This window comes from Hippocampus guttulatus, chromosome 22, assembly GCF_054856545.1.
Source record: "Hippocampus guttulatus isolate MCC_2025c chromosome 22, RoL_Hgut_1.0, whole genome shotgun sequence".
In the NCBI taxonomy this organism is placed as follows: domain Eukaryota; kingdom Metazoa; phylum Chordata; class Actinopteri; order Syngnathiformes; family Syngnathidae; genus Hippocampus; species Hippocampus guttulatus.
The window spans coordinates 950,125-1,022,213 of record NC_141282.1 but is presented as its reverse complement, the minus strand read 5'-3'; positions in this window follow the sequence as shown (position 1 = coordinate 1,022,213).

Below are 72,089 nucleotides of genomic sequence, written 5' to 3'. Positions count from 1 at the left end.
TACGCTTCACATTCCCATAGGGGGTTACATCTGCAAGAAACTTCTCCGTCGCTTGTACCGTGTCACTTTTCTTCTTTAGAAAATAAACAGACATTGCACCCGAGTAATCATCGGTGAATGATAATGCATATTTGTGACCATCAATAGATTCAGTGTTCATAGGACCCGCAAGGTCGGTGTGCACCAGCTCTAGGGGAGCCTTAGCTCTGGTATCGGGGTTCCTGTTCCTACTTTGAGTGAACTTTCCCTGAATACAGATCTCACACTCTTGTTCAGGTTTACATGCTTTACCCTTAATCTGCATGCCATCAACCACACCCTGCAATTTAAGGATATCATCATAATTGCAGTGGCCTAATATCTCGTGCCATTTCTGAATGTCGTGAAATGTATTACATTTGTCATTAGGCTCACTCTCAGTATGCAAATAATACAACTTGCCATACACATGAATATCATATTTTGTACCTCCTTTAGTAATCAGTTCGTCTTTGCCTTCTTTGAATACAACTATAGCTCCGCTGGTGGTCGCCTTCTTCACGGAGTTAATATCTTGGGGATATGAAGGAATGTATAGAGCATTCCTCAGCGTCGTTTTGTGTCTCAGTCCTTTGCTGTCTATCAGAGAAACCTCAGCATTCCCCCTCCTCTGTGCGACCCCGCTGCATCGCGTGCCGTCCGCCAGCTCCACACTGTGTTTTTCCGGCCTGAACGTGCTGTCGAAATCCTTAAACATGGTCACGTCTGTGATGATCTGAGAAGTGGCCCCTGTGTCCACCATCAGCCCTCTCTCCCGGATGCTGGCATCCAACCGCTCTCTGCACCCGGTGTCGCTGTTTCTCATCTTGAACACGTTGTCGGTGTCACCATCTTCTGAAACTTTATTGGCGTCATCTCGTCTGTTCTTATTATCCTTGTCCCTGCGCCTACATGTGTCGTCCTTGTGTGTGTCGCTTTTACAACGACTGCACCAAGTTTTCTGTCGACATTCTTTTGCTCTGTGGCCTTTGATTCCACACTTGAAACAAATCATATCGGTGTCATCCTTGATCCGTTCTCGGGTGTTGGTCTTTGTGGGTCGCCGCCCATTTCGACCCTGGGCCTGTGTCTTCATCACACCGTCACCTGACTCTGTGTTTAATTTCTCAGTTGCTTCATAACTTCGTAGTTTAGTCTTGAAATCTGCAAACTTGATTTGGTCATCTGAATGTGCCACATGTATTGCGAATGGTTTAAAACTCTCTGGTAGTCCTTTTAAAACCATGGCAACAAGTAGTCCATCGCCCATAGTCTCGCCTGCATTCCGCAGTGCTGTGATGGCGGTCTCAGCTCTGATAATGTAATCCGTAACGCTTTCATCGTTCCCCTTTTGAAGCGATGTGAGTGTGGTGTACAGATTTATTATCCGTGGTGTTCCTTTCCCGGCATAATACTCTCTTAATATCTTCAGAGACTTTCTTCCATCATCAGGCGCATCTCTCATAATTAGTGAGAGGCTTTTATCATCTAACATTTGTATTAATTCAGCATAAGCATCGGTATTTTTCTGTGCGTCAGTCACTCTTTCGGGGCTTGTCACCGGCTCTCTTAGCACAGTCTTCTTCAGTCCCAATAAATGAAAATGTCCAAGCATTTTTGTTTCCCATATTTCGTACTTAGCTTCATCTCCGTCGAATGCCAGTCGGAGTGGCCTGCTTGCTGCTCCTCGTTCTCGATCCATTTTGCTGTAGCGTTACTCCGCTCTTTTAGCCGGTTAGCGATAGCCACGTTAGCTCACCGCTCCTCTACAGTTGGACCCACTGGCTTCTCTTTTATCTCCCAAACATCAGCTGCGTCTCCTGGGCCCATAACCTGTTGAGGTGTGCGCTTCGTCGGATGTATTTGGGAGAATAACGACGAGAGATGAATTTACTTGTTAGACTCACACACGTGCCATGTTTTATTTGCCGTCTACACAGAGAGCAACCGCTTCTCATCTCCACCGAACAGGAAGAAGAAAAAATATATTTCGCGCCGAGTACAGACCGGATATGGCGTAGTTTCTTGGGTTGCCAGATCCGTTCAAAATAAAGAACACATCATTACAGGAATGAGGATACATGTTATTGTTTCTTAACATTACCAAATAATAAACAGATCTACACACGGGGAGAACATGCACACAGTAGGGCAGGAGCTGGAATCGAACCCTGCACCTCTGCACTGTGAGACCAACATGCTAACCACTTGGACACCGGGCTGCCACAAGAATAGCATTCAGGAGAATTATGGACACAAGTCAGGACACTTTGCATAATGGAAGAGGAACTAAGTAGACCAGAAGTGCATGAAACATTGAATATTTTCATGAATGTGGGATCATTTGAGATTGCTGGTAAAGAAATCTTAAAATTTGCTTTATGAAGTTGTATTGTGGCAGTAAAAAGGAGCACACACACGATTGACTGTAAACACGTCGTTGTTCCACTACTGCCAACAAGTGGATCTAAACAATTCCAAATTTGCGCCAAAGACATTCACATAAACAACGCCCCTATTATATGCCTGCTGGCTGAGAAGCATGCTCCTAGTATCCGCCCCCCCCCCCAAACACCCAGAAGGACAATCAAAATGACAACTTCACAGGGGGGTTTATTAGCCTGCCACAACGACTATGCAGTCCGTTCTCTTGGTGGCGCAGGCGAAACTCGGGCAGGAGGCATAGGTGAGACACGAGTGGGAGAACGACACTCAACACCGACACGCCGAAGTGAGGCTGGGGGCGACGGAGGACGACCACGGCGAGGGACCTGGGCCGGCAACAGCACATCGCCCGCAACCAAATGAGCTGGTTTGAGCCGATCTAACGACACACACTCCCTTCGCCCACCCATATCAATCACAAAACTCTTATCACCGTACTCGAGCACCCTAAATGGCCACGGTGACCACGGTGGCTGGGGGGGCGAGCGGTGGGCATCAGTGCGCACAAAGACAAAACGGGCCGACAGAAGCGCAGACGGTACGAACACTTTGGGAACAAAATGGTGAACCGTGTCGGAGTTAGGGGTCCCTCCAACAAAAAGGGGAAGGAAGGCGCGCCGGAACCTTCTGGCAGAAATTCACCGGGAACACGAAGTGGCTAACCGAGCACCAACTCAGCAGGGGCGGCATTAAGATCTTCTTTCGGAGCCGAACGTGACCCGAGCAAAACCCACGGAAGGTTATCGACCCAGTTACCGTCCGAAAGCGCAGCCCGCAGCGCAGCTTCTAGCGACCGGTGAAAACTTTTCGCGCCGCTTCCGTGTAACCACTCGGCCACCACTGTTGGGTCAACGCCTGGTGTCGCCAGGAGGAGGGGATCGGCCGTCGCACTTTGCACGGCGAACTGTCGTGTAGCCAGCAGAACTCGATCCGCTTCTTCAGCCAAACACCGATAATTGCCGGTCGTCAGACATACCGAGTTAGCCAACACCGCGCGCACCAGCCTGGTCGCTGGCGTAGGAAAACGCGCGGGAAAAGAAATCCGCCTTATCCGAGACAAACAGCGACAGCATCTTGTCCATCAGATCCACTGCCGTGCTCATCGCCCAGGCCGGAAGGGAAAGGAGTCTGTCTGCTCTCTCCGAGTCCGACAAACGGAACCTCCTGAGCAGTAGCTGTTTGAGCGCGTCGTATTTCCCGCCTTGTGGAGGCCCCAGCAAGAGCTGCATCGCACGACGCGTAGTCTGCTGGTAGAGGGACGCCACGACCATGTAATGTTTCGGCTCATCGGGAGGATTCCCCGTCGGTGGAAACGCACTTCCACATGCTGAAACCACGAAGCCGCGTCGCACTGCCAGAACTCCGGTTGCCTCGCGGCAGAGGCGGTGGCTGCAAGTTGCGGGAGTCGGCGCGACGTGGCCGAGGAAGACACCTCTTCATCTGTTATCCGAAACTTCTTAACGTCATGGTCACCAATATGGCAGTCAAAAGGAGCAATGACAAATTTGCGCCAAAGACGTTCACATAAACACGCCCCCAACTGTATGCCTGCTTAGTGACAAGCATGGTCCTATAGTGTCCAATTTTGATTACTACTGTATTATATCCTCCTGACGACCAATAGTTCAAATTTGTCCTCTGTAGAGGACATTTGTGAACCTAAATATTGTGTGGTCAATTAATGCTCATTTAGGCTTCCGGAGGACATCCTGAACTAAACATGTTGAAGTGTGTGCATAAGTCCTTTGGTTTGGGCGTGACACTCAATTTGAGTTTTTATTGCTTTAAATGCATTTTCAGGCCGAGCTGAAAACGTTTTCCGAGTTTGAATATATCTTCATAGGAATGAGTTGTGTGATCAAAATAATACTCATTTAGGCTTCAAGAGGTCATTCTGAATAAAACACGTTGAATTTTTTGCACAAGTCCTTTGGTTTAGGCGTGACCCTCAAAGCTGAGCACGTTTTCTGAGATTGAATATATCTTATTAGGAATGAGTTGTTTGATCAAAATAGTGGTGATTTAGGCTTCAGGAGGACATCCTGAACTAAATACATGAAGTTTGTGCATAAATCCTTAGGTTTAGGTGTGACACTCAATTTGAGTTTTTATTTCTTTAAATGCATTTTCAGCCCGAGCTGAGTGCGCTTTCTGTCTTTGAATGTATCTTAGTTGGAATGAGTTGTGTAGTCAAATTACTGCTCATTTAGGCATCCGGAGGACATCCTGAACACAATACATGTTGAAGTGTGTGCTTAAGCCCTTTGGTTTAGGCTTGACACTCAATTTGAATTTTTATTGCTTTAAATGCATTTTCAGGCCGAGCTGAGCACGTTTTGTGAGTTTGAATGTATCTTCATAGGAATGAGTTGTGTAGTCAAATTAATGCTCTTTTAGGCTTCAGGAGGCCATCTTGAATAAAATACATGTTTTAAGTGTGTGCATAAATCCTTTGGTTTACACTCAATTTGAGTTTTTATTGCTTTAAATGAATTTTCAGCCCGAGCTGAGCGCGCTTTCTATCTTTGAATGTATCTTCATAGGAATGAGTTGTGTGGTCAAAATAATGCTCATTTAGGCTTCAGGTGGTCATCCTGAACAAAATACATGTTGAAGTGTGTCATAAGTTTTTTGGTTTAGGCGTGACACTCAATTTGAGTTTTTATTGCTTTAAATGCATTTTCAGCCCCAGCTGAGCACGTTTTGTGAGTTTGTATGTATCTTCATAGGAATGAGTTGTGTGGTCAAATTAATGCTCATATAGGCTTCAAGGAGGTCATCCTGAACAAAATACATGTTGAAGTGTGTCATAAGTTTTTTGGTTTAGACGTGACACTCAATTTGAGTTTTTATTGCTTTAAATGCATTTTCAGCCCCAGCTGAGCACGTTTTGTGAGTTTGAATGTATCTTCATAGGAATGTGGTCAAATTAATGCTCATATAGACTTCAGGAGGCCATCTTGAATAAAATACATGTTGAAGTGAGTGCATAAGTCCTTTGGTTAGGCGTGACACTCAATTTGAGTTTTCATTGCTTTACATGCATTTTCAGCCTGAGCTGAACACGTTTAGTGTGTTTGAATGTATCTTCATAGGATTGAGTTGTGTGGTCAATTTAGTGCTCATATAGGCTTCAGGAGGTCATCCTGAACTAAATACATGTTGAAGTGTGTGCATAAGTCCTTTGGTTTAGGTGTGACACTCAATTTGAGTTTTTATTGCTTTTAATGCATTTTCAGCCCGAGCTGAGCGCGCTTTCTAACTTTGAATGTATCTTCATAGGAATGAGTTGTGTGGTCAAATTAATGCTCATATAGGCTTCAGGAGGTCATCCTGAACAAAATACATGTTGAAGTGTGTCATAAGTTTTTTGGTTTAGGCGTGACACTCAATTTGAGTTTTTATTGCTTTAAATGCATTTTCAGCCCGAGCTGAGCACGTTTTGTGAGTTTGAATGTATCTTCATAGGAATGAGTTGTGTGATCGAATTATTGCTTATTTAGGCTTCAGGAGGACATCCTGAACTAAATGTTGAAGTGTGTGCATAATTCCCTTGGTTTGGGCAATTGGTGACACTCAATTTGAGTTTTTATTACTTTAAATGCATTTTCAGGCCGAGCTGAGCACGTTTTGTGACTTTGAATGTATCTTCATAGGAATGAGTTGTGTGATCGAATTATTGCTTATTTAGGCTTCAGGATGTCATCCTGAACACAATACATGTTGAAGTGTGTGCTTAAGCCCTTTGGTTTAGGCTTGACACTCAATTTGAATTTTTATTGCTTTAAATGCATTTTCAGGCCGAGCTGAGCACGTTTTGTGAGTTTGAATGTATCTTCATAGGAATGAGTTGTGTAGTCAAATTAATGCTCTTTTAGGCTTCAGGAGGCCATCTTGAATAAAATACATGTTTTAAGTGTGTGCATAAGTCCTTTGGTTTACACTCAATTTGAGTTTTTATTGCTTTAAATGCATTTTCAGCCCGAGCTGAGCGCGCTTTCTAACTTTGAATGTATCTTCATAGGAATGAGTTGTGTGGTCAAATTAATGCTCATATAGGCTTCAAGGAGGTCATCCTGAACAAAATACATGTTGAAGTGTGTCATAAGTTTTTTGGTTTAGACGTGACACTCAATTTGAGTTTTTATTGCTTTAAATGCATTTTCAGCCCCAGCTGAGCACGTTTTGTGAGTTTGAATGTATCTTCATAGGAATGAGTTGTGTGGTCAAATTAATGCTCATATAGACTTCAGGAGGCCATCTTGAATAAAATACATGTTGAAGTGTGTGCATAAGTTTTTTGGTTAGGCGTGACACTCAATTTGAGTTTTCATTGCTTTTAATGCATTTTCAGCCCGAGCTGAGCGCACTTTCTGACTTTGAATGTATCTTCATTGGAATGAGTTGTGTGGTCAAATTACTGCTCATTTAGGATTCAGGAGGACATCCTGAACTAAATACATGTTGAAGTGTGTGCATAAGTCCTTTGGTTTAGGTGTGACATTCAATTTGAGTTTTTATTGCTTTAAATGCATTTTCAGCCCCAGCTGAGCACGTTTTGTGAGTTTGAATGTATCTTCATAGGAATGAGTTGTGTGGTCAAATTAATGCTCATATAGACTTCAGGAGGCCATCTTGAATAAAATACATGTTGAAGTGTGTGCATAAGTTTTTTGGTTAGGCGTGACACTCAATTTGAGTTTTCATTGCTTTTAATGCATTTTCAGCCCGAGCTGAGCGCACTTTCTGACTTTGAATGTATCTTCATTGGAATGAGTTGTGTGGTCAAATTACTGCTCATTTAGGATTCAGGAGGACATCCTGAACTAAATACATGTTGAAGTGTGTGCATAAGTCCTTTGGTTTAGGTGTGACATTCAATTTGAGTTTTTATTGCTTTAAATGCATTTTCAGCCCCAGCTGAGCACGTTTTGTGAGTTTGAATGTATCTTCATAGGAATGAGTTGTGTGGTCAAATTAATGCTCATAGAGGCTTCAGGAGGTCATCCTGAACAAAATGCATGAAGTGTGTCATAAGTTTTTTGGTTTAGGCGTGACACTCAATTTGAGTTTTTATTGCTTTAAATGCATTTTCAGCCCCAGCTGAGCACGTTTTGTGAGTTTGAATGTATCTTCATAGGAATGAGTTGTGTGATCAAATTAGGCTTTCAGGAGGACATCCTGAACTAAATACATGAAGTTTGTGCATAAATCCTTAGGTTTAGGTGTGACACTCAATTTGAGTGTTTATTTCTTTAAATGCATTTTCAGCCCGAGCTGAGTGCGCTTTCTGTCTTTGAATGTATCTTAATAGGAATGAGTTGTGTAGTCAAATTACTGCTCATTTAGACTTCAGGATGTCATCCTGAACACAATACATGTGAAGTGTGTGCTTAAGTCCTTTGGTTTAGGTGTGACATTCAATTTGAGTTTTTATTGCTTTAAATGCATTTTCAGGCCGAGCTGAGCACGTTTTGTGAGTTTGAATGTATCTTCATAGGAATGAGTTGTGTAGTCAAATTAATGCTCTTTTAGGCTTCAGGAGGCCATCTTGAATAAAATACATGTTTTAAGTGTGTGCATAAGTCCTTTGGTTTACACTCAATTTGAGTTTTTATTGCTTTAAATGCATTTTCAGCCCGAGCTGAGCGCGCTTTCTAACTTTGAATGTATCTTCATAGGAATGAGTTGTGTGGTCAAAATAATGCTCATTTAGGCTTCAGGTGGTCATCCTGAACAAAATACATGTTGAAGTGTGTCATAAGTTTTTTGGTTTAGGCGTGACCCTCAATTTGAGTTTTTATTGCTTTAAATGAATTTTCAGCCCCAGCTGAGCACGTTTTGTGAGTTTGTATGTATCTTCATAGGAATGAGTTGTGTGGTCAAATTAATGCTCATATAGGCTTCAAGGAGGTCATCCTGAACAAAATACATGTTGTGTGTCATAAGTTTTTTGGTTTAGACGTGACACTCAATTTGAGTTTTTATTGCTTTACATGCATTTTCAGCCTGAGCTGAACACGTTTAGTGTGTTTGAATGTATCTTCATAGGAATGAGTTGTGTGGTCAATTTAGTGCTCATATAGGCTTCAGGAGGTCATCCTGAACTAAATATGTTGAAGTGTGTGCATAAATCCTTTGGTTTAGGTGTGACACTCAATTTGAGTTTTTATTGCTTTTAATGCATTTTCAGCCCGAGCTGAGCGCACTTTCTGACTTTGAATGTATCTTCATTGGAATGAGTTGTGTGGTCAAATTACTGCTCATTTAGGATTCAGGAGGACATCCTGAACTAAATACATGTTGAAGTGTGTGCATAAGTCTTCTGGTTTAGGTGTGACACTAAATTTGAGTTTTTATTGCTTTTAATGCATTTTCAGCCCGAGCTGACCGCGCTTTCTAACTTTGAATGTATCTTCATAGGAATGAGTTGTGTGGTCAAATTAATGCTCATAGAGGCTTCAGGAGGTCATCCTGAACAAAATACATTGAAGTGTGTCATAAGTTTTTTGGTTTAGGCGTGACACTCAATTTGAGTTTTTATTGCTTTAAATGCATTTTCAGCCCGAGCTGAGCACGTTTTGTGAGTTTGAATGTATCTTCATAGGAATGAGTTGTGTAGTCAAATTAATGCTCTTTTAGGCTTCAGGAGGCCATCTTGAATAAAATACATGTTTTAAGTGTGTGCATAAGTCCTTTGGTTTAGGCGTGACACTCAATTTGAGTTTTTATTGCTTTATAAATGCATTTTCAGCCCGAGCTGAGCGCGTTTTCTGACTTTGAATGTATCTTCTTAGGAATGAGTTGTGTGGTCAAATTAATGCTCATATAGGCTTCAGGAGGACATCTTGAATAAAATACATGTTGAAGTGTGTGCATAAGTCCTTTGGTTTAGGCGAGACACTCAATTTGAGTTTTTATTGCTTTACATGCATTTTTAGCCCGAGCTGAGCACGTTTTGTGAGTTTGAATGTATCTTCATAGGAATGAGTTGTGTAGGCAAATAATGCTCATTTAGGCTTCAGGAGGCAATCCTGAACTAAATACATGAAGTTTGTGCATAAATTCTTAGAGTTGGGGGGGACACTCAATTTGAGTTTTTATTTCTTTAAATACATTTTCAGCCCGAGCTGAGTGCGCTTTCTGTCTTTGAATGTATCTTCATAGGAATGAGTTGTGTAGTCAAATTACTGCTCATTTAGGCTTCCGGAGGACATCCTGAACACAATACATGTTGAAGTGTGTGCTTAAGCCCTTTGGTTTAGGCTTGACACTCAATTTGAATTTTTATTGCTTTAAATGCATTTTCAGGCCGAGCTGAGCACGCTTTGTGAGTTTGAATGTATCTTCATAGGAATGAGTTGTGTAGTCAAATTAATGCTCTTTTAGGCTTCAGGAGGCCATCTTGAATAAAATACATGTTTTAAGTGTGTGCATAAGTCCTTAGGTTTAGGCGTGACACTCAATTTGAGTTTTTATTGCTTTATAAATGCATTTTCAGCCCGAGCTGAGCGCGTTTTCTGACTTTGAATGTATCTTCTTAGGAATGAGTTGTGTGGTCAAATTAATGCTCATATAGGCTTCAGGAGGACATCTTGAATAAAATACATGTTGAAGTGTGTGCTTAAGTCCTTTGGTTTAGGCGAGACACTCAATTTGAGTTTTTATTTCTTTAAATGCATTTTCAGCCCGAGCTGAGTGCGCTTTCTGTCTTTGAATGTATCTTAATAGGAATGAGTTGTGTAGTCAAATTACTGCTCATTTAGACTTCAGGATGTCATCCTGAACACAATACATGTGAAGTGTGTGCTTAAGTCCTTTGGTTTAGGTGTGACATTCAATTTGAGTTTTTATTGCTTTAAATGCATTTTCAGGCCGAGCTGAGCACGTTTTGTGAGTTTGAATGTATCTTCATAGGAATGAGTTGTGTAGTCAAATTAATGCTCTTTTAGGCTTTAGGAGGCCATCTTGAATAAAATACATGTTTTAAGTGTGTGCATAAGTCCTTTGGTTTACACTCAATTTGAGTTTTTATTGCTTTAAATGCATTTTCAGCCCGAGCTGAGCGCGCTTTCTAACTTTGAATGTATCTTCATAGGAATGAGTTGTGTGGTCAAAATAATGCTCATTTAGGCTTCAGGTGGTCATCCTGAACAAAATACATGTTGAAGTGTGTCATAAGTTTTTTGGTTTAGGCGTGACCCTCAATTTGAGTTTTTATTGCTTTAAATGAATTTTCAGCCCCAGCTGAGCACGTTTTGTGAGTTTGTATGTATCTTCATAGGAATGAGTTGTGTGGTCAAATTAATGCTCATATAGGCTTCAAGGAGGTCATCCTGAACAAAATACATGTTGTGTGTCATAAGTTTTTTGGTTTAGACGTGACACTCAATTTGAGTTTTTATTGCTTTAAATGCATTTTCAGCCCCAGCTGAGCACGTTTTGTGAGTTTGAATGTATCTTCATAGGAATGAGTTGTGTGGTCAAATTAATACTCATATAGACTTCAGGAGGCCATCTTGAATAAAATACATGTTGAAGTGTGTGCATAAGTCCTTTGGTTAGGCGTGACACTCAATTTGAGTTTTCATTGCTTTACATGCATTTTCAGCCTGAGCTGAACACGTTTAGTGTGTTTGAATGTATCTTCATAGGAATGAGTTGTGTGGTCAATTTAGTGCTCATATAGGCTTCAGGAGGTCATCCTGAACTAAATATGTTGAAGTGTGTGCATAAATCCTTTGGTTTAGGTGTGACACTCAATTTGAGTTTTTATTGCTTTTAATGCATTTTCAGCCCGAGCTGAGCGCACTTTCTGACTTTGAATGTATCTTCATTGGAATGAGTTGTGTGGTCAAATTACTGCTCATTTAGGATTCAGGAGGACATCCTGAACTAAATACATGTTGAAGTGTGTGCATAAGTCTTCTGGTTTAGGTGTGACACTAAATTTGAGTTTTTATTGCTTTTAATGCATTTTCAGCCCGAGCTGACCGCGCTTTCTAACTTTGAATGTATCTTCATAGGAATAAGTTGTGTGGTCAAATTAATGCTCATAGAGGCTTCAGGAGGTCATCCTGAACAAAATACATTGAAGTGTGTCATAAGTTTTTTGGTTTAGGCGTGACACTCAATTTGAGTTTTTATTGCTTTAAATGCATTTTCAGCCCGAGCTGAGCACGTTTTGTGAGTTTGAATGTATCTTCATAGGAATGAGTTGTGTAGTCAAATTAATGCTCTTTTAGGCTTCAGGAGGCCATCTTGAATAAAATACATGTTTTAAGTGTGTGCATAAGTCCTTTGGTTTAGGCGTGACACTCAATTTGAGTTTTTATTGCTTTATAAATGCATTTTCAGCCCGAGCTGAGCGCGTTTTCTGACTTTGAATGTATCTTCTTAGGAATGAGTTGTGTGGTCAAATTAATGCTCATATAGGCTTCAGGAGGACATCTTGAATAAAATACATGTTGAAGTGTGTGCATAAGTCCTTTGGTTTAGGCGAGACACTCAATTTGAGTTTTTATTGCTTTACATGCATTTTTAGCCCGAGCTGAGCACGTTTTGTGAGTTTGAATGTATCTTCATAGGAATGAGTTGTGTAGGCAAATAATGCTCATTTAGGCTTCAGGAGGCAATCCTGAACTAAATACATGAAGTTTGTGCATAAATTCTTAGAGTTGAGGGGGACACTCAATTTGAGTTTTTATTTCTTTAAATACATTTTCAGCCCGAGCTGAGTGCGCTTTCTGTCTTTGAATGTATCTTCATAGGAATGAGTTGTGTAGTCAAATTACTGCTCATTTAGGCTTCCGGAGGACATCCTGAACACAATACATGTTGAAGTGTGTGCTTAAGCCCTTTGGTTTAGGCTTGACACTCAATTTGAATTTTTATTGCTTTAAATGCATTTTCAGGCCGAGCTGAGCACGCTTTGTGAGTTTGAATGTATCTTCATAGGAATGAGTTGTGTAGTCAAATTAATGCTCTTTTAGGCTTCAGGAGGCCATCTTGAATAAAATACATGTTTTGTGTGCATAAGTCCTTTAGTTTACACTCAATTTGAGTTTTTATTGCTTTAAATGCATTTTCAGCCCGAGCTGAGCGCGCTTTCTAACTTTGAATGTATCTTCATAGGAATGAGTTGTGTGGTCAAAATAATGTTCATTTGGGCTTCAGGTGGTCATCCTGAACAAAATACATGTTGAAGTGTGTCATAAGTTTTTTGGTTTAGGCGTGACCCTCAATTTGAGTTTTTATTGCTTTAAATGAATTTTCAGCCCCAGCTGAGCACGATTTGTGAGTTTGAATGCATCTTCATTGGAATGAGTTGTGTGGTCAAATTAATGCTCATATAGGCTTCAAGGAGGACATCTTGAATAAAATACATGTTGAAGTGTGTGCATAAGGTTTAGGCGAGACACTCAATTTGAGTTTTTATTGCTTTACATGCATTTTCAGCCCGAGCTGAGCACGTTTTGTGAGTTTGAATGTATCTTCATAGGAATGATTTGTCTAGGCAAATTAATGCTCATTTAGGCTTCAGGAGGCAATCCTGAACTAAATACATGAAGTTTGTGCATAAATCCTTAGGTTTAGGTGTGACACTCAATTTGAGTTTTTATTTCTTTAAATGCATTTTCAGCCCGAGCTGAGTGCGCTTTCTGACTTTGAATGTATCTTCATAGGAATGAGTTGTGTAGTCAAATTACTGCTAATTTAGGCTTCCGGAGGACATCCTGAACTAAATACATGTTGAAGTGTGTATATAAGTCCTTTGGTTTAGGCGTGACAGTCAATTTGAGTTTTATATTGCTTTAAATGCATTTTCAGCCCGAGCTGAGCACGTTTTGTGAGTTTGAATGTATCTTCGTAGGAATGAGTTGTGTAGTCAAATTAATGCTCTTTTAGGCTTCAGGAGGCCATCTTGAATAAAATACATGTTTTAAGTGTGTGCATAAGTCCTTTGGTTTAGGCGTGACACTCAATTTGAGTTTTTATTGCTTTAAATGCATTTTCAGCCCGAGCTGAGCGCGCTTTCTAACTTTGAATGTATCTTCATAGGAATGAGTTGTGTGGTCAAATTAATGCTCATATAGGCTTCAGGAGGTCATCCTGAACAAAATACATGTTGAAGTGTGTGCATAAGTTTTTTGGTTTAGGCGTGACACTCAATTTGAGTTTTTATTGCTTTAAATGCATTTTCAGCCCGAGCTGAGCACGTTTTGTGAGTTTGAATGTATCTTCATAGGAATGAGTTGTGTGATCAAATTAGGCTTCAGGAGGACATCCTGAACTAAATGTTGAAGTGTGTGCATAATTCCCTTGGTTTGGGCAATTGGTGACACTCAATTTGAGTTTTTATTACTTTAAATGCATTTTCAGCCCGAGCTGAGCGCGCTTTCTAACTTTGAATGTATCTTCATTGGAATGAGTTGTGTGGTCAAAATAATGCTCATTTAGGCTTCAGGTGGTCATCCTGAACTAAATACATGTTGAAGTGTGTGCATAAGTCCTTTGGTTTAGGTGTGACACTCAATTTGAGTTTATATTGCTTTTAATGCATTTTCAGCCCGAGCTGAGCGCACTTTCTGACTTTGAATGTATCTTCATTGAAATGAGTTGTGTGGTCAAATTACTGCTCATTTAGGATTCAGGAGGACATCCTGAACTAAATACATGTTGAAGTGTGTGCATAAGTCCTTTGGTTTAGTTGTGACATTCAATTTGAGTTTTTATTGCTTTTAATGCATTTTCAGCCCGAGCTGAGCGCGCTTTCTAACTTTGAATGTATCTTCATAGGAATGAGTTGTGTGGTCAAATTAATGCTCATAGAGGCTTCAGGAGGTCATCCTGAACAAAATACATGTTGAAGTGTGTCATGTTTTTTGGTTTAGGCGTGACACTCAATACGAGTTTTTATTGCTTTAAATGCATTTTCAGCCCCAGCTGAGCACGTTTTGTGAGTTTGAATGTATCTTCATAGGAATGAGTTGTGTGATCAAATTAGGCTTCAGGAGGACATCCTGAACTAAATGTTGAAGTGTGTGCATAATTCCCTTGGTTTGGGCAATTGGTGACACTCAATTTGAGTTTTTATTGCTTTAAATGCATTTTCAGGCCGAGCTGAGCACGTTTTCTGACTTTGAATGTATCTTCATAGGAATGAGTTGTGTGATCGAATTATTGCTTATTTAGGGTTCAGGATGTCATCCTGAACACAATACATGTTGAAGTGTGTGCTTAAGCCCTTTGGTTTAGGCTTGACACTCAATTGAGTTTTTATTGCTTTAAATGCATTTTCAGCCTGAGCTGAGCACGTTTAGTGTGTTTGAATGTATCTTCATAGGAATAAGTTATGTGGTCAAATTAATGCTCATATAGGCTTCAGGAGGTCATCCTGAACTAAATACATGTTGAAGTGTGTGCATAAGTCCTTTGGTTAGGCGTGACACTCAATTTGAGTTTTTATTGCTTTTAATGCATTTTCAGCCCGAGCTGAGCGCACTTTCTGACTTTGAATGTATCTTCATTGGAATGAGTTGTGTGGTCAAATTACTGCTCATTCAGGCTTCAGGAGATCATCTTGAACAAAATACATGTTGAAGTGTGTGCATAACCTTTGGTTTAGGTGTGACATTCAATTTGAGTTTTTATTGCTTTTAATGCATTTTCAGCCCGAGCTGAGCACGTTTTGTGAGTTTGAATGTATCTTCTTAGGAATGAGTTGTGTGGTCAAATTAATGCTCATATAGGCTTCAGGAGGACATCTTGAATAAAATACATGTTGAAGTGTGTCATAAGTCCTTTGGTTTAGGCGAGACACTCAATTTGAGTTTTTATTGCTTTACATGCATTTTTAGCCCGAGCTGAGCACGTTTTGTGAGTTTGAATGTATCTTCATAGGAATGAGTTGTGTAGGCAAATTAATGCTCATTTAGGCTTCAGGAGGCAATCCTGAACTAAATACATGAAGTTTGTGCATAAATCCTTAGGTTTAGGTGTGACACTCAATTTGAGTTTTTATTGATTTAAATGCATTTTCAGCCCGAGCTGAGTGCGCTTTCTGTCTTTGAATGTATCTTCATAGGAATGAGTTGTGTAGTCAAATTACTGCTCATTTAGGCTTCCGGAGGACATCCTGAACTAAATACATGTTGAAGTGTGTGCATTTGTCCTTTGGTTTAGGTGTGACACTCAATTTGAGTTTTTATTGCTTTTAATGCATTTTCAGCCCGAGCTGAGCGCGCTTTCTAACTTTGAATGTATCTTCATAGGAATGAGTTGTGTAGTCAAATTACTGCTCATAGAGGCTTCAGGAGGTCATCCTGAACAAAATACATGTTGAAGTGTGTCATAAGTTTTTTGGTTTAGGCGTGACACTCAATTTGAGTTTTTATTGCTTTAAATGCATTTTCAGCCCCAGCTGAGCACGTTTTGTGAGTTTGAATGTATCTTCATAGGAATGAGTTGTGTGATCAAATTAGGCTTCAGGAGGACATCCTGAACTAAATGTTGAAGTGTGTGCATAATTCCCTTGGTTTGGGCAATTGGTGACACTCAATTTGAGTTTTTATTGCTTTAAATGCATTTTCAGGCCGAGCTGAGCACGTTTTCTGACTTTGAATGTATCTTCATAGGAATGAGTTGTGTGATCGAATTATTGCTTATTTAGGGTTCAGGATGTCATCCTGAACACAATACATGTTGAAGTGTGTGCTTAAGCCCTTTGGTTTAGGCTTGACACTCAATTGAGTTTTTATTGCTTTAAATGCATTTTCAGCCTGAGCTGAGCACGTTTAGTGTGTTTGAATGTATCTTCATAGGAATAAGTTATGTGGTCAAATTAATGCTCATATAGGCTTCAGGAGGTCATCCTGAACTAAATACATGTTGAAGTGTGTGCATAAGTCCTTTGGTCTAGGTGTGACACTCAATTTGAGTTTTTATTGCTTTTAATGCATTTTCAGCCCGAGCTGAGCGCACTTTCTGACTTTGAATGTATCTTCATTGGAATGAGTTGTGTGGTCAAATTACTGCTCATTCAGGCTTCAGGAGATCATCTTGAACAAAATACATGTTGAAGTGTGTGCATAACCTTTGGTTTAGGTGTGACACTCAATTTGAGTTTAATGCTTTTAATGCATTTTCAGCCCGAGCTGAGCGCACTTTCTGACTTTGAATGTATCTTCATTGAAATGAGTTGTGTGGTCAAATTACTGCTCATTTAGGATTCAGGAGGACATCCTGAACTAAATACATGTTGAAGTGTGTGCATAAGTCCTTTGGTTTAGTTGTGACATTCAATTTGAGTTTTTATTGCTTTTAATGCATTTTCAGCCCGAGCTGAGCGCGCTTTCTAACTTTGAATGTATCTTCATAGGAATGAGTTGTGTGGTCAAATTAATGCTCATAGAGGCTTCAGGAGGTCATCCTGAACAAAATACATGTTGAAGTGTGTCATGTTTTTTGGTTTAGGCGTGACACTCAATACGAGTTTTTATTGCTTTAAATGCATTTTCAGCCCGAGCTGAGCACGTTTTCTGACTTTGAATGTATCTTCTTAGGAATGAGTTGTGTGGTCAAATTAATGCTCATATAGGCTTCAGGAGGACATCTTGAATAAAATACATGTTGAAGTGTGTGCATAAGTCCTTTGGTTAGGCGTGACACTCAATTTGAGTTTTCATTGCTTTACATGCATTTTCAGCCTGAGCTGAACACGTTTAGTGTGTTTGAATGTATCTTCATAAGAATGAGTTGTGTAGGCAAATTAATGCTCATTTAGGCTTCAGGAGGCAATCCTGAACTAAATACATGAAGTTTGTGCATAAATCCTTACGGTTTAGGTGTGACACTCAATTTGAGTTTTTATTTCTTTAAATGCATTTTCAGCCCGAGCTGAGTGCGCTTTCTGTCTTTGAATGTATCTTCATAGGAATGAGTTGTGTAGTCAAATTACTGCTCATTTAGGCTTCCGGAGGACATCCTGAACTAAATACATGTTGAAGTGTGTGCATAAGTCCTTTGGTTTAGGTGTGACATTCAATTTGAGTTTTTATTGCTTTTAATGCATTTTCAGCCTGAGCTGAGCACGTTTTGTGAGTTTGAATGTATCTTCTTAGGAATGAGTTGTGTGGTCAAATTAATGCTCATATAGGCTTCAGGAGGACATCTTGAATAAAATACATGTTGAAGTGTGTCATAAGTCCTTTGGTTTAGGCGAGACACTCAATTTGAGTTTTTATTGCTTTACATGCATTTTTAGCCCGAGCTGAGCACGTTTTGTGAGTTTGAATGTATCTTCATAGGAATGAGTTGTGTAGGCAAATTAATGCTCATTTAGGCTTCAGGAGGCAATCCTGAACTAAATACATGAAGTTTGTGCATAAATCCTTAGGTTTAGGTGTGACACTCAATTTGAGTTTTTATTGATTTAAATGCATTTTCAGCCCGAGCTGAGTGCGCTTTCTGTCTTTGAATGTATCTTCATAGGAATGAGTTGTGTAGTCAAATTACTGCTCATTTAGGCTTCCGGAGGACATCCTGAACTAAATACATGTTGAAGTGTGTGCATTTGTCCTTTGGTTTAGGTGTGACACTCAATTTGAGTTTTTATTGCTTTTAATGCATTTTCAGCCCGAGCTGAGCGCGCTTTCTAACTTTGAATGTATCTTCATAGGAATGAGTTGTGTAGTCAAATTACTGCTCATAGAGGCTTCAGGAGGTCATCCTGAACAAAATACATGTTGAAGTGTGTCATAAGTTTTTTGGTTTAGGCGTGACACTCAATTTGAGTTTTTATTGCTTTAAATGCATTTTCAGCCCCAGCTGAGCACGTTTTGTGAGTTTGAATGTATCTTCATAGGAATGAGTTGTGTGATCAAATTAGGCTTCAGGAGGACATCCTGAACTAAATGTTGAAGTGTGTGCATAATTCCCTTGGTTTGGGCAATTGGTGACACTCAATTTGAGTTTTTATTGCTTTAAATGCATTTTCAGGCCGAGCTGAGCACGTTTTCTGACTTTGAATGTATCTTCATAGGAATGAGTTGTGTGATCGAATTATTGCTTATTTAGGGTTCAGGATGTCATCCTGAACACAATACATGTTGAAGTGTGTGCTTAAGCCCTTTGGTTTAGGCTTGACACTCAATTGAGTTTTTATTGCTTTAAATGCATTTTCAGCCTGAGCTGAGCACGTTTAGTGTGTTTGAATGTATCTTCATAGGAATAAGTTATGTGGTCAAATTAATGCTCATATAGGCTTCAGGAGGTCATCCTGAACTAAATACATGTTGAAGTGTGTGCATAAGTCCTTTGGTCTAGGTGTGACACTCAATTTGAGTTTTTATTGCTTTTAATGCATTTTCAGCCCGAGCTGAGCGCACTTTCTGACTTTGAATGTATCTTCATTGGAATGAGTTGTGTGGTCAAATTACTGCTCATTCAGGCTTCAGGAGATCATCTTGAACAAAATACATGTTGAAGTGTGTGCATAACCTTTGGTTTAGGTGTGACACTCAATTTGAGTTTAATGCTTTTAATGCATTTTCAGGCCGAGCTGAGCGCACTTTCTGACTTTGAATGTATCTTCATTGAAATGAGTTGTGTGGTCAAATTACTGCTCATTTAGGATTCAGGAGGACATCCTGAACTAAATACATGTTGAAGTGTGTGCATAAGTCCTTTGGTTTAGTTGTGACATTCAATTTGAGTTTTTATTGCTTTTAATGCATTTTCAGCCCGAGCTGAGCGCGCTTTCTAACTTTGAATGTATCTTCATAGGAATGAGTTGTGTGGTCAAATTAATGCTCATAGAGGCTTCAGGAGGTCATCCTGAACAAAATACATGTTGTTGTGTGTCATGTTTTTTGGTTTAGGCGTGACACTCAATACGAGTTTTTATTGCTTTAAATGCATTTTCAGCCCGAGCTGAGCACGTTTTCTGACTTTGAATGTATCTTCTTAGGAATGAGTTGTGTGGTCAAATTAATGCTCATATAGGCTTCAGGAGGACATCTTGAATAAAATACATGTTGAAGTGTGTGCATAAGTCCTTTGGTTAGGCGTGACACTCAATTTGAGTTTTCATTGCTTTACATGCATTTTCAGCCTGAGCTGAGCACGTTTTGTGAGTTTGAATGTATCTTCATAGGAATGAGTTGTGTAGGCAAATTAATGCTCATTTAGGCTTCAGGAGGCAATCCTGAACTAAATACATGAAGTTTGTGCATAAATCCTTAGGTTTAGGTGTGACACTCAATTTGAGTTTTTATTGATTTAAATGCATTTTCAGCCCAAGCTGAGTGCGCTTTCTGTCTTTGAATGTATCTTCATAGGAATGAGTTGTGTAGTCAAATTACTGCTCATTTAGGCTTCCGGAGGACATCCTGAACTAAATACATGTTGAAGTGTGTTTGGTTTAGGTGTGACACTCAATTTGAGTTTTTATTGCTTTTAATGCATTTTCAGCCCGAGCTGAGCGCGCTTTCTAACTTTGAATGTATCTTCATAGGAATGAGTTGTGTAGTCAAATTACTGCTCATAGAGGCTTCAGGAGGTCATCCTGAACAAAATACATGTTGAAGTGTGTCATAAGTTTTTTGGTTTAGGCGTGACACTCAATTTGAGTTTTTATTGCTTTAAATGCATTTTCAGCCCCAGCTGAGCACGTTTTGTGAGTTTGAATGTATCTTCATAGGAATGAGTTGTGTGATCAAATTAGGCTTCAGGAGGACATCCTGAACTAAATGTTGAAGTGTGTGCATAATTCCCTTGGTTTGGGCAATTGGTGACACTCAATTTGAGTTTTTATTGCTTTAAATGCATTTTCAGGCCGAGCTGAGCACGTTTTCTGACTTTGAATGTATCTTCATAGGAATGAGTTGTGTGATCGAATTATTGCTTATTTAGGGTTCAGGATGTCATCCTGAACACAATACATGTTGAAGTGTGTGCTTAAGCCCTTTGGTTTAGGCTTGACACTCAATTGAGTTTTTATTGCTTTAAATGCATTTTCAGCCTGAGCTGAGCACGTTTAGTGTGTTTGAATGTATCTTCATAGGAATAAGTTATGTGGTCAAATTAATGCTCATATAGGCTTCAGGAGGTCATCCTGAACTAAATACATGTTGAAGTGTGTGCATAAGTCCTTTGGTCTAGGTGTGACACTCAATTTGAGTTTTTATTGCTTTTAATGCATTTTCAGCCCGAGCTGAGCGCACTTTCTGACTTTGAATGTATCTTCATTGGAATGAGTTGTGTGGTCAAATTACTGCTCATTCAGGCTTCAGGAGATCATCTTGAACAAAATACATGTTGAAGTGTGTGCATAACCTTTGGTTTAGGTGTGACACTCAATTTGAGTTTAATGCTTTTAATGCATTTTCAGCCCGAGCTGAGCGCACTTTCTGACTTTGAATGTATCTTCATTGAAATGAGTTGTGTGGTCAAATTACTGCTCATTTAGGATTCAGGAGGACATCCTGAACTAAATACATGTTGAAGTGTGTGCATAAGTCCTTTGGTTTAGTTGTGACATTCAATTTGAGTTTTTATTGCTTTTAATGCATTTTCAGCCCGAGCTGAGCGCGCTTTCTAACTTTGAATGTATCTTCATAGGAATGAGTTGTGTGGTCAAATTAATGCTCATAGAGGCTTCAGGAGGTCATCCTGAACAAAATACATGTTGAAGTGTGTCATGTTTTTTGGTTTAGGCGTGACACTCAATACGAGTTTTTATTGCTTTAAATGCATTTTCAGCCCGAGCTGAGCACGTTTTCTGACTTTGAATGTATCTTCTTAGGAATGAGTTGTGTGGTCAAATTAATGCTCATATAGGCTTCAGGAGGACATCTTGAATAAAATACATGTTGAAGTGTGTGCATAAGTCCTTTGGTTAGGCGTGACACTCAATTTGAGTTTTCATTGCTTTACATGCATTTTCAGCCTGAGCTGAACACGTTTAGTGTGTTTGAATGTATCTTCATAAGAATGAGTTGTGTAGGCAAATTAATGCTCATTTAGGCTTCAGGAGGCAATCCTGAACTAAATACATGAAGTTTGTGCATAAATCCTTACGGTTTAGGTGTGACACTCAATTTGAGTTTTTATTTCTTTAAATGCATTTTCAGCCCGAGCTGAGTGCGCTTTCTGTCTTTGAATGTATCTTCATAGGAATGAGTTGTGTAGTCAAATTACTGCTCATTTAGGCTTCCGGAGGACATCCTGAACTAAATACATGTTGAAGTGTGTGCATAAGTCCTTTGGTTTAGGTGTGACATTCAATTTGAGTTTTTATTGCTTTTAATGCATTTTCAGCCCGAGCTGAGCACGTTTTGTGAGTTTGAATGTATCTTCTTAGGAATGAGTTGTGTGGTCAAATTAATGCTCATATAGGCTTCAGGAGGACATCTTGAATAAAATACATGTTGAAGTGTGTCATAAGTCCTTTGGTTTAGGCGAGACACTCAATTTGAGTTTTTATTGCTTTACATGCATTTTTAGCCCGAGCTGAGCACGTTTTGTGAGTTTGAATGTATCTTCATAGGAATGAGTTGTGTAGGCAAATTAATGCTCATTTAGGCTTCAGGAGGCAATCCTGAACTAAATACATGAAGTTTGTGCATAAATCCTTAGGTTTAGGTGTGACACTCAATTTGAGTTTTTATTGATTTAAATGCATTTTCAGCCCGAGCTGAGTGCGCTTTCTGTCTTTGAATGTATCTTCATAGGAATGAGTTGTGTAGTCAAATTACTGCTCATTTAGGCTTCCGGAGGACATCCTGAACTAAATACATGTTGAAGTGTGTGCATTTGTCCTTTGGTTTAGGTGTGACACTCAATTTGAGTTTTTATTGCTTTTAATGCATTTTCAGCCCGAGCTGAGCGCGCTTTCTAACTTTGAATGTATCTTCATAGGAATGAGTTGTGTAGTCAAATTACTGCTCATAGAGGCTTCAGGAGGTCATCCTGAACAAAATACATGTTGAAGTGTGTCATAAGTTTTTTGGTTTAGGCGTGACACTCAATTTGAGTTTTTATTGCTTTAAATGCATTTTCAGGCCGAGCTGAGCACGTTTTCTGACTTTGAATGTATCTTCATAGGAATGAGTTGTGTGATCGAATTATTGCTTATTTAGGGTTCAGGATGTCATCCTGAACACAATACATGTTGAAGTGTGTGCTTAAGCCCTTTGGTTTAGGCTTGACACTCAATTGAGTTTTTATTGCTTTAAATGCATTTTCAGCCTGAGCTGAGCACGTTTAGTGTGTTTGAATGTATCTTCATAGGAATAAGTTATGTGGTCAAATTAATGCTCATATAGGCTTCAGGAGGTCATCCTGAACTAAATACATGTTGAAGTGTGTGCATAAGTCCTTTGGTCTAGGTGTGACACTCAATTTGAGTTTTTATTGCTTTTAATGCATTTTCAGCCCGAGCTGAGCGCACTTTCTGACTTTGAATGTATCTTCATTGGAATGAGTTGTGTGGTCAAATTACTGCTCATTCAGGCTTCAGGAGATCATCTTGAACAAAATACATGTTGAAGTGTGTGCATAACCTTTGGTTTAGGTGTGACACTCAATTTGAGTTTAATGCTTTTAATGCATTTTCAGGCCGAGCTGAGCGCACTTTCTGACTTTGAATGTATCTTCATTGAAATGAGTTGTGTGGTCAAATTACTGCTCATTTAGGATTCAGGAGGACATCCTGAACTAAATACATGTTGAAGTGTGTGCATAAGTCCTTTGGTTTAGTTGTGACATTCAATTTGAGTTTTTATTGCTTTTAATGCATTTTCAGCCCGAGCTGAGCGCGCTTTCTAACTTTGAATGTATCTTCATAGGAATGAGTTGTGTGGTCAAATTAATGCTCATAGAGGCTTCAGGAGGTCATCCTGAACAAAATACATGTTGTTGTGTGTCATGTTTTTTGGTTTAGGCGTGACACTCAATACGAGTTTTTATTGCTTTAAATGCATTTTCAGCCCGAGCTGAGCACGTTTTCTGACTTTGAATGTATCTTCTTAGGAATGAGTTGTGTGGTCAAATTAATGCTCATATAGGCTTCAGGAGGACATCTTGAATAAAATACATGTTGAAGTGTGTGCATAAGTCCTTTGGTTAGGCGTGACACTCAATTTGAGTTTTCATTGCTTTACATGCATTTTCAGCCTGAGCTGAGCACGTTTTGTGAGTTTGAATGTATCTTCATAGGAATGAGTTGTGTAGGCAAATTAATGCTCATTTAGGCTTCAGGAGGCAATCCTGAACTAAATACATGAAGTTTGTGCATAAATCCTTAGGTTTAGGTGTGACACTCAATTTGAGTTTTTATTGATTTAAATGCATTTTCAGCCCAAGCTGAGTGCGCTTTCTGTCTTTGAATGTATCTTCATAGGAATGAGTTGTGTAGTCAAATTACTGCTCATTTAGGCTTCCGGAGGACATCCTGAACTAAATACATGTTGAAGTGTGTTTGGTTTAGGTGTGACACTCAATTTGAGTTTTTATTGCTTTTAATGCATTTTCAGCCCGAGCTGAGCGCGCTTTCTAACTTTGAATGTATCTTCATAGGAATGAGTTGTGTAGTCAAATTACTGCTCATAGAGGCTTCAGGAGGTCATCCTGAACAAAATACATGTTGAAGTGTGTCATAAGTTTTTTGGTTTAGGCGTGACACTCAATTTGAGTTTTTATTGCTTTAAATGCATTTTCAGCCCCAGCTGAGCACGTTTTGTGAGTTTGAATGTATCTTCATAGGAATGAGTTGTGTGATCAAATTAGGCTTCAGGAGGACATCCTGAACTAAATGTTGAAGTGTGTGCATAATTCCCTTGGTTTGGGCAATTGGTGACACTCAATTTGAGTTTTTATTGCTTTAAATGCATTTTCAGGCCGAGCTGAGCACGTTTTCTGACTTTGAATGTATCTTCATAGGAATGAGTTGTGTAGTCAAATTACTGCTCATTTAGGCTTCCGGAGGACATCCTGAACTAAATACATGTTGAAGTGTGTTTGGTTTAGGTGTGACACTCAATTTGAGTTTTTATTGCTTTTAATGCATTTTCAGCCCAAGCTGAGTGCGCTTTCTGTCTTTGAATGTATCTTCATAGGAATGAGTTGTGTAGTCAAATTACTGCTCATTTAGGCTTCCGGAGGACATCCTGAACTAAATACATGTTGAAGTGTGTTTGGTTTAGGTGTGACACTCAATTTGAGTTTTTATTGCTTTTAATGCATTTTCAGCCCGAGCTGAGCGCGCTTTCTAACTTTGAATGTATCTTCATAGGAATGAGTTGTGTAGTCAAATTACTGCTCATAGAGGCTTCAGGAGGTCATCCTGAACAAAATACATGTTGAAGTGTGTCATAAGTTTTTTGGTTTAGGCGTGACACTCAATTTGAGTTTTTATTGCTTTAAATGCATTTTCAGCCCCAGCTGAGCACGTTTTGTGAGTTTGAATGTATCTTCATAGGAATGAGTTGTGTGATCAAATTAGGCTTCAGGAGGACATCCTGAACTAAATGTTGAAGTGTGTGCATAATTCCCTTGGTTTGGGCAATTGGTGACACTCAATTTGAGTTTTTATTGCTTTAAATGCATTTTCAGGCCGAGCTGAGCACGTTTTCTGACTTTGAATGTATCTTCATAGGAATGAGTTGTGTGATCGAATTATTGCTTATTTAGGGTTCAGGATGTCATCCTGAACACAATACATGTTGAAGTGTGTGCTTAAGCCCTTTGGTTTAGGCTTGACACTCAATTGAGTTTTTATTGCTTTAAATGCATTTTCAGCCTGAGCTGAGCACGTTTAGTGTGTTTGAATGTATCTTCATAGGAATAAGTTATGTGGTCAAATTAATGCTCATATAGGCTTCAGGAGGTCATCCTGAACTAAATACATGTTGAAGTGTGTGCATAAGTCCTTTGGTCTAGGTGTGACACTCAATTTGAGTTTTTATTGCTTTTAATGCATTTTCAGCCCGAGCTGAGCGCACTTTCTGACTTTGAATGTATCTTCATTGGAATGAGTTGTGTGGTCAAATTACTGCTCATTCAGGCTTCAGGAGATCATCTTGAACAAAATACATGTTGAAGTGTGTGCATAACCTTTGGTTTAGGTGTGACACTCAATTTGAGTTTAATGCTTTTAATGCATTTTCAGCCCGAGCTGAGCGCACTTTCTGACTTTGAATGTATCTTCATTGAAATGAGTTGTGTGGTCAAATTACTGCTCATTTAGGATTCAGGAGGACATCCTGAACTAAATACATGTTGAAGTGTGTGCATAAGTCCTTTGGTTTAGTTGTGACATTCAATTTGAGTTTTTATTGCTTTTAATGCATTTTCAGCCCGAGCTGAGCGCGCTTTCTAACTTTGAATGTATCTTCATAGGAATGAGTTGTGTGGTCAAATTAATGCTCATAGAGGCTTCAGGAGGTCATCCTGAACAAAATACATGTTGAAGTGTGTCATGTTTTTTGGTTTAGGCGTGACACACAATACGAGTTTTTATTGCTTTAAATGCATTTTCAGCCCGAGCTGAGCACGTTTTCTGACTTTGAATGTATCTTCTTAGGAATGAGTTGTGTGGTCAAATTAATGCTCATATAGGCTTCAGGAGGACATCTTGAATAAAATACATGTTGAAGTGTGTGCATAAGTCCTTTGGTTAGGCGTGACACTCAATTTGAGTTTTCATTGCTTTACATGCATTTTCAGCCTGAGCTGAACACGTTTAGTGTGTTTGAATGTATCTTCATAAGAATGAGTTGTGTAGGCAAATTAATGCTCATTTAGGCTTCAGGAGGCAATCCTGAACTAAATACATGAAGTTTGTGCATAAATCCTTACGGTTTAGGTGTGACACTCAATTTGAGTTTTTATTTCTTTAAATGCATTTTCAGCCCGAGCTGAGTGCGCTTTCTGTCTTTGAATGTATCTTCATAGGAATGAGTTGTGTAGTCAAATTACTGCTCATTTAGGCTTCCGGAGGACATCCTGAACTAAATACATGTTGAAGTGTGTGCATAAGTCCTTTGGTTTAGTTGTGACATTCAATTTGAGTTTTTATTGCTTTTAATGCATTTTCAGCCCGAGCTGAGCGCGCTTTCTAACTTTGAATGTATCTTCATAGGAATGAGTTGTGTGGTCAAATTAATGCTCATAGAGGCTTCAGGAGGTCATCCTGAACAAAATACATGTTGAAGTGTGTCATGTTTTTTGGTTTAGGCGTGACACACAATACGAGTTTTTATTGCTTTAAATGCATTTTCAGCCCGAGCTGAGCACGTTTTCTGACTTTGAATGTATCTTCTTAGGAATGAGTTGTGTGGTCAAATTAATGCTCATATAGGCTTCAGGAGGACATCTTGAATAAAATACATGTTGAAGTGTGTGCATAAGTCCTTTGGTTAGGCGTGACACTCAATTTGAGTTTTCATTGCTTTACATGCATTTTCAGCCTGAGCTGAACACGTTTAGTGTGTTTGAATGTATCTTCATAAGAATGAGTTGTGTAGGCAAATTAATGCTCATTTAGGCTTCAGGAGGCAATCCTGAACTAAATACATGAAGTTTGTGCATAAATCCTTACGGTTTAGGTGTGACACTCAATTTGAGTTTTTATTTCTTTAAATGCATTTTCAGCCCGAGCTGAGTGCGCTTTCTGTCTTTGAATGTATCTTCATAGGAATGAGTTGTGTAGTCAAATTACTGCTCATTTAGGCTTCCGGAGGACATCCTGAACTAAATACATGTTGAAGTGTGTGCATAAGTCCTTTGGTTTAGGTGTGACATTCAATTTGAGTTTTTATTGCTTTTAATGCATTTTCAGCCCGAGCTGAGCACGTTTTGTGAGTTTGAATGTATCTTCTTAGGAATGAGTTGTGTGGTCAAATTAATGCTCATATAGGCTTCAGGAGGACATCTTGAATAAAATACATGTTGAAGTGTGTCATAAGTCCTTTGGTTTAGGCGAGACACTCAATTTGAGTTTTTATTGCTTTACATGCATTTTTAGCCCGAGCTGAGCACGTTTTGTGAGTTTGAATGTATCTTCATAGGAATGAGTTGTGTAGGCAAATTAATGCTCATTTAGGCTTCAGGAGGCAATCCTGAACTAAATACATGAAGTTTGTGCATAAATCCTTAGGTTTAGGTGTGACACTCAATTTGAGTTTTTATTGATTTAAATGCATTTTCAGCCCGAGCTGAGTGCGCTTTCTGTCTTTGAATGTATCTTCATAGGAATGAGTTGTGTAGTCAAATTACTGCTCATTTAGGCTTCCGGAGGACATCCTGAACTAAATACATGTTGAAGTGTGTGCATTTGTCCTTTGGTTTAGGTGTGACACTCAATTTGAGTTTTTATTGCTTTTAATGCATTTTCAGCCCGAGCTGAGCGCGCTTTCTAACTTTGAATGTATCTTCATAGGAATGAGTTGTGTAGTCAAATTACTGCTCATAGAGGCTTCAGGAGGTCATCCTGAACAAAATACATGTTGAAGTGTGTCATAAGTTTTTTGGTTTAGGCGTGACACTCAATTTGCGTTTTTATTGCTTTAAATGCATTTTCAGCCCCAGCTGAGCACGTTTTGTGAGTTTGAATGTATCTTCATAGGAATGAGTTGTGTGATCAAATTAGGCTTCAGGAGGACATCCTGAACTAAATGTTGAAGTGTGTGCATAATTCCCTTGGTTTGGGCAATTGGTGACACTCAATTTGAGTTTTTATTGCTTTAAATGCATTTTCAGGCCGAGCTGAGCACGTTTTCTGACTTTGAATGTATCTTCATAGGAATGAGTTGTGTGATCGAATTATTGCTTATTTAGGGTTCAGGATGTCATCCTGAACACAATACATGTTGAAGTGTGTGCTTAAGCCCTTTGGTTTAGGCTTGACACTCAATTGAGTTTTTATTGCTTTAAATGCATTTTCAGCCTGAGCTGAGCACGTTTAGTGTGTTTGAATGTATCTTCATAGGAATAAGTTATGTGGTCAAATTAATGCTCATATAGGCTTCAGGAGGTCATCCTGAACTAAATACATGTTGAAGTGTGTGCATAAGTCCTTTGGTCTAGGTGTGACACTCAATTTGAGTTTTTATTGCTTTTAATGCATTTTCAGCCCGAGCTGAGCGCACTTTCTGACTTTGAATGTATCTTCATTGGAATGAGTTGTGTGGTCAAATTACTGCTCATTCAGGCTTCAGGAGATCATCTTGAACAAAATACATGTTGAAGTGTGTGCATAACCTTTGGTTTAGGTGTGACACTCAATTTGAGTTTAATGCTTTTAATGCATTTTCAGGCCGAGCTGAGCGCACTTTCTGACTTTGAATGTATCTTCATTGAAATGAGTTGTGTGGTCAAATTACTGCTCATTTAGGATTCAGGAGGACATCCTGAACTAAATACATGTTGAAGTGTGTGCATAAGTCCTTTGGTTTAGTTGTGACATTCAATTTGAGTTTTTATTGCTTTTAATGCATTTTCAGCCCGAGCTGAGCGCGCTTTCTAACTTTGAATGTATCTTCATAGGAATGAGTTGTGTGGTCAAATTAATGCTCATAGAGGCTTCAGGAGGTCATCCTGAACAAAATACATGTTGTTGTGTGTCATGTTTTTTGGTTTAGGCGTGACACTCAATACGAGTTTTTATTGCTTTAAATGCATTTTCAGCCCGAGCTGACCACGTTTTCTGACTTTGAATGTATCTTCTTAGGAATGAGTTGTGTGGTCAAATTAATGCTCATATAGGCTTCAGGAGGACATCTTGAATAAAATACATGTTGAAGTGTGTGCATAAGTCCTTTGGTTAGGCGTGACACTCAATTTGAGTTTTCATTGCTTTACATGCATTTTCAGCCTGAGCTGAGCACGTTTTGTGAGTTTGAATGTATCTTCATAGGAATGAGTTGTGTAGGCAAATTAATGCTCATTTAGGCTTCAGGAGGCAATCCTGAACTAAATACATGAAGTTTGTGCATAAATCCTTAGGTTTAGGTGTGACACTCAATTTGAGTTTTTATTGATTTAAATGCATTTTCAGCCCAAGCTGAGTGCGCTTTCTGTCTTTGAATGTATCTTCATAGGAATGAGTTGTGTAGTCAAATTACTGCTCATTTAGGCTTCCGGAGGACATCCTGAACTAAATACATGTTGAAGTGTGTTTGGTTTAGGTGTGACACTCAATTTGAGTTTTTATTGCTTTTAATGCATTTTCAGCCCGAGCTGAGCGCGCTTTCTAACTTTGAATGTATCTTCATAGGAATGAGTTGTGTAGTCAAATTACTGCTCATAGAGGCTTCAGGAGGTCATCCTGAACAAAATACATGTTGAAGTGTGTCATAAGTTTTTTGGTTTAGGCGTGACACTCAATTTGAGTTTTTATTGCTTTAAATGCATTTTCAGCCCGGGCTGAGCACGTTTTGTGAGTTTGAATGTATCTTCATAGGAATGAGTTGTGTGATCAAATTAGGCTTCAGGAGGACATCCTGAACTAAATGTTGAAGTGTGTGCATAATTCCCTTGGTTTGGGCAATTGGTGACACTCAATTTGAGTTTTTATTGCTTTAAATGCATTTTCAGGCCGAGCTGAGCACGTTTTCTGACTTTGAATGTATCTTCATAGGAATGAGTTGTGTAGTCAAATTACTGCTCATTTAGGCTTCCGGAGGACATCCTGAACTAAATACATGTTGAAGTGTGTTTGGTTTAGGTGTGACACTCAATTTGAGTTTTTATTGCTTTTAATGCATTTCAGCCCAAGCTGAGTGCGCTTTCTGTCTTTGAATGTATCTTCATAGGAATGAGTTGTGTAGTCAAATTACTGCTCATTTAGGCTTCCGGAGGACATCCTGAACTAAATACATGTTGAAGTGTGTTTGGTTTAGGTGTGACACTCAATTTGAGTTTTTATTGCTTTTAATGCATTTTCAGCCCGAGCTGAGCGCGCTTTCTAACTTTGAATGTATCTTCATAGGAATGAGTTGTGTAGTCAAATTACTGCTCATAGAGGCTTCAGGAGGTCATCCTGAACAAAATACATGTTGAAGTGTGTCATAAGTTTTTTGGTTTAGGCGTGACACTCAATTTGAGTTTTTATTGCTTTAAATGCATTTTCAGCCCCAGCTGAGCACGTTTTGTGAGTTTGAATGTATCTTCATAGGAATGAGTTGTGTGATCAAATTAGGCTTCAGGAGGACATCCTGAACTAAATGTTGAAGTGTGTGCATAATTCCCTTGGTTTGGGCAATTGGTGACACTCAATTTGAGTTTTTATTGCTTTAAATGCATTTTCAGGCCGAGCTGAGCACGTTTTCTGACTTTGAATGTATCTTCATAGGAATGAGTTGTGTGATCGAATTATTGCTTATTTAGGGTTCAGGATGTCATCCTGAACACAATACATGTTGAAGTGTGTGCTTAAGCCCTTTGGTTTAGGCTTGACACTCAATTGAGTTTTTATTGCTTTAAATGCATTTTCAGCCTGAGCTGAGCACGTTTAGTGTGTTTGAATGTATCTTCATAGGAATAAGTTATGTGGTCAAATTAATGCTCATATAGGCTTCAGGAGGTCATCCTGAACTAAATACATGTTGAAGTGTGTGCATAAGTCCTTTGGTCTAGGTGTGACACTCAATTTGAGTTTTTATTGCTTTTAATGCATTTTCAGCCCGAGCTGAGCGCACTTTCTGACTTTGAATGTATCTTCATTGGAATGAGTTGTGTGGTCAAATTACTGCTCATTCAGGCTTCAGGAGATCATCTTGAACAAAATACATGTTGAAGTGTGTGCATAACCTTTGGTTTAGGTGTGACACTCAATTTGAGTTTAATGCTTTTAATGCATTTTCAGCCCGAGCTGAGCGCACTTTCTGACTTTGAATGTATCTTCATTGAAATGAGTTGTGTGGTCAAATTACTGCTCATTTAGGATTCAGGAGGACATCCTGAACTAAATACATGTTGAAGTGTGTGCATAAGTCCTTTGGTTTAGTTGTGACATTCAATTTGAGTTTTTATTGCTTTTAATGCATTTTCAGCCCGAGCTGAGCGCGCTTTCTAACTTTGAATGTATCTTCATAGGAATGAGTTGTGTGGTCAAATTAATGCTCATAGAGGCTTCAGGAGGTCATCCTGAACAAAATACATGTTGAAGTGTGTCATGTTTTTTGGTTTAGGCGTGACACACAATACGAGTTTTTATTGCTTTAAATGCATTTTCAGCCCGAGCTGAGCACGTTTTCTGACTTTGAATGTATCTTCTTAGGAATGAGTTGTGTGGTCAAATTAATGCTCATATAGGCTTCAGGAGGACATCTTGAATAAAATACATGTTGAAGTGTGTGCATAAGTCCTTTGGTTAGGCGTGACACTCAATTTGAGTTTTCATTGCTTTACATGCATTTTCAGCCTGAGCTGAACACGTTTAGTGTGTTTGAATGTATCTTCATAAGAATGAGTTGTGTAGGCAAATTAATGCTCATTTAGGCTTCAGGAGGCAATCCTGAACTAAATACATGAAGTTTGTGCATAAATCCTTACGGTTTAGGTGTGACACTCAATTTGAGTTTTTATTTCTTTAAATGCATTTTCAGCCCGAGCTGAGTGCGCTTTCTGTCTTTGAATGTATCTTCATAGGAATGAGTTGTGTAGTCAAATTACTGCTCATTTAGGCTTCCGGAGGACATCCTGAACTAAATACATGTTGAAGTGTGTGCATAAGTCCTTTGGTTTAGGTGTGACACTCAATTTGAGTTTTTATTGCTTTTAATGCATTTTCAGCCCGAGCTGAGCGCGCTTTCTAACTTTGAATGTATCTTCATAGGAATGAGTTGTGTAGTCAAATTACTGCTCATAGAGGCTTCAGGAGGTCATCCTGAACAAAATACATGTTGAAGTGTGTCATAAGTTTTTTGGTTTAGGCGTGACACTCAATTTGAGTTTTTATTGCTTTAAATGCATTTTCAGCCCGAGCTGAGCACGTTTTGTGACTTTGAATGTATCTTCATAGGAATGAGTTGTGTAGTCAAATTACTGCTAATTTAGGCTTCCGGAGGACATCCTGAACTAAATACATGTTGAAGTGTGTATATAAGTCCTTTGGTTTGGGCGTGACAGTCAATTTGAGTTTTATATTGCTTTAAATGCATTTTCAGCCCGAGCTGAGCACGTTTTGTGAGTTTGAATGTATCTTCGTAGGAATGAGTTGTGTAGTCAAATTAATGCTCTTTTAGGCTTCAGGAGGCCATCTTGAATAAAATACATGTTTTAAGTGTGTGCATAAGTCCTTTGGTTTAGGCGTGACACTCAATTTGAGTTTTTATTGCTTTAAATGCATTTTCAGCCCGAGCTGAGCACGCTTTCTAACTTTGAATGTATCTTCATAGGAATGAGTTGTGTGGTCAAATTAATGCTCATATAGGCTTCAGGAGGTCATCCTGAACAAAATACATGTTGAAGTGTGTGCATAAGTTTTTTGGTTTAGGCGTGACACTCAATTTGAGTTTTTATTGCTTTAAATGCATTTTCAGCCCGAGCTGAGCACGTTTTGTGAGTTTGAATGTATCTTCATAGGAATGAGTTGTGTGATCAAATTAGGCTTCAGGAGGACATCCTGAACTAAATGTTGAAGTGTGTGCATAATTCCCTTGGTTTGGGCAATTGGTGACACTCAATTTGAGTTTTTATTACTTTAAATGCATTTTCAGCCCGAGCTGAGCGCGCTTTCTAACTTTGAATGTATCTTCATTGGAATGAGTTGTGTGGTCAAAATAATGCTCATTTAGGCTTCAGGTGGTCATCCTGAACTAAATACATGTTGAAGTGTGTGCATAAGTCCTTTGGTTTAGGTGTGACACTCAATTTGAGTTTATATTGCTTTTAATGCATTTTCAGCCCGAGCTGAGCGCACTTTCTGACTTTGAATGTATCTTCATAGGAATGAGTTGTGTGGTCAAATTAATGCTCATAGAGGCTTCAGGAGGTCATCCTGAACAAAATACATGTTGAAGTGTGTCATGTTTTTTGGTTTAGGCGTGACACTCAATACGAGTTTTTATTGCTTTAAATGCATTTTCAGCCCGAGCTGAGCACGTTTTCTGACTTTGAATGTATCTTCTTAGGAATGAGTTGTGTGGTCAAATTAATGCTCATATAGGCTTCAGGAGGACATCTTGAATAAAATACATGTTGAAGTGTGTGCATAAGTCCTTTGGTTAGGCGTGACACTCAATTTGAGTTTTCATTGCTTTACATGCATTTTCAGCCTGAGCTGAACACGTTTAGTGTGTTTGAATGTATCTTCATAAGAATGAGTTGTGTAGGCAAATTAATGCTCATTTAGGCTTCAGGAGGCAATCCTGAACTAAATACATGAAGTTTGTGCATAAATCCTTACGGTTTAGGTGTGACACTCAATTTGAGTTTTTATTTCTTTAAATGCATTTTCAGCCCGAGCTGAGTGCGCTTTCTGTCTTTGAATGTATCTTCATAGGAATGAGTTGTGTAGTCAAATTACTGCTCATTTAGGCTTCCGGAGGACATCCTGAACTAAATACATCTTGAAGTGTGTGCATAAGTCCTTTGGTTTAGGTGTGACATTCAATTTGAGTTTTTATTGCTTTTAATGCATTTTCAGCCTGAGCTGAGCACGTTTTGTGAGTTTGAATGTATCTTCTTAGGAATGAGTTGTGTGGTCAAATTAATGCTCATATAGGCTTCAGGAGGACATCTTGAATAAAATACATGTTGAAGTGTGTCATAAGTCCTTTGGTTTAGGCGAGACACTCAATTTGAGTTTTTATTGCTTTACATGCATTTTTAGCCCGAGCTGAGCACGTTTTGTGAGTTTGAATGTATCTTCATAGGAATGAGTTGTGTAGGCAAATTAATGCTCATTTAGGCTTCAGGAGGCAATCCTGAACTAAATACATGAAGTTTGTGCATAAATCCTTAGGTTTAGGTGTGACACTCAATTTGAGTTTTTATTGATTTAAATGCATTTTCAGCCCGAGCTGAGTGCGCTTTCTGTCTTTGAATGTATCTTCATAGGAATGAGTTGTGTAGTCAAATTACTGCTCATTTAGGCTTCCGGAGGACATCCTGAACTAAATACATGTTGAAGTGTGTGCATTTGTCCTTTGGTTTAGGTGTGACACTCAATTTGAGTTTTTATTGCTTTTAATGCATTTTCAGCCCGAGCTGAGCGCGCTTTCTAACTTTGAATGTATCTTCATAGGAATGAGTTGTGTAGTCAAATTACTGCTCATAGAGGCTTCAGGAGGTCATCCTGAACAAAATACATGTTGAAGTGTGTCATAAGTTTTTTGGTTTAGGCGTGACACTCAATTTGAGTTTTTATTGCTTTAAATGCATTTTCAGCCCCAGCTGAGCACGTTTTGTGAGTTTGAATGTATCTTCATAGGAATGAGTTGTGTGATCAAATTAGGCTTCAGGAGGACATCCTGAACTAAATGTTGAAGTGTGTGCATAATTCCCTTGGTTTGGGCAATTGGTGACACTCAATTTGAATTTTTATTGCTTTAAATGCATTTTCAGGCCGAGCTGAGCACGTTTTCTGACTTTGAATGTATCTTCATAGGAATGAGTTGTGTGATCGAATTATTGCTTATTTAGGGTTCAGGATGTCATCCTGAACACAATACATGTTGAAGTGTGTGCTTAAGCCCTTTGGTTTAGGCTTGACACTCAATTGAGTTTTTATTGCTTTAAATGCATTTTCAGCCTGAGCTGAGCACGTTTAGTGTGTTTGAATGTATCTTCATAGGAATAAGTTATGTGGTCAAATTAATGCTCATATAGGCTTCAGGAGGTCATCCTGAACTAAATACATGTTGAAGTGTGTGCATAAGTCCTTTGGTCTAGGTGTGACACTCAATTTGAGTTTTTATTGCTTTTAATGCATTTTCAGCCCGAGCTGAGCGCACTTTCTGACTTTGAATGTATCTTCATTGGAATGAGTTGTGTGGTCAAATTACTGCTCATTGAGGCTTCAGGAGATCATCTTGAACAAAATACATGTTGAAGTGTGTGCATAACCTTTGGTTTAGGTGTGACACTCAATTTGAGTTTAATGCTTTTAATGCATTTTCAGGCCGAGCTGAGCGCACTTTCTGACTTTGAATGTATCTTCATTGAAATGAGTTGTGTGGTCAAATTACTGCTCATTTAGGATTCAGGAGGACATCCTGAACTAAATACATGTTGAAGTGTGTGCATAAGTCCTTTGGTTTAGTTGTGACATTCAATTTGAGTTTTTATTGCTTTTAATGCATTTTCAGCCCGAGCTGAGCGCGCTTTCTAACTTTGAATGTATCTTCATAGGAATGAGTTGTGTGGTCAAATTAATGCTCATAGAGGCTTCAGGAGGTCATCCTGAACAAAATACATGTTGTTGTGTGTCATGTTTTTTGGTTTAGGCGTGACACTCAATACGAGTTTTTATTGCTTTAAATGCATTTTCAGCCCGAGCTGAGCACGTTTTCTGACTTTGAATGTATCTTCTTAGGAATGAGTTGTGTGGTCAAATTAATGCTCATATAGGCTTCAGGAGGACATCTTGAATAAAATACATGTTGAAGTGTGTGCATAAGTCCTTTGGTTAGGCGTGACACTCAATTTGAGTTTTCATTGCTTTACATGCATTTTCAGCCTGAGCTGAGCACGTTTTGTGAGTTTGAATGTATCTTCATAGGAATGAGTTGTGTAGGCAAATTAATGCTCATTTAGGCTTCAGGAGGCAATCCTGAACTAAATACATGAAGTTTGTGCATAAATCCTTAGGTTTAGGTGTGACACTCAATTTGAGTTTTTATTGATTTAAATGCATTTTCAGCCCAAGCTGAGTGCGCTTTCTGTCTTTGAATGTATCTTCATAGGAATGAGTTGTGTAGTCAAATTACTGCTCATTTAGGCTTCCGGAGGACATCCTGAACTAAATACATGTTGAAGTGTGTTTGGTTTAGGTGTGACACTCAATTTGAGTTTTTATTGCTTTTAATGCATTTTCAGCCCGAGCTGAGCGCGCTTTCTAACTTTGAATGTATCTTCATAGGAATGAGTTGTGTAGTCAAATTACTGCTCATAGAGGCTTCAGGAGGTCATCCTGAACAAAATACATGTTGAAGTGTGTCATAAGTTTTTTGGTTTAGGCGTGACACTCAATTTGAGTTTTTATTGCTTTAAATGCATTTTCAGCCCCAGCTGAGCACGTTTTGTGAGTTTGAATGTATCTTCATAGGAATGAGTTGTGTGATCAAATTAGGCTTCAGGAGGACATCCTGAACTAAATGTTGAAGTGTGTGCATAATTCCCTTGGTTTGGGCAATTGGTGACACTCAATTTGAGTTTTTATTGCTTTAAATGCATTTTCAGGCCGAGCTGAGCACGTTTTCTGACTTTGAATGTATCTTCATAGGAATGAGTTGTGTGATCGAATTATTGCTTATTTAGGGTTCAGGATGTCATCCTGAACACAATACATGTTGAAGTGTGTGCTTAAGCCCTTTGGTTTAGGCTTGACACTCAATTGAGTTTTTATTGCTTTAAATGCATTTTCAGCCTGAGCTGAGCACGTTTAGTGTGTTTGAATGTATCTTCATAGGAATAAGTTATGTGGTCAAATTAATGCTCATATAGGCTTCAGGAGGTCATCCTGAACTAAATACATGTTGAAGTGTGTGCATAAGTCCTTTGGTCTAGGTGTGACACTCAATTTGAGTTTTTATTGCTTTTAATGCATTTTCAGCCCGAGCTGAGCGCACTTTCTGACTTTGAATGTATCTTCATTGGAATGAGTTGTGTGGTCAAATTACTGCTCATTCAGGCTTCAGGAGATCATCTTGAACAAAATACATGTTGAAGTGTGTGCATAACCTTTGGTTTAGGTGTGACACTCAATTTGAGTTTAATGCTTTTAATGCATTTTCAGCCCGAGCTGAGCGCACTTTCTGACTTTGAATGTATCTTCATTGAAATGAGTTGTGTGGTCAAATTACTGCTCATTTAGGATTCAGGAGGACATCCTGAACTAAATACATGTTGAAGTGTGTGCATAAGTCCTTTGGTTTAGTTGTGACATTCAATTTGAGTTTTTATTGCTTTTAATGCATTTTCAGCCCGAGCTGAGCGCGCTTTCTAACTTTGAATGTATCTTCATAGGAATGAGTTGTGTGGTCAAATTAATGCTCATAGAGGCTTCAGGAGGTCATCCTGAACAAAATACATGTTGAAGTGTGTCATGTTTTTTGGTTTAGGCGTGACACTCAATACGAGTTTTTATTGCTTTAAATGCATTTTCAGCCCGAGCTGAGCACGTTTTCTGACTTTGAATGTATCTTCTTAGGAATGAGTTGTGTGGTCAAATTAATGCTCATATAGGCTTCAGGAGGACATCTTGAATAAAATACATGTTGAAGTGTGTGCATAAGTCCTTTGGTTAGGCGTGACATTCAATTTGAGTTTTCATTGCTTTACATGCATTTTCAGCCTGAGCTGAACACGTTTAGTGTGTTTGAATGTATCTTCATAAGAATGAGTTGTGTAGGCAAATTAATGCTCATTTAGGCTTCAGGAGGCAATCCTGAACTAAATACATGAAGTTTGTGCATAAATCCTTACGGTTTAGGTGTGACACTCAATTTGAGTTTTTATTTCTTTAAATGCATTTTCAGCCCGAGCTGAGTGCGCTTTCTGTCTTTGAATGTATCTTCATAGGAATGAGTTGTGTAGTCAAATTACTGCTCATTTAGGCTTCCGGAGGACATCCTGAACTAAATACATGTTGAAGTGTGTGCATAAGTCCTTTGGTTTAGGTGTGACATTCAATTTGAGTTTTTATTGCTTTTAATGCATTTTCAGCCCGAGCTGAGCACGTTTTGTGAGTTTGAATGTATCTTCTTAGGAATGAGTTGTGTGGTCAAATTAATGCTCATATAGGCTTCAGGAGGACATCTTGAATAAAATACATGTTGAAGTGTGTCATAAGTCCTTTGGTTTAGGCGAGACACTCAATTTGAGTTTTTATTGCTTTACATGCATTTTTAGCCCGAGCTGAGCACGTTTTGTGAGTTTGAATGTATCTTCATAGGAATGAGTTGTGTAGGCAAATTAATGCTCATTTAGGCTTCAGGAGGCAATCCTGAACTAAATACATGAAGTTTGTGCATAAATCCTTAGGTTTAGGTGTGACACTCAATTTGAGTTTTTATTGATTTAAATGCATTTTCAGCCCGAGCTGAGTGCGCTTTCTGTCTTTGAATGTATCTTCATAGGAATGAGTTGTGTAGTCAAATTACTGCTCATTTAGGCTTCCGGAGGACATCCTGAACTAAATACATGTTGAAGTGTGTGCATTTGTCCTTTGGTTTAGGTGTGACACTCAATTTGAGTTTTTATTGCTTTTAATGCATTTTCAGCCCGAGCTGAGCGCGCTTTCTAACTTTGAATGTATCTTCATAGGAATGAGTTGTGTAGTCAAATTACTGCTCATAGAGGCTTCAGGAGGTCATCCTGAACAAAATACATGTTGAAGTGTGTCATAAGTTTTTTGGTTTAGGCGTGACACTCAATTTGAGTTTTTATTGCTTTAAATGCATTTTCAGCCCCAGCTGAGCACGTTTTGTGAGTTTGAATGTATCTTCATAGGAATGAGTTGTGTGATCAAATTAGGCTTCAGGAGGACATCCTGAACTAAATGTTGAAGTGTGTGCATAATTCCCTTGGTTTGGGCAATTGGTGACACTCAATTTGAGTTTTTATTGCTTTAAATGCATTTTCAGGCCGAGCTGAGCACGTTTTCTGACTTTGAATGTATCTTCATAGGAATGAGTTGTGTGATCGAATTATTGCTTATTTAGGGTTCAGGATGTCATCCTGAACACAATACATGTTGAAGTGTGTGCTTAAGCCCTTTGGTTTAGGCTTGACACTCAATTGAGTTTTTATTGCTTTAAATGCATTTTCAGCCCGAGCTGAGTGCGCTTTCTGTCTTTGAATGTATCTTCATAGGAATGAGTTGTGTAGTCAAATTACTGCTCATTTAGGCTTCCGGAGGACATCCTGAACTAAATACATGTTGAAGTGTGTGCATTTGTCCTTTGGTTTAGGTGTGACACTCAATTTGAGTTTTTATTGCTTTTAATGCATTTTCAGCCCGAGCTGAGCGCGCTTTCTAACTTTGAATGTATCTTCATAGGAATGAGTTGTGTAGTCAAATTACTGCTCATAGAGGCTTCAGGAGGTCATCCTGAACAAAATACATGTTGAAGTGTGTCATAAGTTTTTTGGTTTAGGCGTGACACTCAATTTGAGTTTTTATTGCTTTAAATGCATTTTCAGCCCCAGCTGAGCACGTTTTGTGAGTTTGAATGTATCTTCATAGGAATGAGTTGTGTGATCAAATTAGGCTTCAGGAGGACATCCTGAACTAAATGTTGAAGTGTGTGCATAATTCCCTTGGTTTGGGCAATTGGTGACACTCAATTTGAATTTTTATTGCTTTAAATGCATTTTCAGGCCGAGCTGAGCACGTTTTCTGACTTTGAATGTATCTTCATAGGAATGAGTTGTGTGATCGAATTATTGCTTATTTAGGGTTCAGGATGTCATCCTGAACACAATACATGTTGAAGTGTGTGCTTAAGCCCTTTGGTTTAGGCTTGACACTCAATTGAGTTTTTATTGCTTTAAATGCATTTTCAGCCTGAGCTGAGCACGTTTAGTGTGTTTGAATGTATCTTCATAGGAATAAGTTATGTGGTCAAATTAATGCTCATATAGGCTTCAGGAGGTCATCCTGAACTAAATACATGTTGAAGTGTGTGCATAAGTCCTTTGGTCTAGGTGTGACACTCAATTTGAGTTTTTATTGCTTTTAATGCATTTTCAGCCCGAGCTGAGCGCACTTTCTGACTTTGAATGTATCTTCATTGGAATGAGTTGTGTGGTCAAATTACTGCTCATTGAGGCTTCAGGAGATCATCTTGAACAAAATACATGTTGAAGTGTGTGCATAACCTTTGGTTTAGGTGTGACACTCAATTTGAGTTTAATGCTTTTAATGCATTTTCAGGCCGAGCTGAGCGCACTTTCTGACTTTGAATGTATCTTCATTGAAATGAGTTGTGTGGTCAAATTACTGCTCATTTAGGATTCAGGAGGACATCCTGAACTAAATACATGTTGAAGTGTGTGCATAAGTCCTTTGGTTTAGTTGTGACATTCAATTTGAGTTTTTATTGCTTTTAATGCATTTTCAGCCCGAGCTGAGCGCGCTTTCTAACTTTGAATGTATCTTCATAGGAATGAGTTGTGTGGTCAAATTAATGCTCATAGAGGCTTCAGGAGGTCATCCTGAACAAAATACATGTTGTTGTGTGTCATGTTTTTTGGTTTAGGCGTGACACTCAATACGAGTTTTTATTGCTTTAAATGCATTTTCAGCCCGAGCTGAGCACGTTTTCTGACTTTGAATGTATCTTCTTAGGAATGAGTTGTGTGGTCAAATTAATGCTCATATAGGCTTCAGGAGGACATCTTGAATAAAATACATGTTGAAGTGTGTGCATAAGTCCTTTGGTTAGGCGTGACACTCAATTTGAGTTTTCATTGCTTTACATGCATTTTCAGCCTGAGCTGAGCACGTTTTGTGAGTTTGAATGTATCTTCATAGGAATGAGTTGTGTAGGCAAATTAATGCTCATTTAGGCTTCAGGAGGCAATCCTGAACTAAATACATGAAGTTTGTGCATAAATCCTTAGGTTTAGGTGTGACACTCAATTTGAGTTTTTATTGATTTAAATGCATTTTCAGCCCAAGCTGAGTGCGCTTTCTGTCTTTGAATGTATCTTCATAGGAATGAGTTGTGTAGTCAAATTACTGCTCATTTAGGCTTCCGGAGGACATCCTGAACTAAATACATGTTGAAGTGTGTTTGGTTTAGGTGTGACACTCAATTTGAGTTTTTATTGCTTTTAATGCATTTTCAGCCCGAGCTGAGCGCGCTTTCTAACTTTGAATGTATCTTCATAGGAATGAGTTGTGTAGTCAAATTACTGCTCATAGAGGCTTCAGGAGGTCATCCTGAACAAAATACATGTTGAAGTGTGTCATAAGTTTTTTGGTTTAGGCGTGACACTCAATTTGAGTTTTTATTGCTTTAAATGCATTTTCAGCCCCAGCTGAGCACGTTTTGTGAGTTTGAATGTATCTTCATAGGAATGAGTTGTGTGATCAAATTAGGCTTCAGGAGGACATCCTGAACTAAATGTTGAAGTGTGTGCATAATTCCCTTGGTTTGGGCAATTGGTGACACTCAATTTGAGTTTTTATTGCTTTAAATGCATTTTCAGGCCGAGCTGAGCACGTTTTCTGACTTTGAATGTATCTTCATAGGAATGAGTTGTGTGATCGAATTATTGCTTATTTAGGGTTCAGGATGTCATCCTGAACACAATACATGTTGAAGTGTGTGCTTAAGCCCTTTGGTTTAGGCTTGACACTCAATTGAGTTTTTATTGCTTTAAATGCATTTTCAGCCTGAGCTGAGCACGTTTAGTGTGTTTGAATGTATCTTCATAGGAATAAGTTATGTGGTCAAATTAATGCTCATATAGGCTTCAGGAGGTCATCCTGAACTAAATACATGTTGAAGTGTGTGCATAAGTCCTTTGGTCTAGGTGTGACACTCAATTTGAGTTTTTATTGCTTTTAATGCATTTTCAGCCCGAGCTGAGCGCACTTTCTGACTTTGAATGTATCTTCATTGGAATGAGTTGTGTGGTCAAATTACTGCTCATTCAGGCTTCAGGAGATCATCTTGAACAAAATACATGTTGAAGTGTGTGCATAACCTTTGGTTTAGGTGTGACACTCAATTTGAGTTTAATGCTTTTAATGCATTTTCAGCCCGAGCTGAGCGCACTTTCTGACTTTGAATGTATCTTCATTGAAATGAGTTGTGTGGTCAAATTACTGCTCATTTAGGATTCAGGAGGACATCCTGAACTAAATACATGTTGAAGTGTGTGCATAAGTCCTTTGGTTTAGTTGTGACATTCAATTTGAGTTTTTATTGCTTTTAATGCATTTTCAGCCCGAGCTGAGCGCGCTTTCTAACTTTGAATGTATCTTCATAGGAATGAGTTGTGTGGTCAAATTAATGCTCATAGAGGCTTCAGGAGGTCATCCTGAACAAAATACATGTTGAAGTGTGTCATGTTTTTTGGTTTAGGCGTGACACTCAATACGAGTTTTTATTGCTTTAAATGCATTTTCAGCCCGAGCTGAGCACGTTTTCTGACTTTGAATGTATCTTCTTAGGAATGAGTTGTGTGGTCAAATTAATGCTCATATAGGCTTCAGGAGGACATCTTGAATAAAATACATGTTGAAGTGTGTGCATAAGTCCTTTGGTTAGGCGTGACATTCAATTTGAGTTTTCATTGCTTTACATGCATTTTCAGCCTGAGCTGAACACGTTTAGTGTGTTTGAATGTATCTTCATAAGAATGAGTTGTGTAGGCAAATTAATGCTCATTTAGGCTTCAGGAGGCAATCCTGAACTAAATACATGAAGTTTGTGCATAAATCCTTACGGTTTAGGTGTGACACTCAATTTGAGTTTTTATTTCTTTAAATGCATTTTCAGCCCGAGCTGAGTGCGCTTTCTGTCTTTGAATGTATCTTCATAGGAATGAGTTGTGTAGTCAAATTACTGCTCATTTAGGCTTCCGGAGGACATCCTGAACTAAATACATGTTGAAGTGTGTGCATAAGTCCTTTGGTTTAGGTGTGACATTCAATTTGAGTTTTTATTGCTTTTAATGCATTTTCAGCCCGAGCTGAGCACGTTTTGTGAGTTTGAATGTATCTTCTTAGGAATGAGTTGTGTGGTCAAATTAATGCTCATATAGGCTTCAGGAGGACATCTTGAATAAAATACATGTTGAAGTGTGTCATAAGTCCTTTGGTTTAGGCGAGACACTCAATTTGAGTTTTTATTGCTTTACATGCATTTTTAGCCCGAGCTGAGCACGTTTTGTGAGTTTGAATGTATCTTCATAGGAATGAGTTGTGTAGGCAAATTAATGCTCATTTAGGCTTCAGGAGGCAATCCTGAACTAAATACATGAAGTTTGTGCATAAATCCTTAGGTTTAGGTGTGACACTCAATTTGAGTTTTTATTGATTTAAATGCATTTTCAGCCCGAGCTGAGTGCGCTTTCTGTCTTTGAATGTATCTTCATAGGAATGAGTTGTGTAGTCAAATTACTGCTCATTTAGGCTTCCGGAGGACATCCTGAACTAAATACATGTTGAAGTGTGTGCATTTGTCCTTTGGTTTAGGTGTGACACTCAATTTGAGTTTTTATTGCTTTTAATGCATTTTCAGCCCGAGCTGAGCGCGCTTTCTAACTTTGAATGTATCTTCATAGGAATGAGTTGTGTAGTCAAATTACTGCTCATAGAGGCTTCAGGAGGTCATCCTGAACAAAATACATGTTGAAGTGTGTCATAAGTTTTTTGGTTTAGGCGTGACACTCAATTTGAGTTTTTATTGCTTTAAATGCATTTTCAGCCCCAGCTGAGCACGTTTTGTGAGTTTGAATGTATCTTCATAGGAATGAGTTGTGTGATCAAATTAGGCTTCAGGAGGACATCCTGAACTAAATGTTGAAGTGTGTGCATAATTCCCTTGGTTTGGGCAATTGGTGACACTCAATTTGAGTTTTTATTGCTTTAAATGCATTTTCAGGCCGAGCTGAGCACGTTTTCTGACTTTGAATGTATCTTCATAGGAATGAGTTGTGTGATCGAATTATTGCTTATTTAGGGTTCAGGATGTCATCCTGAACACAATACATGTTGAAGTGTGTGCTTAAGCCCTTTGGTTTAGGCTTGACACTCAATTGAGTTTTTATTGCTTTAAATGCATTTTCAGCCTGAGCTGAGCACGTTTAGTGTGTTTGAATGTATCTTCATAGGAATAAGTTATGTGGTCAAATTAATGCTCATATAGGCTTCAGGAGGTCATCCTGAACTAAATACATGTTGAAGTGTGTGCATAAGTCCTTTGGTCTAGGTGTGACACTCAATTTGAGTTTTTATTGCTTTTAATGCATTTTCAGCCCGAGCTGAGCGCACTTTCTGACTTTGAATGTATCTTCATTGGAATGAGTTGTGTGGTCAAATTACTGCTCATTCAGGCTTCAGGAGATCATCTTGAACAAAATACATGTTGAAGTGTGTGCATAACCTTTGGTTTAGGTGTGACACTCAATTTGAGTTTAATGCTTTTAATGCATTTTCAGGCCGAGCTGAGCGCACTTTCTGACTTTGAATGTATCTTCATTGAAATGAGTTGTGTGGTCAAATTACTGCTCATTTAGGATTCAGGAGGACATCCTGAACTAAATACATGTTGAAGTGTGTGCATAAGTCCTTTGGTTTAGTTGTGACATTCAATTTGAGTTTTTATTGCTTTTAATGCATTTTCAGCCCGAGCTGAGCGCGCTTTCTAACTTTGAATGTATCTTCATAGGAATGAGTTGTGTGGTCAAATTAATGCTCATAGAGGCTTCAGGAGGTCATCCTGAACAAAATACATGTTGTTGTGTGTCATGTTTTTTGGTTTAGGCGTGACACTCAATACGAGTTTTTATTGCTTTAAATGCATTTTCAGCCCGAGCTGAGCACGTTTTCTGACTTTGAATGTATCTTCTTAGGAATGAGTTGTGTGGTCAAATTAATGCTCATATAGGCTTCAGGAGGACATCTTGAATAAAATACATGTTGAAGTGTGTGCATAAGTCCTTTGGTTAGGCGTGACACTCAATTTGAGTTTTCATTGCTTTACATGCATTTTCAGCCTGAGCTGAGCACGTTTTGTGAGTTTGAATGTATCTTCATAGGAATGAGTTGTGTAGGCAAATTAATGCTCATTTAGGCTTCAGGAGGCAATCCTGAACTAAATACATGAAGTTTGTGCATAAATCCTTAGGTTTAGGTGTGACACTCAATTTGAGTTTTTATTGATTTAAATGCATTTTCAGCCCAAGCTGAGTGCGCTTTCTGTCTTTGAATGTATCTTCATAGGAATGAGTTGTGTAGTCAAATTACTGCTCATTTAGGCTTCCGGAGGACATCCTGAACTAAATACATGTTGAAGTGTGTTTGGTTTAGGTGTGACACTCAATTTGAGTTTTTATTGCTTTTAATGCATTTTCAGCCCGAGCTGAGCGCGCTTTCTAACTTTGAATGTATCTTCATAGGAATGAGTTGTGTAGTCAAATTACTGCTCATAGAGGCTTCAGGAGGTCATCCTGAACAAAATACATGTTGAAGTGTGTCATAAGTTTTTTGGTTTAGGCGTGACACTCAATTTGAGTTTTTATTGCTTTAAATGCATTTTCAGCCCCAGCTGAGCACGTTTTGTGAGTTTGAATGTATCTTCATAGGAATGAGTTGTGTGATCAAATTAGGCTTCAGGAGGACATCCTGAACTAAATGTTGAAGTGTGTGCATAATTCCCTTGGTTTGGGCAATTGGTGACACTCAATTTGAGTTTTTATTGCTTTAAATGCATTTTCAGGCCGAGCTGAGCACGTTTTCTGACTTTGAATGTATCTTCATAGGAATGAGTTGTGTAGTCAAATTACTGCTCATTTAGGGTTCCGGAGGACATCCTGAACTAAATACATGTTGAAGTGTGTTTGGTTTAGGTGTGACACTCAATTTGAGTTTTTATTGCTTTTAATGCATTTTCAGCCCAAGCTGAGTGCGCTTTCTGTCTTTGAATGTATCTTCATAGGAATGAGTTGTGTAGTCAAATTACTGCTCATTTAGGCTTCCGGAGGACATCCTGAACTAAATACATGTTGAAGTGTGTTTGGTTTAGGTGTGACACTCAATTTGAGTTTTTATTGCTTTTAATGCATTTTCAGCCCGAGCTGAGCGCGCTTTCTAACTTTGAATGTATCTTCATAGGAATGAGTTGTGTAGTCAAATTACTGCTCATAGAGGCTTCAGGAGGTCATCCTGAACAAAATACATGTTGAAGTGTGTCATAAGTTTTTTGGTTTAGGCGTGACACTCAATTTGAGTTTTTATTGCTTTAAATGCATTTTCAGCCCCAGCTGAGCACGTTTTGTGAGTTTGAATGTATCTTCATAGGAATGAGTTGTGTGATCAAATTAGGCTTCAGGAGGACATCCTGAACTAAATGTTGAAGTGTGTGCATAATTCCCTTGGTTTGGGCAATTGGTGACACTCAATTTGAGTTTTTATTGCTTTAAATGCATTTTCAGGCCGAGCTGAGCACGTTTTCTGACTTTGAATGTATCTTCATAGGAATGAGTTGTGTGATCGAATTATTGCTTATTTAGGGTTCAGGATGTCATCCTGAACACAATACATGTTGAAGTGTGTGCTTAAGCCCTTTGGTTTAGGCTTGACACTCAATTGAGTTTTTATTGCTTTAAATGCATTTTCAGCCTGAGCTGAGCACGTTTAGTGTGTTTGAATGTATCTTCATAGGAATAAGTTATGTGGTCAAATTAATGCTCATATAGGCTTCAGGAGGTCATCCTGAACTAAATACATGTTGAAGTGTGTGCATAAGTCCTTTGGTCTAGGTGTGACACTCAATTTGAGTTTTTATTGCTTTTAATGCATTTTCAGCCCGAGCTGAGCGCACTTTCTGACTTTGAATGTATCTTCATTGGAATGAGTTGTGTGGTCAAATTACTGCTCATTCAGGCTTCAGGAGATCATCTTGAACAAAATACATGTTGAAGTGTGTGCATAACCTTTGGTTTAGGTGTGACACTCAATTTGAGTTTAATGCTTTTAATGCATTTTCAGCCCGAGCTGAGCGCACTTTCTGACTTTGAATGTATCTTCATTGAAATGAGTTGTGTGGTCAAATTACTGCTCATTTAGGATTCAGGAGGACATCCTGAACTAAATACATGTTGAAGTGTGTGCATAAGTCCTTTGGTTTAGTTGTGACATTCAATTTGAGTTTTTATTGCTTTTAATGCATTTTCAGCCCGAGCTGAGCGCGCTTTCTAACTTTGAATGTATCTTCATAGGAATGAGTTGTGTGGTCAAATTAATGCTCATAGAGGCTTCAGGAGGTCATCCTGAACAAAATACATGTTGAAGTGTGTCATGTTTTTTGGTTTAGGCGTGACACACAATACGAGTTTTTATTGCTTTAAATGCATTTTCAGCCCGAGCTGAGCACGTTTTCTGACTTTGAATGTATCTTCTTAGGAATGAGTTGTGTGGTCAAATTAATGCTCATATAGGCTTCAGGAGGACATCTTGAATAAAATACATGTTGAAGTGTGTGCATAAGTCCTTTGGTTAGGCGTGACACTCAATTTGAGTTTTCATTGCTTTACATGCATTTTCAGCCTGAGCTGAACACGTTTAGTGTGTTTGAATGTATCTTCATAAGAATGAGTTGTGTAGGCAAATTAATGCTCATTTAGGCTTCAGGAGGCAATCCTGAACTAAATACATGAAGTTTGTGCATAAATCCTTACGGTTTAGGTGTGACACTCAATTTGAGTTTTTATTTCTTTAAATGCATTTTCAGCCCGAGCTGAGTGCGCTTTCTGTCTTTGAATGTATCTTCATAGGAATGAGTTGTGTAGTCAAATTACTGCTCATTTAGGCTTCCGGAGGACATCCTGAACTAAATACATGTTGAAGTGTGTGCATAAGTCCTTTGGTTTAGGTGTGACATTCAATTTGAGTTTTTATTGCTTTTAATGCATTTTCAGCCCGAGCTGAGCACGTTTTGTGAGTTTGAATGTATCTTCTTAGGAATGAGTTGTGTGGTCAAATTAATGCTCATATAGGCTTCAGGAGGACATCTTGAATAAAATACATGTTGAAGTGTGTCATAAGTCCTTTGGTTTAGGCGAGACACTCAATTTGAGTTTTTATTGCTTTACATGCATTTTTAGCCCGAGCTGAGCACGTTTTGTGAGTTTGAATGTATCTTCATAGGAATGAGTTGTGTAGGCAAATTAATGCTCATTTAGGCTTCAGGAGGCAATCCTGAACTAAATACATGAAGTTTGTGCATAAATCCTTAGGTTTAGGTGTGACACTCAATTTGAGTTTTTATTGATTTAAATGCATTTTCAGCCCGAGCTGAGTGCGCTTTCTGTCTTTGAATGTATCTTCATAGGAATGAGTTGTGTAGTCAAATTACTGCTCATTTAGGCTTCCGGAGGACATCCTGAACTAAATACATGTTGAAGTGTGTGCATTTGTCCTTTGGTTTAGGTGTGACACTCAATTTGAGTTTTTATTGCTTTTAATGCATTTTCAGCCCGAGCTGAGCGCGCTTTCTAACTTTGAATGTATCTTCATAGGAATGAGTTGTGTAGTCAAATTACTGCTCATAGAGGCTTCAGGAGGTCATCCTGAACAAAATACATGTTGAAGTGTGTCATAAGTTTTTTGGTTTAGGCGTGACACTCAATTTGAGTTTTTATTGCTTTAAATGCATTTTCAGCCCCAGCTGAGCACGTTTTGTGAGTTTGAATGTATCTTCATAGGAATGAGTTGTGTGATCAAATTAGGCTTCAGGAGGACATCCTGAACTAAATGTTGAAGTGTGTGCATAATTCCCTTGGTTTGGGCAATTGGTGACACTCAATTTGAGTTTTTATTGCTTTAAATGCATTTTCAGGCCGAGCTGAGCACGTTTTCTGACTTTGAATGTATCTTCATAGGAATGAGTTGTGTGATCGAATTATTGCTTATTTAGGGTTCAGGATGTCATCCTGAACACAATACATGTTGAAGTGTGTGCTTAAGCCCTTTGGTTTAGGCTTGACACTCAATTGAGTTTTTATTGCTTTAAATGCATTTTCAGCCTGAGCTGAGCACGTTTAGTGTGTTTGAATGTATCTTCATAGGAATAAGTTATGTGGTCAAATTAATGCTCATATAGGCTTCAGGAGGTCATCCTGAACTAAATACATGTTGAAGTGTGTGCATAAGTCCTTTGGTCTAGGTGTGACACTCAATTTGAGTTTTTATTGCTTTTAATGCATTTTCAGCCCGAGCTGAGCGCACTTTCTGACTTTGAATGTATCTTCATTGGAATGAGTTGTGTGGTCAAATTACTGCTCATTCAGGCTTCAGGAGATCATCTTGAACAAAATACATGTTGAAGTGTGTGCATAACCTTTGGTTTAGGTGTGACACTCAATTTGAGTTTAATGCTTTTAATGCATTTTCAGGCCGAGCTGAGCGCACTTTCTGACTTTGAATGTATCTTCATTGAAATGAGTTGTGTGGTCAAATTACTGCTCATTTAGGATTCAGGAGGACATCCTGAACTAAATACATGTTGAAGTGTGTGCATAAGTCCTTTGGTTTAGTTGTGACATTCAATTTGAGTTTTTATTGCTTTTAATGCATTTTCAGCCCGAGCTGAGCGCGCTTTCTAACTTTGAATGTATCTTCATAGGAATGAGTTGTGTGGTCAAATTAATGCTCATAGAGGCTTCAGGAGGTCATCCTGAACAAAATACATGTTGTTGTGTGTCATGTTTTTTGGTTTAGGCGTGACACTCAATACGAGTTTTTATTGCTTTAAATGCATTTTCAGCCCGAGCTGAGCACGTTTTCTGACTTTGAATGTATCTTCTTAGGAATGAGTTGTGTGGTCAAATTAATGCTCATATAGGCTTCAGGAGGACATCTTGAATAAAATACATGTTGAAGTGTGTGCATAAGTCCTTTGGTTAGGCGTGACACTCAATTTGAGTTTTCATTGCTTTACATGCATTTTCAGCCTGAGCTGAGCACGTTTTGTGAGTTTGAATGTATCTTCATAGGAATGAGTTGTGTAGGCAAATTAATGCTCATTTAGGCTTCAGGAGGCAATCCTGAACTAAATACATGAAGTTTGTGCATAAATCCTTAGGTTTAGGTGTGACACTCAATTTGAGTTTTTATTGATTTAAATGCATTTTCAGCCCAAGCTGAGTGCGCTTTCTGTCTTTGAATGTATCTTCATAGGAATGAGTTGTGTAGTCAAATTACTGCTCATTTAGGCTTCCGGAGGACATCCTGAACTAAATACATGTTGAAGTGTGTTTGGTTTAGGTGTGACACTCAATTTGAGTTTTTATTGCTTTTAATGCATTTTCAGCCCGAGCTGAGCGCGCTTTCTAACTTTGAATGTATCTTCATAGGAATGAGTTGTGTAGTCAAATTACTGCTCATAGAGGCTTCAGGAGGTCATCCTGAACAAAATACATGTTGAAGTGTGTCATAAGTTTTTTGGTTTAGGCGTGACACTCAATTTGAGTTTTTATTGCTTTAAATGCATTTTCAGCCCGGGCTGAGCACGTTTTGTGAGTTTGAATGTATCTTCATAGGAATGAGTTGTGTGATCAAATTAGGCTTCAGGAGGACATCCTGAACTAAATGTTGAAGTGTGTGCATAATTCCCTTGGTTTGGGCAATTGGTGACACTCAATTTGAGTTTTTATTGCTTTAAATGCATTTTCAGGCCGAGCTGAGCACGTTTTCTGACTTTGAATGTATCTTCATAGGAATGAGTTGTGTAGTCAAATTACTGCTCATTTAGGCTTCCGGAGGACATCCTGAACTAAATACATGTTGAAGTGTGTTTGGTTTAGGTGTGACACTCAATTTGAGTTTTTATTGCTTTTAATGCATTTCAGCCCAAGCTGAGTGCGCTTTCTGTCTTTGAATGTATCTTCATAGGAATGAGTTGTGTAGTCAAATTACTGCTCATTTAGGCTTCCGGAGGACATCCTGAACTAAATACATGTTGAAGTGTGTTTGGTTTAGGTGTGACACTCAATTTGAGTTTTTATTGCTTTTAATGCATTTTCAGCCCGAGCTGAGCGCGCTTTCTAACTTTGAATGTATCTTCATAGGAATGAGTTGTGTAGTCAAATTACTGCTCATAGAGGCTTCAGGAGGTCATCCTGAACAAAATACATGTTGAAGTGTGTCATAAGTTTTTTGGTTTAGGCGTGACACTCAATTTGAGTTTTTATTGCTTTAAATGCATTTTCAGCCCCAGCTGAGCACGTTTTGTGAGTTTGAATGTATCTTCATAGGAATGAGTTGTGTGATCAAATTAGGCTTCAGGAGGACATCCTGAACTAAATGTTGAAGTGTGTGCATAATTCCCTTGGTTTGGGCAATTGGTGACACTCAATTTGAGTTTTTATTGCTTTAAATGCATTTTCAGGCCGAGCTGAGCACGTTTTCTGACTTTGAATGTATCTTCATAGGAATGAGTTGTGTGATCGAATTATTGCTTATTTAGGGTTCAGGATGTCATCCTGAACACAATACATGTTGAAGTGTGTGCTTAAGCCCTTTGGTTTAGGCTTGACACTCAATTGAGTTTTTATTGCTTTAAATGCATTTTCAGCCTGAGCTGAGCACGTTTAGTGTGTTTGAATGTATCTTCATAGGAATAAGTTATGTGGTCAAATTAATGCTCATATAGGCTTCAGGAGGTCATCCTGAACTAAATACATGTTGAAGTGTGTGCATAAGTCCTTTGGTCTAGGTGTGACACTCAATTTGAGTTTTTATTGCTTTTAATGCATTTTCAGCCCGAGCTGAGCGCACTTTCTGACTTTGAATGTATCTTCATTGGAATGAGTTGTGTGGTCAAATTACTGCTCATTCAGGCTTCAGGAGATCATCTTGAACAAAATACATGTTGAAGTGTGTGCATAACCTTTGGTTTAGGTGTGACACTCAATTTGAGTTTAATGCTTTTAATGCATTTTCAGCCCGAGCTGAGCGCACTTTCTGACTTTGAATGTATCTTCATTGAAATGAGTTGTGTGGTCAAATTACTGCTCATTTAGGATTCAGGAGGACATCCTGAACTAAATACATGTTGAAGTGTGTGCATAAGTCCTTTGGTTTAGTTGTGACATTCAATTTGAGTTTTTATTGCTTTTAATGCATTTTCAGCCCGAGCTGAGCGCGCTTTCTAACTTTGAATGTATCTTCATAGGAATGAGTTGTGTGGTCAAATTAATGCTCATAGAGGCTTCAGGAGGTCATCCTGAACAAAATACATGTTGAAGTGTGTCATGTTTTTTGGTTTAGGCGTGACACACAATACGAGTTTTTATTGCTTTAAATGCATTTTCAGCCCGAGCTGAGCACGTTTTCTGACTTTGAATGTATCTTCTTAGGAATGAGTTGTGTGGTCAAATTAATGCTCATATAGGCTTCAGGAGGACATCTTGAATAAAATACATGTTGAAGTGTGTGCATAAGTCCTTTGGTTAGGCGTGACACTCAATTTGAGTTTTCATTGCTTTACATGCATTTTCAGCCTGAGCTGAACACGTTTAGTGTGTTTGAATGTATCTTCATAAGAATGAGTTGTGTAGGCAAATTAATGCTCATTTAGGCTTCAGGAGGCAATCCTGAACTAAATACATGAAGTTTGTGCATAAATCCTTACGGTTTAGGTGTGACACTCAATTTGAGTTTTTATTTCTTTAAATGCATTTTCAGCCCGAGCTGAGTGCGCTTTCTGTCTTTGAATGTATCTTCATAGGAATGAGTTGTGTAGTCAAATTACTGCTCATTTAGGCTTCCGGAGGACATCCTGAACTAAATACATGTTGAAGTGTGTGCATAAGTCCTTTGGTTTAGGTGTGACACTCAATTTGAGTTTTTATTGCTTTTAATGCATTTTCAGCCCGAGCTGAGCGCGCTTTCTAACTTTGAATGTATCTTCATAGGAATGAGTTGTGTAGTCAAATTACTGCTCATAGAGGCTTCAGGAGGTCATCCTGAACAAAATACATGTTGAAGTGTGTCATAAGTTTTTTGGTTTAGGCGTGACACTCAATTTGAGTTTTTATTGCTTTAAATGCATTTTCAGCCCGAGCTGAGCACGTTTTGTGACTTTGAATGTATCTTCATAGGAATGAGTTGTGTAGTCAAATTACTGCTAATTTAGGCTTCCGGAGGACATCCTGAACTAAATACATGTTGAAGTGTGTATATAAGTCCTTTGGTTTGGGCGTGACAGTCAATTTGAGTTTTATATTGCTTTAAATGCATTTTCAGCCCGAGCTGAGCACGTTTTGTGAGTTTGAATGTATCTTCGTAGGAATGAGTTGTGTAGTCAAATTAATGCTCTTTTAGGCTTCAGGAGGCCATCTTGAATAAAATACATGTTTTAAGTGTGTGCATAAGTCCTTTGGTTTAGGCGTGACACTCAATTTGAGTTTTTATTGCTTTAAATGCATTTTCAGCCCGAGCTGAGCGCGCTTTCTAACTTTGAATGTATCTTCATAGGAATGAGTTGTGTGGTCAAATTAATGCTCATATAGGCTTCAGGAGGTCATCCTGAACAAAATACATGTTGAAGTGTGTGCATAAGTTTTTTGGTTTAGGCGTGACACTCAATTTGAGTTTTTATTGCTTTAAATGCATTTTCAGCCCGAGCTGAGCACGTTTTGTGAGTTTGAATGTATCTTCATAGGAATGAGTTGTGTGATCAAATTAGGCTTCAGGAGGACATCCTGAACTAAATGTTGAAGTGTGTGCATAATTCCCTTGGTTTGGGCAATTGGTGACACTCAATTTGAGTTTTTATTACTTTAAATGCATTTTCAGCCCGAGCTGAGCGCGCTTTCTAACTTTGAATGTATCTTCATTGGAATGAGTTGTGTGGTCAAAATAATGCTCATTTAGGCTTCAGGTGGTCATCCTGAACTAAATACATGTTGAAGTGTGTGCATAAGTCCTTTGGTTTAGGTGTGACACTCAATTTGAGTTTATATTGCTTTTAATGCATTTTCAGCCCGAGCTGAGCGCACTTTCTGACTTTGAATGTATCTTCATTGAAATGAGTTGTGTGGTCAAATTACTGCTCATTTAGGATTCAGGAGGACATCCTGAACTAAATACATGTTGAAGTGTGTGCATAAGTCCTTTGGTTTAGTTGTGACATTCAATTTGAGTTTTTATTGCTTTTAATGCATTTTCAGCCCGAGCTGAGCGCGCTTTCTAACTTTGAATGTATCTTCATAGGAATGAGTTGTGTGGTCAAATTAATGCTCATAGAGGCTTCAGGAGGTCATCCTGAACAAAATACATGTTGAAGTGTGTCATGTTTTTTGGTTTAGGCGTGACACTCAATACGAGTTTTTATTGCTTTAAATGCATTTTCAGCCCGAGCTGAGCACGTTTTCTGACTTTGAATGTATCTTCTTAGGAATGAGTTGTGTGGTCAAATTAATGCTCATATAGGCTTCAGGAGGACATCTTGAATAAAATACATGTTGAAGTGTGTGCATAAGTCCTTTGGTTAGGCGTGACACTCAATTTGAGTTTTCATTGCTTTACATGCATTTTCAGCCTGAGCTGAACACGTTTAGTGTGTTTGAATGTATCTTCATAAGAATGAGTTGTGTAGGCAAATTAATGCTCATTTAGGCTTCAGGAGGCAATCCTGAACTAAATACATGAAGTTTGTGCATAAATCCTTACGGTTTAGGTGTGACACTCAATTTGAGTTTTTATTTCTTTAAATGCATTTTCAGCCCGAGCTGAGTGCGCTTTCTGTCTTTGAATGTATCTTCATAGGAATGAGTTGTGTAGTCAAATTACTGCTCATTTAGGCTTCCGGAGGACATCCTGAACTAAATACATCTTGAAGTGTGTGCATAAGTCCTTTGGTTTAGGTGTGACATTCAATTTGAGTTTTTATTGCTTTTAATGCATTTTCAGCCCGAGCTGAGCACGTTTTGTGAGTTTGAATGTATCTTCTTAAAAATGAGTTGTGTGGTCAAATTAATGCTCATATAGGCTTTAGGAGGACATCTTGAATAAAATACATGTTGAAGTGTGTCATAAGTCCTTTGGTTTAGGCGAGACACTCAATTTGAGTTTTTATTGCTTTACATGCATTTTTAGCCCGAGCTGAGCACGTTTTGTGAGTTTGAATGTATCTTCATAGGAATGAGTTGTGTAGGCAAATTAATGCTCATTTAGGCTTCAGGAGGCAATCCTGAACTAAATACATGAAGTTTGTGCATAAATCCTTAGGTTTAGGTGTGACACTCAATTTGAGTTTTTCTTTCTTTAAATGCATTTTCAGCCCGAGCTGAGTGCGCTTTCTGTCTTTGAATGTATCTTCATAGGAATGAGTTGTGTAGTCAAATTACTGCTCATTTAGGCTTCCGGAGGACATCCTGAACTAAATACATGTTGAAGTGTGTGCATAAGTCCTTTGGTTTAGGTGTGACACTCAATTTGAGTTTTTATTGCTTTTAATGCATTTTCAGCCCGAGCTGAGCGCGCTTTCTAACTTTGAATGTATCTTCATAGGAATGAGTTGTGTAGTCAAATTACTGCTCATAGAGGCTTCAGGAGGTCATCCTGAACAAAATACATGTTGAAGTGTGTCATAAGTTTTTTGGTTTAGGCGTGACACTCAATTTGAGTTTTTATTGCTTTAAATGCATTTTCAGCCCCAGCTGAGCACGTTTTGTGAGTTTGAATGTATCTTCATAGGAATGAGTTGTGTGATCGAATTATTGCTTATTTAGGGTTCAGGATGTCATCCTGAACACAATACATGTTGAAGTGTGTGCTTAAGCCCTTTGGTTTAGGCTTGACACTCAATTGAGTTTTTATTGCTTTAAATGCATTTTCAGCCTGAGCTGAGCACGTTTAGTGTGTTTGAATGTATCTTCATAGGAATAAGTTATGTGGTCAAATTAATGCTCATATAGGCTTCAGGAGGTCATCCTGAACTAAATACATGTTGAAGTGTGTGCATAAGTCCTTTGGTCTAGGTGTGACACTCAATTTGAGTTTTTATTGCTTTAAATGCATTTTCAGGCCGAGCTGAGCACGTTTTCTGACTTTGAATGTATCTTCATAGGAATGAGTTGTGTGATCGAATTATTGCTTATTTAGGGTTCAGGATGTCATCCTGAACACAATACATGTTGAAGTGTGTGCTTAAGCCCTTTGGTTTAGGCTTGACACTCAATTGAGTTTTTATTGCTTTAAATGCATTTTCAGCCTGAGCTGAGCACGTTTAGTGTGTTTGAATGTATCTTCATAGGAATAAGTTATGTGGTCAAATTAATGCTCATATAGGCTTCAGGAGGTCATCCTGAACTAAATACATGTTGAAGTGTGTGCATAAGTCCTTTGGTTTAGGTGTGACACTCAATTTGAGTTTAATGCTTTTAATGCATTTTCAGCCCGAGCTGAGCGCACTTTCTGACTTTGAATGTATCTTCATTGAAATGAGTTGTGTGGTCAAATTACTGCTCATTTAGGATTCAGGAGGACATCCTGAACTAAATACATGTTGAAGTGTGTGCATAAGTCCTTTGGTTTAGTTGTGACATTCAATTTGAGTTTTTATTGCTTTTAATGCATTTTCAGCCCGAGCTGAGCGCGCTTTCTAACTTTGAATGTATCTTCATAGGAATGAGTTGTGTGGTCAAATTAATGCTCATAGAGGCTTCAGGAGGTCATCCTGAACAAAATACATGTTGAAGTGTGTCATGTTTTTTGGTTTAGGCGTGACACTCAATACGAGTTTTTATTGCTTTAAATGCATTTTCAGCCCGAGCTGAGCACGTTTTCTGACTTTGAATGTATCTTCTTAGGAATGAGTTGTGTGGTCAAATTAATGCTCATATAGGCTTCAGGAGGACATCTTGAATAAAATACATGTTGAAGTGTGTGCATAAGTCCTTTGGTTAGGCGTGACACTCAATTTGAGTTTTCATTGCTTTACATGCATTTTCAGCCTGAGCTGAACACGTTTAGTGTGTTTGAATGTATCTTCATAAGAATGAGTTGTGTAGGCAAATTAATGCTCATTTAGGCTTCAGGAGGCAATCCTGAACTAAATACATGAAGTTTGTGCATAAATCCTTACGGTTTAGGTGTGACACTCAATTTGAGTTTTTATTTCTTTAAATGCATTTTCAGCCCGAGCTGAGTGCGCTTTCTGTCTTTGAATGTATCTTCATAGGAATGAGTTGTGTAGTCAAATTACTGCTCATTTAGGCTTCCGGAGGACATCCTGAACTAAATACATGTTGAAGTGTGTGCATAAGTCCTTTGGTTTAGGTGTGACATTCAATTTGAGTTTTTATTGCTTTTAATGCATTTTCAGCCCGAGCTGAGCACGTTTTGTGAGTTTGAATGTATCTTCTTAGGAATGAGTTGTGTGGTCAAATTAATGCTCATATAGGCTTCAGGAGGACATCTTGAATAAAATACATGTTGAAGTGTGTCATAAGTCCTTTGGTTTAGGCGAGACACTCAATTTGAGTTTTTATTGCTTTACATGCATTTTTAGCCCGAGCTGAGCACGTTTTGTGAGTTTGAATGTATCTTCATAGGAATGAGTTGTGTAGGCAAATTAATGCTCATTTAGGCTTCAGGAGGCAATCCTGAACTAAATACATGAAGTTTGTGCATAAATCCTTAGGTTTAGGTCTGACACTCAATTTGAGTTTTTATTGATTTACATGCATTTTCAGCCCGAGCTGAGTGCGCTTTCTGTCTTTGAATGTATCTTCATAGGAATGAGTTGTGTAGTCAAATTACTGCTCATTTAGGCTTCCGGAGGACATCCTGAACAAAATACATGTTGAAGTGTGTCATAAGTTTTTTGGTTTAGGCGTGACACTCAATTTGAGTTTTTATTGCTTTAAATGCATTTTCAGCCCCAGCTGAGCACGTTTTGTGAGTTTGAATGTATCTTCATAGGAATGAGTTGTGTGATCAAATTAGGCTTCAGGAGGACATCCTGAACTAAATGTTGAAGTGTGTGCATAATTCCCTTGGTTTGGGCAATTGGTGACACTCAATTTGAGTTTTTATTGCTTTAAATGCATTTTCAGGCCGAGCTGAGCACGTTTTCTGACTTTGAATGTATCTTCATAGGAATGAGTTGTGTGATCGAATTATTGCTTATTTAGGGTTCAGGATGTCATCCTGAACACAATACATGTTGAAGTGTGTGCTTAAGCCCTTTGGTTTAGGCTTGACACTCAATTGAGTTTTTATTGCTTTAAATGCATTTTCAGCCTGAGCTGAGCACGTTTAGTGTGTTTGAATGTATCTTCATAGGAATAAGTTATGTGGTCAAATTAATGCTCATATAGGCTTCAGGAGGTCATCCTGAACTAAATACATGTTGAAGTGTGTGCATAAGTCCTTTGGTCTAGGTGTGACACTCAATTTGAGTTTTTATTGCTTTAAATGCATTTTCAGGCCGAGCTGAGCACGTTTTCTGACTTTGAATGTATCTTCATAGGAATGAGTTGTGTGATCGAATTATTGCTTATTTAGGGTTCAGGATGTCATCCTGAACACAATACATGTTGAAGTGTGTGCTTAAGCCCTTTGGTTTAGGCTTGACACTCAATTGAGTTTTTATTGCTTTAAATGCATTTTCAGCCTGAGCTGAGCACGTTTAGTGTGTTTGAATGTATCTTCATAGGAATAAGTTATGTGGTCAAATTAATGCTCATATAGGCTTCAGGAGGTCATCCTGAACTAAATACATGTTGAAGTGTGTGCATAAGTCCTTTGGTTTAGGTGTGACACTCAATTTGAGTTTAATGCTTTTAATGCATTTTCAGCCCGAGCTGAGCGCACTTTCTGACTTTGAATGTATCTTCATTGAAATGAGTTGTGTGGTCAAATTACTGCTCATTTAGGATTCAGGAGGACATCCTGAACTAAATACATGTTGAAGTGTGTGCATAAGTCCTTTGGTTTAGTTGTGACATTCAATTTGAGTTTTTATTGCTTTTAATGCATTTTCAGCCCGAGCTGAGCGCGCTTTCTAACTTTGAATGTATCTTCATAGGAATGAGTTGTGTGGTCAAATTAATGCTCATAGAGGCTTCAGGAGGTCATCCTGAACAAAATACATGTTGAAGTGTGTCATGTTTTTTGGTTTAGGCGTGACACTCAATACGAGTTTTTATTGCTTTAAATGCATTTTCAGCCCGAGCTGAGCACGTTTTCTGACTTTGAATGTATCTTCTTAGGAATGAGTTGTGTGGTCAAATTAATGCTCATATAGGCTTCAGGAGGACATCTTGAATAAAATACATGTTGAAGTGTGTGCATAAGTCCTTTGGTTAGGCGTGACACTCAATTTGAGTTTTCATTGCTTTACATGCATTTTCAGCCTGAGCTGAACACGTTTAGTGTGTTTGAATGTATCTTCATAAGAATGAGTTGTGTAGGCAAATTAATGCTCATTTAGGCTTCAGGAGGCAATCCTGAACTAAATACATGAAGTTTGTGCATAAATCCTTACGGTTTAGGTGTGACACTCAATTTGAGTTTTTATTTCTTTAAATGCATTTTCAGCCCGAGCTGAGTGCGCTTTCTGTCTTTGAATGTATCTTCATAGGAATGAGTTGTGTAGTCAAATTACTGCTCATTTAGGCTTCCGGAGGACATCCTGAACTAAATACATGTTGAAGTGTGTGCATAAGTCCTTTGGTTTAGGTGTGACATTCAATTTGAGTTTTTATTGCTTTTAATGCATTTTCAGCCCGAGCTGAGCACGTTTTGTGAGTTTGAATGTATCTTCTTAGGAATGAGTTGTGTGGTCAAATTAATGCTCATATAGGCTTCAGGAGGACATCTTGAATAAAATACATGTTGAAGTGTGTCATAAGTCCTTTGGTTTAGGCGAGACACTCAATTTGAGTTTTTATTGCTTTACATGCATTTTTAGCCCGAGCTGAGCACGTTTTGTGAGTTTGAATGTATCTTCATAGGAATGAGTTGTGTAGGCAAATTAATGCTCATTTAGGCTTCAGGAGGCAATCCTGAACTAAATACATGAAGTTTGTGCATAAATCCTTAGGTTTAGGTCTGACACTCAATTTGAGTTTTTATTGATTTACATGCATTTTCAGCCCGAGCTGAGTGCGCTTTCTGTCTTTGAATGTATCTTCATAGGAATGAGTTGTGTAGTCAAATTACTGCTCATTTAGGCTTCCGGAGGACATCCTGAACAAAATACATGTTGAAGTGTGTCATAAGTTTTTTGGTTTAGGCGTGACACTCAATTTGAGTTTTTATTGCTTTAAATGCATTTTCAGCCCCAGCTGAGCACGTTTTGTGAGTTTGAATGTATCTTCATAGGAATGAGTTGTGTGATCAAATTAGGCTTCAGGAGGACATCCTGAACTAAATGTTGAAGTGTGTGCATAATTCCCTTGGTTTGGGCAATTGGTGACACTCAATTTGAGTTTTTATTGCTTTAAATGCATTTTCAGGCCGAGCTGAGCACGTTTTCTGACTTTGAATGTATCTTCATAGGAATGAGTTGTGTGATCGAATTATTGCTTATTTAGGGTTCAGGATGTCATCCTGAACACAATACATGTTGAAGTGTGTGCTTAAGCCCTTTGGTTTAGGCTTGACACTCAATTGAGTTTTTATTGCTTTAAATGCATTTTCAGCCTGAGCTGAGCACGTTTAGTGTGTTTGAATGTATCTTCATAGGAATAAGTTATGTGGTCAAATTAATGCTCATATAGGCTTCAGGAGGTCATCCTGAACTAAATACATGTTGAAGTGTGTGCATAAGTCCTTTGGTCTAGGTGTGACACTCAATTTGAGTTTTTATTGCTTTTAATGCATTTTCAGCCCGAGCTGAGCGCACTTTCTGACTTTGAATGTATCTTCATTGGAATGAGTTGTGTGGTCAAATTACTGCTCATTCAGGCTTCAGGACATCATCTTGAACAAAATACATGTTGAAGTGTGTGCATAACCTTTGGTTTAGGTGTGACACTCAATTTGAGTTTAATGCTTTTAATGCATTTTCAGGCCGAGCTGAGCGCACTTTCTGACTTTGAATGTATCTTCATTGAAATGAGTTGTGTGGTCAAATTACTGCTCATTTAGGATTCAGGAGGACATCCTGAACTAAATACATGTTGAAGTGTGTGCATAAGTCCTTTGGTTTAGTTGTGACATTCAATTTGAGTTTTTATTGCTTTTAATGCATTTTCAGCCCGAGCTGAGCGCGCTTTCTAACTTTGAATGTATCTTCATAGGAATGAGTTGTGTGGTCAAATTAATGCTCATAGAGGCTTCAGGAGGTCATCCTGAACAAAATACATGTTGAAGTGTGTCATGTTTTTTGGTTTAGGCGTGACACTCAATACGAGTTTTTATTGCTTTAAATGCATTTTCAGCCCGAGCTGAGCACGTTTTCTGACTTTGAATGTATCTTCTTAGGAATGAGTTGTGTGGTCAAATTAATGCTCATATAGGCTTCAGGAGGACATCTTGAATAAAATACATGTTGAAGTGTGTGCATAAGTCCTTTGGTTAGGCGTGACACTCAATTTGAGTTTTCATTGCTTTACATGCATTTTCAGCCTGAGCTGAGCACGTTTTGTGAGTTTGAATGTATCTTCATAGGAATGAGTTGTGTAGGCAAATTAATGCTCATTTAGGCTTCAGGAGGCAATCCTGAACTAAATACATGAAGTTTGTGCATAAATCCTTAGGTTTAGGTGTGACACTCAATTTGAGTTTTTATTGATTTAAATGCATTTTCAGCCCGAGCTGAGTGCGCTTTCTGTCTTTGAATGTATCTTCATAGGAATGAGTTGTGTAGTCAAATTACTGCTCATTTAGGCTTCCGGAGGACATCCTGAACTAAATACATGTTGAAGTGTGTGCATAAGTCCTTTGGTTTAGGTGTGACACTCAATTTGAGTTTTTATTGCTTTTAATGCATTTTCAGCCCGAGCTGAGCGCGCTTTCTAACTTTGAATGTATCTTCATAGGAATGAGTTGTGTAGTCAAATTACTGCTCATAGAGGCTTCAGGAGGTCATCCTGAACAAAATACATGTTGAAGTGTGTCATAAGTTTTTTGGTTTAGGCGTGACACTCAATTTGAGTTTTTATTGCTTTAAATGCATTTTCAGCCCGAGCTGAGCACGTATTGCGACTTTGAATGTATCTTCATAGGAATGAGTTGTGTAGTCAAATTACTGCTAATTTAGGCTTCCGGAGGACATCCTGAACTAAATACATGTTGAAGTGTGTATATAAGTCCTTTGGTTTAGGCGTGACAGTCAATTTGAGTTTTATATTGCTTTAAATGCATTTTCAGCCCGAGCTGAGCACGTTTTGTGAGTTTGAATGTATCTTCGTAGGAATGAGTTGTGTAGTCAAATTAATGCTCTTTTAGGCTTCAGGAGGCCATCTTGAATAAAATACATGTTTTAAGTGTGTGCATAAGTCCTTTGGTTTAGGCGTGACACTCAATTTGAGTTTTTATTGCTTTAAATGCATTTTCAGCCCGAGCTGAGCGCGCTTTCTAACTTTGAATGTATCTTCATAGGAATGAGTTGTGTGGTCAAATTAATGCTCATATAGGCTTCAGGAGGTCATCCTGAACAAAATACATGTTGAAGTGTGTGCATAAGTTTTTTGGTTTAGGCGTGACACTCAATTTGAGTTTTTATTGCTTTAAATGCATTTTCAGCCCGAGCTGAGCACGTTTTGTGAGTTTGAATGTATCTTCATAGGAATGAGTTGTGTGATCAAATTAGGCTTCAGGAGGACATCCTGAACTAAATGTTGAAGTGTGTGCATAATTCCCTTGGTTTGGGCAATTGGTGACACTCAATTTGAGTTTTTATTACTTTAAATGCATTTTCAGCCCGAGCTGAGCGCGCTTTCTAACTTTGAATGTATCTTCATTGGAATGAGTTGTGTGGTCAAAATAATGCTCATTTAGGCTTCAGGTGGTCATCCTGAACTAAATACATGTTGAAGTGTGTGCATAAGTCCTTTGGTTTAGGTGTGACACTCAATTTGAGTTTATATTGCTTTTAATGCATTTTCAGCCCGAGCTGAGCGCACTTTCTGACTTTGAATGTATCTTCATTGAAATGAGTTGTGTGGTCAAATTACTGCTCATTTAGGATTCAGGAGGACATCCTGAACTAAATACATGTTGAAGTGTGTGCATAAGTCCTTTGGTTTAGTTGTGACATTCAATTTGAGTTTTTATTGCTTTTAATGCATTTTCAGCCCGAGCTGAGCGCGCTTTCTAACTTTGAATGTATCTTCATAGGAATGAGTTGTGTGGTCAAATTAATGCTCATAGAGGCTTCAGGAGGTCATCCTGAACAAAATACATGTTGAAGTGTGTCATGTTTTTTGGTTTAGGCGTGACACTCAATACGAGTTTTTATTGCTTTAAATGCATTTTCAGCCCGAGCTGAGCACGTTTTCTGACTTTGAATGTATCTTCTTAGGAATGAGTTGTGTGGTCAAATTAATGCTCATATAGGCTTCAGGAGGACATCTTGAATAAAATACATGTTGAAGTGTGTGCATAAGTCCTTTGGTTAGGCGTGACACTCAATTTGAGTTTTCATTGCTTTACATGCATTTTCAGCCTGAGCTGAACACGTTTAGTGTGTTTGAATGTATCTTCATAAGAATGAGTTGTGTAGGCAAATTAATGCTCATTTAGGCTTCAGGAGGCAATCCTGAACTAAATACATGAAGTTTGTGCATAAATCCTTACGGTTTAGGTGTGACACTCAATTTGAGTTTTTATTTCTTTAAATGCATTTTCAGCCCGAGCTGAGTGCGCTTTCTGTCTTTGAATGTATCTTCATAGGAATGAGTTGTGTAGTCAAATTACTGCTCATTTAGGCTTCCGGAGGACATCCTGAACTAAATACATCTTGAAGTGTGTGCATAAGTCCTTTGGTTTAGGTGTGACATTCAATTTGAGTTTTTATTGCTTTTAATGCATTTTCAGCCCGAGCTGAGCACGTTTTGTGAGTTTGAATGTATCTTCTTAGGAATGAGTTGTGTGGTCAAATTAATGCTCATATAGGCTTCAGGAGGACATCTTGAATAAAATACATGTTGAAGTGTGTCATAAGTCCTTTGGTTTAGGCGAGACACTCAATTTGAGTTTTTATTGCTTTACATGCATTTTTAGCCCGAGCTGAGCACGTTTTGTGAGTTTGAATGTATCTTCATAGGAATGAGTTGTGTAGGCAAATTAATGCTCATTTAGGCTTCAGGAGGCAATCCTGAACTAAATACATGAAGTTTGTGCATAAATCCTTAGGTTTAGGTGTGACACTCAATTTGAGTTTTTATTGATTTAAATGCATTTTCAGCCCGAGCTGAGTGCGCTTTCTGTCTTTGAATGTATCTTCATAGGAATGAGTTGTGTAGTCAAATTACTGCTCATTTAGGCTTCCGGAGGACATCCTGAACTAAATACATGTTGAAGTGTGTGCATAAGTCCTTTGGTTTAGGTGTGACACTCAATTTGAGTTTTTATTGCTTTTAATGCATTTTCAGCCCGAGCTGAGCGCGCTTTCTAACTTTGAATGTATCTTCATAGGAATGAGTTGTGTAGTCAAATTACTGCTCATAGAGGCTTCAGGAGGTCATCCTGAACAAAATACATGTTGAAGTGTGTCATAAGTTTTTTGGTTTAGGCGTGACACTCAATTTGAGTTTTTATTGCTTTAAATGCATTTTCAGCCCCAGCTGAGCACGTTTTGTGAGTTTGAATGTATCTTCATAGGAATGAGTTGTGTGATCGAATTATTGCTTATTTAGGGTTCAGGATGTCATCCTGAACACAATACATGTTGAAGTGTGTGCTTAAGCCCTTTGGTTTAGGCTTGACACTCAATTGAGTTTTTATTGCTTTAAATGCATTTTCAGCCTGAGCTGAGCACGTTTAGTGTGTTTGAATGTATCTTCATAGGAATAAGTTATGTGGTCAAATTAATGCTCATATAGGCTTCAGGAGGTCATCCTGAACTAAATACATGTTGAAGTGTGTGCATAAGTCCTTTGGTCTAGGTGTGACACTCAATTTGAGTTTTTATTGCTTTAAATGCATTTTCAGGCCGAGCTGAGCACGTTTTCTGACTTTGAATGTATCTTCATAGGAATGAGTTGTGTGATCGAATTATTGCTTATTTAGGGTTCAGGATGTCATCCTGAACACAATACATGTTGAAGTGTGTGCTTAAGCCCTTTGGTTTAGGCTTGACACTCAATTGAGTTTTTATTGCTTTAAATGCATTTTCAGCCTGAGCTGAGCACGTTTAGTGTGTTTGAATGTATCTTCATAGGAATAAGTTATGTGGTCAAATTAATGCTCATATAGGCTTCAGGAGGTCATCCTGAACTAAATACATGTTGAAGTGTGGGCATAAGTCCTTTGGTCTAGGTGTGACACTCAATTTGAGTTTTTATTGCTTTTAATGCATTTTCAGCCCGAGCTGAGCGCACTTTCTGACTTTGAATGTATCTTCATTGGAATGAGTTGTGTGGTCAAATTACTGCTCATTCAGGCTTCAGGAGATCATCTTGAACAAAATACATGTTGAAGTGTGTGCATAACCTTTGGTTTAGGTGTGACACTCAATTTGAGTTTAATGCTTTTAATGCATTTTCAGGCCGAGCTGAGCGCACTTTCTGACTTTGAATGTATCTTCATTGAAATGAGTTGTGTGGTCAAATTACTGCTCATTTAGGATTCAGGAGGACATCCTGAACTAAATACATGTTGAAGTGTGTGCATAAGTCCTTTGGTTTAGTTGTGACATTCAATTTGAGTTTTTATTGCTTTTAATGCATTTTCAGCCCGAGCTGAGCGCGCTTTCTAACTTTGAATGTATCTTCATAGGAATGAGTTGTGTGGTCAAATTAATGCTCATAGAGGCTTCAGGAGGTCATCCTGAACAAAATACATGTTGAAGTGTGTCATGTTTTTTGGTTTAGGCGTGACACTCAATACGAGTTTTTATTGCTTTAAATGCATTTTCAGCCCGAGCTGAGCACGTTTTCTGACTTTGAATGTATCTTCTTAGGAATGAGTTGTGTGGTCAAATTAATGCTCATATAGGCTTCAGGAGGACATCTTGAATAAAATACATGTTGAAGTGTGTGCATAAGTCCTTTGGTTAGGCGTGACACTCAATTTGAGTTTTCATTGCTTTACATGCATTTTCAGCCTGAGCTGAGCACGTTTTGTGAGTTTGAATGTATCTTCATAGGAATGAGTTGTGTAGGCAAATTAATGCTCATTTAGGCTTCAGGAGGCAATCCTGAACTAAATACATGAAGTTTGTGCATAAATCCTTAGGTTTAGGTGTGACACTCAATTTGAGTTTTTATTGATTTAAATGCATTTTCAGCCCGAGCTGAGTGCGCTTTCTGTCTTTGAATGTATCTTCATAGGAATGAGTTGTGTAGTCAAATTACTGCTCATTTAGGCTTCCGGAGGACATCCTGAACTAAATACATGTTGAAGTGTGTGCATAAGTCCTTTGGTTTAGGTGTGACACTCAATTTGAGTTTTTATTGCTTTTAATGCATTTTCAGCCCGAGCTGAGCGCGCTTTCTAACTTTGAATGTATCTTCATAGGAATGAGTTGTGTAGTCAAATTACTGCTCATAGAGGCTTCAGGAGGTCATCCTGAACAAAATACATGTTGAAGTGTGTCATAAGTTTTTTGGTTTAGGCGTGACACTCAATTTGAGTTTTTATTGCTTTAAATGCATTTTCAGCCCGAGCTGAGCACGTTTTGTGACTTTGAATGTATCTTCATAGGAATGAGTTGTGTAGTCAAATTACTGCTAATTTAGGCTTCCGGAGGACATCCTGAACTAAATACATGTTGAAGTGTGTATATAAGTCCTTTGGTTTAGGCGTGACAGTCAATTTGAGTTTTATATTGCTTTAAATGCATTTTCAGCCCGAGCTGAGCACGTTTTGTGAGTTTGAATGTATCTTCGTAGGAATGAGTTGTGTAGTCAAATTAATGCTCTTTTAGGCTTCAGGAGGCCATCTTGAATAAAATACATGTTTTAAGTGTGTGCATAAGTCCTTTGGTTTAGGCGTGACACTCAATTTGAGTTTTTATTGCTTTAAATGCATTTTCAGCCCGAGCTGAGCGCGCTTTCTAACTTTGAATGTATCTTCATAGGAATGAGTTGTGTGGTCAAATTAATGCTCATATAGGCTTCAGGAGGTCATCCTGAACAAAATACATGTTGAAGTGTGTGCATAAGTTTTTTGGTTTAGGCGTGACACTCAATTTGAGTTTTTATTGCTTTAAATGCATTTTCAGCCCGAGCTGAGCACGTTTTGTGAGTTTGAATGTATCTTCATAGGAATGAGTTGTGTGATCAAATTAGGCTTCAGGAGGACATCCTGAACTAAATGTTGAAGTGTGTGCATAATTCCCTTGGTTTGGGCAATTGGTGACACTCAATTTGAGTTTTTATTACTTTAAATGCATTTTCAGCCCGAGCTGAGCGCGCTTTCTAACTTTGAATGTATCTTCATTGGAATGAGTTGTGTGGTCAAAATAATGCTCATTTAGGCTTCAGGTGGTCATCCTGAACTAAATACATGTTGAAGTGTGTGCATAAGTCCTTTGGTTTAGGTGTGACACTCAATTTGAGTTTATATTGCTTTTAATGCATTTTCAGCCCGAGCTGAGCGCACTTTCTGACTTTGAATGTATCTTCATTGAAATGAGTTGTGTGGTCAAATTACTGCTCATTTAGGATTCAGGAGGACATCCTGAACTAAATACATGTTGAAGTGTGTGCATAAGTCCTTTGGTTTAGTTGTGACATTCAATTTGAGTTTTTATTGCTTTTAATGCATTTTCAGCCCGAGCTGAGCGCGCTTTCTAACTTTGAATGTATCTTCATAGGAATGAGTTGTGTGGTCAAATTAATGCTCATAGAGGCTTCAGGAGGTCATCCTGAACAAAATACATGTTGAAGTGTGTCATGTTTTTTGGTTTAGGCGTGACACTCAATACGAGTTTTTATTGCTTTAAATGCATTTTCAGCCCGAGCTGAGCACGTTTTCTGACTTTGAATGTATCTTCTTAGGAATGAGTTGTGTGGTCAAATTAATGCTCATATAGGCTTCAGGAGGACATCTTGAATAAAATACATGTTGAAGTGTGTGCATAAGTCCTTTGGTTAGGCGTGACACTCAATTTGAGTTTTCATTGCTTTACATGCATTTTCAGCCTGAGCTGAACACGTTTAGTGTGTTTGAATGTATCTTCATAAGAATGAGTTGTGTAGGCAAATTAATGCTCATTTAGGCTTCAGGAGGCAATCCTGAACTAAATACATGAAGTTTGTGCATAAATCCTTACGGTTTAGGTGTGACACTCAATTTGAGTTTTTATTTCTTTAAATGCATTTTCAGCCCGAGCTGAGTGCGCTTTCTGTCTTTGAATGTATCTTCATAGGAATGAGTTGTGTAGTCAAATTACTGCTCATTTAGGCTTCCGGAGGACATCCTGAACTAAATACATGTTGAAGTGTGTGCATAAGTCCTTTGGTTTAGGTGTGACATTCAATTTGAGTTTTTATTGCTTTTAATGCATTTTCAGCCCGAGCTGAGCACGTTTTGTGAGTTTGAATGTATCTTCTTAGGAATGAGTTGTGTGGTCAAATTAATGCTCATATAGGCTTCAGGAGGACATCTTGAATAAAATACATGTTGAAGTGTGTCATAAGTCCTTTGGTTTAGGCGAGACACTCAATTTGAGTTTTTATTGCTTTACATGCATTTTTAGCCCGAGCTGAGCACGTTTTGTGAGTTTGAATGTATCTTCATAGGAATGAGTTGTGTAGGCAAATTAATGCTCATTTAGGCTTCAGGAGGCAATCCTGAACTAAATACATGAAGTTTGTGCATAAATCCTTAGGTTTAGGTGTGACACTCAATTTGAGTTTTTATTGATTTAAATGCATTTTCAGCCCGAGCTGAGTGCGCTTTCTGTCTTTGAATGTATCTTCATAGGAATGAGTTGTGTAGTCAAATTACTGCTCATTTAGGCTTCCGGAGGACATCCTGAACTAAATACATGTTGAAGTGTGTGCATTTGTCCTTTGGTTTAGGTGTGACACTCAATTTGAGTTTTTATTGCTTTTAATGCATTTTCAGCCCGAGCTGAGCGCGCTTTCTAACTTTGAATGTATCTTCATAGGAATGAGTTGTGTAGTCAAATTACTGCTCATAGAGGCTTCAGGAGGTCATCCTGAACAAAATACATGTTGAAGTGTGTCATAAGTTTTTTGGTTTAGGCGTGACACTCAATTTGAGTTTTTATTGCTTTAAATGCATTTTCAGCCCCAGCTGAGCACGTTTTGTGAGTTTGAATGTATCTTCATAGGAATGAGTTGTGTGATCAAATTAGGCTTCAGGAGGACATCCTGAACTAAATGTTGAAGTGTGTGCATAATTCCCTTGGTTTGGGCAATTGGTGACACTCAATTTGAGTTTTTATTGCTTTAAATGCATTTTCAGGCCGAGCTGAGCACGTTTTCTGACTTTGAATGTATCTTCATAGGAATGAGTTGTGTGATCGAATTATTGCTTATTTAGGGTTCAGGATGTCATCCTGAACACAATACATGTTGAAGTGTGTGCTTAAGCCCTTTGGTTTAGGCTTGACACTCAATTGAGTTTTTATTGCTTTAAATGCATTTTCAGCCTGAGCTGAGCACGTTTAGTGTGTTTGAATGTATCTTCATAGGAATAAGTTATGTGGTCAAATTAATGCTCATATAGGCTTCAGGAGGTCATCCTGAACTAAATACATGTTGAAGTGTGTGCATAAGTCCTTTGGTCTAGGTGTGACACTCAATTTGAGTTTTTATTGCTTTTAATGCATTTTCAGCCCGAGCTGAGCGCACTTTCTGACTTTGAATGTATCTTCATTGGAATGAGTTGTGTGGTCAAATTACTGCTCATTCAGGCTTCAGGAGATCATCTTGAACAAAATACATGTTGAAGTGTGTGCATAACCTTTGGTTTAGGTGTGACACTCAATTTGAGTTTAATGCTTTTAATGCATTTTCAGCCCGAGCTGAGCGCACTTTCTGACTTTGAATGTATCTTCATAGGAATGAGTTGTGTGATCAAAATAATACTCATTTAGGCTTCAGGAGGTCATGCTGAACAAAACACGCTGAATTTTTTGCACAAGTCCTTTGGTTTAGGCGTGACCCTCAAAAGCTGAGCACGTTTTGTGAGTTTGAATGTATCTTCATAGGAATGAGTTGTGTGGTCAAATTAATGGTGTTTTAGGCTTCAGGAGGTCATCCTGAACAAAATACATGTTGAAGTGTGTGCATAAGTCCTTTGGTTTAGGCGTGACACTCAATTTGAGTTTTTATTGCTTTAAATGCATTTTCAGCCCGAGCTGAGCACGTTTTCTGAGTTTGAATGTATCTTCATAGGAATGAGTTGTGTGGTCAAATTAGTGCCCATTTAGACTTCTGGAGGTCATCCTGAACTAAATACATGTTGAAGTGTGTGCATAAGTCCTTTTTTAGGCATGACACTCAATTTGAGGTTTTATTGCTTTAAATGCAATTTCAGGCCGAGCTGAGCACGTTTTCTGAGTTTGAATGTATCTTCATAGGAATGAGTTGTGTGATCAAATTAATGCTCATTTAGGCTTCAGGAGGTCATCCCGGACTAAATTCATGTTGCAGTGTGTGCATAAGTCCTTTGGTTTCGGCGTGACACTCAATTTGAGTTTTTATTTCTTTAAATGCATTTTCAGGCCGAGCTGAGCAAGTTTTCCGAGTTTGAACGTATCTTCATAGGAATGAGTTGTGTGATCAAATTAATGCTCATTTAGGCGCCACACTTTTTCATGATTATTAATATCACTGCATAGGCAAGGCTCAAAATCCGCCTCATGTGAGCGTTTTTTTAAAAGATTTTCTTAATATTGCTACTTTGGACTAGGTTTTTTTTGGATATTGGGACAGATTGGGACAATACATAACTTTATTATGTATTGACAGCGTTTGCTCTTCATCTCTTTTTCAAGCTGGTAGACGCCCTCTCTTTGGCCGAGCATGACCTGATTTGTAGTCAGACGCCTTATGCATTGCGCCACGAACTCCACGAAATCAAACCACTTTGTCTCTGTTCTCCTGTGGGGGAATTTTCCGCTCCCAAAAAGTTACCTTTTTCAGTGTGGGATGGGCGCTTCTCTAAATCAGTGCACCTGCCTCCCCGACACACCTGCGAGTCTTTATCTCATCTGCCACTTGCAGCATAAAGGCCAGCCTGAGCAGCCACCCAGTGTCACTTCGTCAGAGGTCCTTCCTGCCGTGTCGACCACGCTGTACCGCTCCAGCATTCCTGCACTCCTCGAATTAATAATAATAATGATGCATTTGATTTAAAAGCGCCTTTCATGCCACCCAAGGACACTGTACAGACAATAAGAAAATACAGGACATAAAATCATTGTAGGCAATCCTGAACAGGTGTGTTTTTAGAGGGGAGTTGAAAGTGGAAAGAGGTGTGCAGTTTTGGAGGTCCGGAGGTAGGTTGTTCCAAAGCTTTGGAGCAGCGTGACTGAAGGCTCTGGCTCCCATGGTGCTCAGGCGGGCAGGGGGCACTGACAGACGGAGGGAGGACGAGGATCTGAGGGAGCGAGAGGGGA